The sequence below is a fragment of the Danio rerio genome, chromosome 10 (assembly GCF_049306965.1).
Source record: "Danio rerio strain Tuebingen ecotype United States chromosome 10, GRCz12tu, whole genome shotgun sequence".
NCBI classification, from domain to species: Eukaryota; Metazoa; Chordata; class Actinopteri; order Cypriniformes; family Danionidae; genus Danio; species Danio rerio.
The window spans coordinates 6,487,012-6,557,492 of NC_133185.1; the positions used below are offsets into that span (position 1 = coordinate 6,487,012).

A 70,481-nucleotide genomic window follows, 5' to 3' on the forward strand; every position below is an offset into this window, starting at 1 on the left:
TAAATCTCATAATTAAATAGAAAATGAGGCAAATGACTGCAAAAAGGTCCATTTTTATTTTTTAAAGAACCACCTCTTACACCAGGCTGGCTACAAGCCTGATTATGTAAACAATTTTAAAGTAATCCTTCACTTTTTGTCAAAAAATAACTTAATTACATAAACAACTTTGTAACACTGGTCAGCAGTGTATATATAATATACAATCTTTAAAGCGCTGGACTTGAAGAGCTAGACTATTAAATCAGGCCTGTAGCCAGGGGAGGTTGGGTTGTTCGAAAGACTCAACTTTCATTGACAAAGGTCCAGAATTTGTCCCATACATGAGCTTGTTTGGCATATTTTGACTGCTAAACCATCATTCATTCAGTCATTTTCTTGTTGGCTTAGTCCTTTTATTAATCTGGTGTCACCACAGATGAATAAACCTCCAACTTATCAAGCTAGTTTTTACGCAGATGTTTCTGGGAAACATTCACACACACACACTCAAACTCTACAGACAATTTAGCCTACCAAATTCACCTGTACTGCATGTCATTGGACTGTGGGGGAAACCGAAGCACCCGGAGGAAACCCACGCGAACGCCAACTGAGCCGAGCCGAGGTTCGAAACAGCGACCTTCTTGCTGTGAGGCGACAGCACTACCTACTGCGCCACTGCTTCGCCCTGCTACACCATCATAAATCGTAAAAAATTAACCCACTAAAAAAGACCAAGCCGAATCCTCTGTTGGCCGTCAAATCATTGTGTCTTCAGCTAATCAGTTTTGGCCGATGTAAACTATTATTTTAATCCAACACCCAGTTGTTTAAGAAAACATACAATCGGATGTAAGTGACATCTTCTTTCGCTACTGTATTGTTTTGAATAGAGAAAACATTTTACAAGTAACTATTATTCTCTTCTATTATCTTGGACCTTATTCTTGAAACAAAAAATGACTGATATAGTTGAAGTCAGAATTATTAGCCCCCCTGTTTATAATTTCCCCCAATTTCCGTTTAATGGAGATTTTTTTTCAATACATTTCTAAACATAATAGTTTGTTCTGTAGACTCAGAAAAAAGGTACACGGTGGTGCAAACAATGCTCCTTAAGGAACAGTTTTGTACCTTTGTAAACGTTGTACCTTATATAGTACAGAAAAGACCTCTTATGATACTGTTCTGCACCTTTTATGGTACAATTGAAAGAAGATACAAAAGTGTTTGACAACTCTTTCTTTATTACAATATGAAAATAAATATGACTGGAAAGTTATTTTATTAATAATTTCCATATTAATACATAAATCATCATTTAAAAGCTTATGTTTAAAGAAACTTATACTCAATATAATAAACTTAATATACTCAACTTAATATGTTCTGTAATATAAAAATAGATATTTTGACTTCTGTTAAAGTATTTTTATTCTTTATTGTAAATTGTTTAATAAATGTGTTTATTAAATGAATTTGATGTTTTATATTTACTGAAAATAAATTGACTCATTTTGGATCTATCAGCTCTTGAAGGAACAAATTTGACAGTGTTATGGTAAAGGTGTCTCGTCACTGAAGTGTTATCTTCATGGATCAGATTTGTGCCTTTGATGAAGGTACAATATTGTATCTACAGGTTTTATAAACCCAAGGTATATTTTGGTTTCCCATGGTACAAATCACATCCTTAAAAGTACAAACTGCAATGGTACAAATTAGTTTCTTTCTCTTAAGGTACAATTCTGTTCCATAAAAAGGTACTGCCCTAGTGACAAGGGTTCGTAATTCTTTAGGACAACATTGTACCATTTTTATTTAAGAGTGTAGACTATCGAAAAAATAGCTTAAAGGTGTTAATAATATTGACCTAAAATGGTGTTTAAAAATTAAAAACTACTTTTATTTCAGCTAAAATAAAACAAAGGCTTTCTCCAGAAGAAAAAATATTATCAGACATACTGTGAAAACTTCCTTGCTCTGTTAAACATCATTTAGGAAAAATTTTGAAGGAGGGCTAATAATTCTGACTTCAACTGTAAGTGTGAAGCCCTAAAAGTGGACCATATTAAATTCATTTGAAAACTAAAGGTTATTGTTGTTTGGTTAATAATGTAATATTCAATCAAATGTACTTTTTAACAAGAGAGGCTAGAAAAATCATGAAGCTCTTTTATTATTATTATTTTTATTATTATTATTATTATTATTATTATTATTATTATTATTATTATTATTATTATTACGTTTTAATTTTCAAATAGCCTAATTGAAACTGAGTAAAGTTGAATGTGCTGGCCCGTTTGTCTGTCTTTAATAAATGACAATATGCTACAGTTTTTTATTTAAAACTTGAAAAGATTCCTTTTTTTCTAATGATATATGATGTAATATATATATTATTATTATTTTATATTATATATATATATATATATATATATATATATATATATATATATATATATATATATATATATATATATATAATTTTTATTAATTTTTTATAAGTATTGATTCATATTTTTTATTCTAAATGATTAGGAAATATATTTGGTATATCAAAAGTGCAGTTATGAGGACTAACAGAAATAGTGCTTAAAATATCACCTAAATTCAGTATTTAAATCTCATATTTAATTAGAAAATGTGGCAACGAACTGCAAAACGGTATTGTTTTTTAAGTAAAAAAGAATTACCCCTTACAGCAGGCTGGTAAATGGTTATAAATATTACTTTGAAAGCCTGTAAGACACACTGTGTGCTTTACATGAGGCGCTGACAGAAGTTCAGCGCGCAGAGATGAGCTGATCCTCCGATATGATGTGTGTGTTCTTGTAGTCATGGTAACGCCGTTCGCGCGCTCTGATTGGCTGCTGCTCTCTCAGACACGCGCTGTGATTGGCTGCTCTTCTCTCACCATACACCGTCACTCACTCACACCATTGAACCACTTTGCGCACCTCGTCCATTGACCCTCCTTTTTTGAGCGCTGATTGGTTGAGAACCAGAGGAGGGCGGGAAAATGAGGACCTTCAGAACTGCTTCTGTGTTTTGATTGGCCGCCTGAAAAGCGCTCAAGAAACTGAAGCTCGCCCTGCACAGGTATCGTCCGCTTGTAATGTATAAATAGTATGTCTGTATTACCGCTTCACTTAATGACAAGCGACGGTTAGCACCTCAGGAACTGAAGTCTGCAGGTAAGTCTGAGTTAACTTTAACATTAGACATTTTATAGAGATTTACAGCTGAACTGCATTTATTTCATCCAAATAACTGAAGTAATTTCCTCTTTAGTATGTAAAGAGTGTTACTTAATATTTTAAAAAGGCTTTATGTTTATTAGTGACCAAATCTCTCATATATTTTACAATAATATATGTAAACATACAAAACACCTGGATCAACTTTGTGAAAGTACCTAGGAGTAAGTCACAGACTTTAAATGAAACTTTCATTTTGTTGAAGAAACAAGATCTGTCGTTGGCCTCAATCTCCAACTCAATCTCATTTACCATCAAAGTAGTCAATACAGTTGTTATACACTACCGGTCAATAGCATGGGGTCAGTGGGATTATTAAATGTTTTAAAATAAGCTTCTCCTGCTCACCAAGGCTGTATTTATTTCATCAAAAATACAGTACACATTGTAAAATAGTGAAATGCACTATAAAATAACTAATCAAAAGTAGTTTATCATTTAATTTAATAATTTATTCCAGTGATTTTAAAGATGAATTTTTTAGATTCATTACCCCAGTCTTCAAAAGATCCTTCAGAAATCACCCTTAATATGAATTATTATTATTATTATTAACGTAAAAGTAATAAAAGCAATAATTGTTGAACAGAAAAATACTTTAAATAAAAGGACCCCAAACCTTTGACTGCAAGTGTATATACAGTAGTAGAAGGTTAGTTTTGAATAACACCTCTGACCAAATTGTACATTTATTATAAACATACATTTTAACTTTGATAACCTATTTAAAGAATTATAACTTAATTTGTTTAAAACTTAAATTGTTTCTTATTAGCAAATTATCAACAATGTGAAGGAAAAAAATACATTTTTAACATATATTTTTGCATTATTAATGCAGTACCCATTTTTTAGAGCTTTTTATATTCAGAAAAAGATATTTAGTCCAAAAAAAAGTTATTATTTGTTAACTCTTGTGAATTTAAAACTTTGTTATTGTGTTGGTTAAAAAAATCTGAAAACATGGCAACTTTGTGAATTAAGCAAAGTATTTAAAAAAATATAAAAAAAAATAAATAAAGATAATTATTTAAATTTAGTGCAATGTATTTTTTTTTTTGTCATTTTCTGTAAGCTACTGACGACATTTCTGTGATATAAATATGTTGCCATTAGGAGACTTTTAGTTAATAATAATATTAATAAATACAGCCATAAAACAGAATTTTATTAAAACTAAAATAACTGACAATCTGGATGAATGCAATTTAATTAAATTCCTTTAAATTTATAACTCATGACTGTTTAAAAACTCTTTATAAAACTACATACTCAACATGTGTCGTTAAGTGGAAAAGTAGCTATATTTTACAACTTTAATAAAATAAAATGAATGCTTTAAATGAAGTGCTTTGCATTTTTTGTTATTTTCTGTAAACTACTGATGACATTTCTGTGAAATAAATATGTTGCTATTAAGAGACTTTTAGTTTATAATAATAATAATACAAATGATAAAAATAATAATCATCACCATCTATAATCCTAATAATAATAAATAGAGCCATAAAACAGAATTTGATTAATTTTAAAAGAACATTTTAACTGGATGAATACATCAAAGAACATAAATATTAGTCTGAAAAGTTTTCATTTTGCAAACTTAACATTTTATATTCAAAAAAGATTTCTATATCTCTAATTGTCATATACAAATTCAGTGGAAAGGTTTAACTATATTTTACAACTTTAATAAAATTAACTTAATGCTCTAAATTAAGTGCTTTGTATTTTTTTATTTTTAGACATTTCTGTGAAATAAAGATGTTGCCACATGAGACGTTTAGTTTATAACAATGACATTAATAATAATAATAATAATAATAATAAACACAGCCATAAAACATAATTTTATTACATTTAAAAGAACATTTAATCTGGATATATGCAATTAAAATTAAATTCCTTTAAATGTATAACTCATCACTGTTCAAAAACTGTTTATAAAGCCACTTATTTGACAGCAAGGTTTTCATTTCTATCTATAATTTTCATATTCACTGTGTCGATATGCGGAAAAGTCATAACAATAAAGTCATAACAATAAACTTATTGTATAACAATAAACCTAATCCGTTTAAAACACGCTTTGGTTTATCATCGTTATTACAGATTAGTATTAAATCTGTATATTAGGATTACAAATAGTCCTTTCTACATAGAAAACGCTTACTTAGTACACACTTTGAGGTGTAGTACACACTTGGAAATGTTTAGTACGTAGCGGCCGTTCGTGAATACAGACGCAGCAGTCCTCCGTAAGCGGAAGGCGGTCCGTTCACATATACTGCTCGACTGTACGCGCTCAGAAAACATCTGACCTTATGAGATATCCGGACCGGACAGCTCTCCGAATCTAACCGTCCGCTTATTACACGAACCAACACCGTTATATGATTGTAAGGTAAGAAGATATAGCGTGTGAGTGGAGTTTTACTATTGGCAGTGATGAATGTCGTGTTTGTTAGCGGTCTAGCGGTGTCACATGAAGGTGCGGTCAGCAGTTCGCTTATTTCTACAACACTACAGGTTATGAAAAATACATCAATACTGTGTTTATTAGTTACTGATAAACAACAATAAATTATAATAATACCAAAGGAATGATTCGTAAGCAAAGAAATGCGTGTTTACATCATTCATAGCGAAACCTCAAACCAAAACTCGCTTAATTTATAAATACACGTCATCCTGTACAAAATGAATGTGTTTATAATATGTGAGGTGATTGAAATATATAAAGAGTAATGATCAACACCGCAAATTAAATGTTTGTAACCCTCAAGCCTGTATCTAAGCCTCTTTAAAGTTTGACCCAAGATCACATTAATTAATTTACTTCTGTTTATCTTTGTTAGTTATTCGTATATGTGCTTTGTGTGTTAATCATTGCCAAACAATAGTGATTGCTTATTTCCACATTGAGTGGTCAAGTGAGCCTTGATATGGAGTCTTGGAGCCATATCTATGTAGGTTAAAGGTAATGTCCTTTACCCCGGTTAAAGGGTTAATCTTATTAGAGGGGAGCAGAGCTGCTGTGGGTAACAGGCTTTGCCATGTGCTTCTCTTACTTTCTAATGGCTGGAAGAGGCTCTTTACTCATGTACTGTCAGCATGAAGTTGGCGTAATATTTAAGAATACACTGCTGGTGAGAAGTCTTGAAATCTTCAAGGACGCATTTTGTTTTAATTGTTAAAGTATGTTTTAATAGTAAGCATTTTAAAATGTCACTTTCAGTGATGCAGTGCTGAATTTTCAGTGTCATTGCTTCAGTCTTGCGTCACATGATCCTTCTGGTAGTAATGATTGATATAAATTAGGGCTGCACAATATATCGTTTGAGCATCAATATATCAATGTGATTATTCACAGTAGTCACATCACAGGATAAGCAATGTTGAGTTTATATTATAATTTATTATTTGCATGTGTCTCTGATGCCTGTGATTGTATAATGATTTTAAAAGCATTCAGTCATAAATTGTACCATTTTTAACCTTAACTATGATTATTTTATTGAATTTTATTTTTATCCATCAGTTACTGTACTGGAATACTGTTAAACTCGAGAAATGATATAACACTTTGTTTTAATTGTATCTTTTTCTTGATTATATTTATAGATAGTTTTGCATGAAAATACTCAACACATGCAAATACAGAAATGCTCTGCAAATAGCAAAACTTTATCTCAATGGATTAAACATTAAATTCTTTCTAAATAGAGATTTTAAGTCATCTGGTGAAATTTTATTCATATCGTAATATATATCGCAAATTAAAACAATATTGCAACGTTAAATTTTTCCAATATTGTGCAGCAAACTGAACAAAATGGACAATATTGAGATCTGTAATGGTAAACAGATTACAATTTCAACCATATTCAACACAATTTTTAAATAAATAAATGACTTTTTTTTTTTTACATAAAAGACTCAGGGGAAAATCGTGTAGCATATTACACATGCTATAAAATATTAAGAAAAAAACTAACAAAAAAGAAAATAACAAAACATTGTGCACATGTGAAAACTAATAATAATAATTAAATGGTAAACCACTTCATGACAGGATTACACCAAATAATTGTTTTAAATTGTAAATCTTTTCATAGTACCACTTATTTTACTGTATTTATTTTAGAAAAAAAAATATAGGCCTTAACCCTTTGACCGCCCGCTCTACCAAATGGTTGACTATATTTTGAATGTTTTAAACAATGACTGGTAAAGTCATTTAAAAAAATGACTGTTTTAAGTAATGGCTTACACACACAGCATAGTTGATTTACAAGAAAACAAACAAGCAAACATAATCCTGTTGCACTACTACACTTGATTTTGTTTTTATTGAAAAACAAAAAGCAAAAAAGCATGTTAAATGAGAATCTAAAATATTTTATGGCACAAAAAAATAAATATTTAGAATTCAAAAATGTTTTATTTTTATGATGTTTTAAAATAAATTGGTCTTACGCTTCATATTTTATGATTTTTCTTAATATATGCAGTGCTTCCCACACAGGTTTGAAATATACTTGCAGTGGTGGCCAGATTAAAACACATTTTACCCACAGCACATAAATAGTTAACTATATGCGACAAACAAAACATAATTTTATTTTTAACACTATTTTTATTATTATATGTTTTAAACTTTTTTTCTTTTCAATGGGTTAAAATAAAAAACGACTGTTAAAATAAAACGTTGTTTGTCTTTTATGCTGTTTCTCTTATAAACGCTATTAAAGCATTTTAAATGTATAAAATATGTATTTTATTGACATCATCAAATTTAATAAAAATATACAGCAACTGAGAAATAAATGACAGAAACAATGGAATAAAAACAGACATTGCCTCTAAAAATTATAATAATTACAAGAATAAAAAGTGTATATTATTTACATAAGACAAATGAGTTGATTACCCATTTCTATTAGTGTACAAACTGCAGCCAACTTAGATGTTATTTTTTCCTCGTCACGTTTTTAGCAAAGTTTTTCCAAGTTGTTTAGTTTAAAGAATTAATTATTTAATATCCCTCCCGCGGCTGTGCGCATCAAATTAACTACAGATTAGAAAATAAAAGCAACACCAAATCCCATCAAATACCATAAAAACTCCATTTGGTAGAGGATGATATTTTAGAAATTATGGCATGTGTTAAAAAATGCACTGAGTGTGTTAACCAGCGACATAAGGAGTTAAGAAATGCAATCCAAACGTGTGTTTTTTTGGTAGTTAAAGGAGTTAAGTGTTATTTTAGAAACATTGAAAAAGTGTCAAAATTATTGCGAAAGCATATTTGGCCTTTTTTAAGATCTTGCAAAAGAAGATGCTTTCGATAACTGCTGTGATTTTTAGATGCATTTCATTTGTGAAAACATGTAACGTATTGACTTTTAAAGATATGCAATTGCTTATTTTTGTCTCAGTCCATTCAGAATGCCTGGATCACTCCCTGCGATTTGCGAGTCCATGTGGCCCAAAGATGTGGGAATCATCGCTATGGAGGTGTATGTCCCATCTCAGTACGTTGACCAAGCAGAGCTGGAGGAGTATGATGGAGTCGGGGCCGGAAAGTACACTGTTGGTCTGGGACAGGCGCGCATGGGATTCTGCTCGGACCGCGAGGACATCAACTCTCTGTGCTTGACAGTGGTGCAGAGGTTAATGGAGAGGAACGGCCTCTCGTACGAGAGCGTGGGCCGGCTGGAGGTGGGCACAGAAACCATCATCGACAAGTCCAAATCCACCAAGACTGTCCTGATGCAGCTGTTTGAAGAGTCGGGCAACACTGATGTGGAGGGAGTGGACACCACTAACGCCTGCTATGGGGGTACCGCTGCACTCTTCAATGCCGTCAACTGGGTGGAGTCCAGCTCATGGGACGGTGAGTTTACGTGAACTTGTGCTCATTTTGCAATCGTTGTGACCCACACATCTCGACTGAGCACAGCAGATTTCTGACCCAGAGGTCAAAGAGTTTGGTACACTGTAAAAATAATGCTGGATTCCACAGTATCGATTTGTGTTGGGACAACATAAAGGAATTAAGTTAACTTGTTAAGTTTTGCAGATTGAAGTGGAGCGAACATAAAACAATTTAGTTGTTGCAAAAAAAACGTAAGAATTGTGTTGTTTCAGCTCATTTGAAATAAGTAGTTTTAACAAACTGCAATTGTCATTTTTTGAGTGAAGTTCGTCAGACAGTGAGGTTGAAGTGGCTGAGAATTATGACTAAAAACTCAACATTGTTATTGGTATCATGGTGAAGAATCGATTTAGAGACTTTCAAAATGTATGGATATTCTAACGAATCAGTTCTGAGCTTAGTTTTATTTTTATTGAACATTTTTAGTGCAAAAACATGTCAGAAAATTACATTGAGTAAAAAGATAGTATCTGTCATACTTGTAATTTGAGTTCTGACCCCCACATGAGAAATAAAAATAAAATAAAAATAGTAGTAAATAAAATTAAATTGTAATTAAATAAACAAATAATAATAACACATATAATAATAAAAATAATAAAGACACAAAAAAATACAATATTATATTGCAAAAAGGCATATTACATTTCTTTTGTCCAGGCTGAGTCTAACAGACAAGATTTTAGTCTTAGATACTTAGAGGTTCCTAAATAATCAAAGAAAGGGTCCCAGGTCCGATAAAATAGAAAAGGTTTGTTCTTCATAGCTGTGGAGAAAGCCTCAAGTGGGATTATGCTACAGACTGCAAGCAGCCATTGATTTAAACTGGGTGGTTCTTCATTAATCCACTTTACAAGGATACATTTCCGAGCACAATAAATCAAAATATGTAGTAGGTCTCTGTTCCGAAAATTATAAGGTATATCATCCTTGAGGCCCAGTAAGCAGGGGCCTCATGTACGAAGACTTGCGTGGAAATCTTACTAAAACATTGCGTACGCACAAAGCTGTAAATGTGCGTACGCAGAAAAAAATTCAGATGTATGAAACACTGCGTACGTCGAATCTCACGCATATTCTTTTGTACATCCGAATGAACGTGAAACTGAGCGCAACATGCACGAGCACAAAACCCCTCCCTGCCTCCGCCCCCGTATGAATATGCTAATGACTATGCTAATGGCAAAACCCAACGAAAAAGCAACGGCAAAATCAAGCAAAAAGAGAAACTTTGAACAGAATGTGAAATGGAGGTGCTGCTTTCGGAGGTAGACCGGAGAAAAGCGGTGTTATTTGCAAGTTTGTTCTCCGGAATTAACAACAAAAGAAAAAAATAGAGTGGGAGAGTTTAGCTGATACGGTTAACACAGTTGGGTCTGAACATCGCACTGAGTGCATTAAAAAAGAAATAGTGTGATTTATAACTGAAAAATGTTGCGATACCCCAAGCAGTCTCAGTGGCGCACCTCATAAGCAGCATGAGATCATGTACAGACACGTTCGAGCGTAAACTCGGCTCGAATCCAGCGTCTGATGAATTCTTTCTTCTTTTTTTTTCCCGCTACATATCAGATTTTGCCCACTATTTATCACGAGAAAGACAAGTAGGAATCATCAATAAGTTTGTGCATCATATTTTATTTGCACATTTATTGAATGGAAATGTTTCTGATTCACGCATGCAAATTCATCTTCAGATAGTGTCTTTATAGCAATGTGCGTGCAGTAGATAGCTCAGATTACATTGGGAAAACAGGCGACTGCTGCAAATTGTGCTTTAATGTTTAGCTGGTCAACTGTATGGTATGGAAATCTTACATACCTACTATATGAACCCGTCTCATACAGCTGCCATTGCAAGGATCAGACACTTTGTAGAGAGGAATTTAACACAACTGCCTCTAGGAGTCGCCAATGGAAATAAAACAGACACGCACAAAAAATGTGCGTACGCCTGCCAGAAAGCTGCCGTGAAGCTGCACACATTCCCACGTTCAGTTCATTGTTAGTAAATCCAAACGTGAGCGATTCTGAGCGTGAAACCTGACGTACGCAAAGTTTTTGTGCGTACGCAGCGTTGATACATGAGGCCCCAGGTCTTTGCTCCCAGTCGGAATGTACATTTTAAGATGGCGTCAAGCTGTAGTCTAATCAAGTCCCAAAATTGCTGTATATAAGGACAACTCCACATACAATGATAGAAAGTTCCAATGTCTAATTTACATTTCACACACAACTTAGACAGACCGGGATTCATTTTATGTCTAACATCAGGTGTAATAAACAGTCTATGTAAAATTTTAAATTGTCTTTCCCAAGCCGAGTTTGAGGCTAACACACCAAGAGGGTTGCTACATAGATCCAACCAGGAGTCATTGTCAATTACACTACCCAGATCAGCTTCTAATTTACACTTTAGTGAGTCAAGGTTCTCAGTTGAGCTTAGTTTTTAACAGCATCACATTTCACATTTTTGTTTTTTTTACACTTCAAAGTATATACTCAAATGTACTCATTATGATTTATTTTTTCTTAATTTTATTTAGAACTTCTGGACAAATGTCTGATTATGAATGCTGACTTAAAATAAATGTATAAAATAAATTGTAATCAAATATAAAACACTTTTCAAAAACCTAACAATTACATTCCCAACATAAAATACTAGAATTTATAACATAAAACATAACTCAAAAATGCATATGTTATACTTGTATCCATGCTGTTATTCACTTTTCCATGGTGAGATTGAGGTCATCCAAATCATGAAAATTATTTACATAAACAATGTGTTGTCCGACACCATGAAATAAAAGATGAGTATAATATGAAGCAATAGACTTCTTATTTCATCCATATGATATGTATCTTATTGAACAGCCCTACTTTAACATACAGTTTAAAAAAACATTCACATTAGCACAGGTTGAGCAATCAAACACAGCCTTTTATAGTAGACTCCATTGAATAAGATTGCAGGTGTAGACAACAGATGTAAAACAAAATGTGATGCTCATCCAGTGTGTGCGCTTTTTCCTCACTTAAGAGTGATAAAATATCGTTGTGTTCATTTAAGTATATTCTATTCTCCTAATCTTTTCAGTAGTATGCTGTTGTTGTTTTATTTTTTCAACTGTAAAACAAAAGCTGGTTCAGCATTGATACTAGTTAATTTAAAAGCCTGTGTGAAAGCTGCAGGCATCACACACATTATACCTCTCACAAACACTGTAGTAAATACCAACAATCCAAAATTAAAGAAAAATGGCTCAGGGGTAGCTTAAATAATGTATAGGTGATCTTTGGGTAAGGGATTTATCAGAGTAAATAGCAAAAATCAGTCTAAGGCACTTGAAAAAATGTGGAATTTTTTTTTTTAAAGTACCAGTAGTAGTAATAAATACTACTTTGGGCTCAGAAAGTTTAGTAAAACTCAAGAACACAGCCCGCATTCCACACCAAATGTTTTTTTTTTCCCACATATATTGTCCACGTCAAGTGTAACTATAGTGTTATAGAATAACTATAATGCTGCGTTCACACCAGCCGCGGAGAGTGATTTACATGTTAAGTCAATGCAAACGTGCGAATAGACATCCTGCGGCACGATATGCATGAATGGCGCGCGCGAGTGACGAGAATTGCGCGAATGGCACGGTGCGAATAACGCGAATGTCGCAGGGTAAAATGAGCGTTTCGCGCGAATCTCTCGAGTTCGAAAATCAGAACTTCAGCGGACATTCGCGCCGCGTTAACCAATTAGAAGCTTGCTCTTGTGGGGGCGTGATTGACGTAGAACCTGTTGATGGTGTCCCGGGGGAAATCCTCCAGGTGACACCGACAACAAGTCATCAAACTGGGCTTAGCTCAGTCAGAAGCACCTTTGAAAGCATCCATCATCCAGGTTCAGTTTCTGGAGGAGTTTATGAGCTTACAGAGCTGGATGCACCTCTGAAAGCATGTAGTGGACTCAGACACGGCCCTAAACGTATCGACACTGTTTTTCAGCCTTCATAAAGTACATAAACACTGTTATTTTCTTCATAAAGTCCATGTTAGCCATTTAGCAACGAAGCTACAGTCACCGGGCAGACAGAAGCCCTGCCCATCACGCGAATCCGCGTCTGTTCTGAAGTGAATTTGACACTCGAATGAAGCGGATTTCACGCCCGAATGAAGCGGGGTTTGACACGCAAATGAAGCGAGTAAACTCAAATATTCATGCGGCATTTTACGCGCGAATAGCGCGATTTATTCGCGCGTTCCGCGTCTGGTGTGAACACAGCATAATAATAGCATCCATAGCACTTGTTGGTAAGTAAATTCTAAATCGTGAAAATTTATATTTTCGTGTCAACTATCCCTTTAAATATGTGCTGCAATTTTGTCATCTGTCCCTTTAAATGCTCAGGCTCTTTATTAAAGCTGAGTGGATTCTGATTAGCTGTCAGAGTAATTCCAATAACATACACTGTAAAAATTATATGATCAATTATTCCTAACCGCATATGTGTTTAGGTCATTTTAACTTAAACTAAGTCAATCATGTTCTTACTTAACTTTATAAGTTATGCAAGCTGTTTTAAGTCTGTTTAACATAATATTCAAGTTCAATGGACTCATAAGGTTAATTTGATTCAGCTTAAAAATTTAAAGCAACCAGGATTTTTTTCACAGTGTAGTCATTATAGTGATGTCCGCTATTAAAAAATAATAATTTTTAAAGTTTAGGATTATGGTCTTTGGTGAAAACAGCCTTAATTTAAAAGCATTATTAGTCACTCGTTTTATTAAATATGAATTTTGTAGATACCCTGATGTTATTGTAAACTCTCTTCAAGTATTGCAGGATTAATTGTGGTAGTGAGAGTTTGAACTTAAAAATCTAAAATAATTTAGTATTTATTTATTTTTCTTTTAAATAGGGATGAGCAAGCGAAACATCCTTAATTATGTTAAAAACACATTCAAATGAAAAAATAAGGGTAATAATGGTTTTAAAATATGCTTTATTATATTATATTTATTATATCTTAAATGCAGAAAGATTCTTCTCAGGGCTGGTTCTTATTTTTGACAGACAACATGCGATAATAAACCAGATAAAATCTTCTGGCCATTAAAATAGCCACTGAAGATGGCATGGAATTTAAAAACGGCTAACTGACACTGAGATTCCCCCACAATAAATAACTCTTCAGAACTCAGAGGTTTCTTTTTGATCCCGCAGGTCGTTACGCTCTGGTTGTTGCTGGTGATATTGCTGTGTATGCCACGGGCAGCGCCAGGCCTACAGGGGGAGCCGGAGCTGTGGCCATGTTGGTTGGACCAAATGCCCCTCTGGCCTTCGAGAGAGGTGACCTTTGCCACACTAACACAGAGAGCTCTAACTGAGCAGGCTGTTATCATTGTAGATGCTCTGTATTTATGAAGATGCTTTGTTATTCGTTAATTACAGATTTACATTTAAGAAAATATTTTAGATTTCCTGAAGTAACTGAAATGTAATCCCATTTTAACAGGGCTTCGTGGGACACATATGCAACATGCGTATGATTTTTATAAGCCGGACATGGTGTCGGAGTATCCAGTGGTGGATGGCAAGCTTTCCATCCAGTGTTACCTCAGTGCTTTAGATCAATGCTACTCCGTCTACAAGAACAAGATCCATGCCCGCTGGCAAAGAGGTTGGCAAATATGTCCACAAACCTTTTATTTCTTACCTATTACTAAAATTTCTGATTGCATCTCGTGCTAGATAGAATTGGTAAGCTATTACTAGGCCCACACGGAATCTGCGCACACAGAAATCTGCAGATTTTTAGCCCATCATTGAGTCTATTTATTAACTGTAATTAATTTCTTTCAATAATATTATTGACTAAAATGAAAATGTTCATATGATTTATTTAAAATACAGTTTTTAAGATAGTATTTTCTGTCTTGTAGTAGAGATATTACATGAGAGACTTGCTTTGTTTGCCAAATAAGTGGATCTAATTGGATTTTCATTGTAAACAATAAATAAAAGCTAAAAGGGTGTTATTTTTTTACTTCATTTATACAATTTATCGTTATGATACTCAGCAAAAATCATTCTGCATAAACCCGCAGATGTTTTATAAAATTCTGCACAGAATTAGCAAAAAATGTCCGCATATTCTGACTGGCCCTAGCTATTACCAAAACGTCCTCAAGAGATGAATCAAACTTTAATTTAGATTAGATTGATTAGCTTAGGTTAGATTTATTTATCATACTTTAGATTAACAGCGAATAATCACATCCAGAAATAAAAGGTTTTTATTTTACATAGTATATACAGTTGAAGTCAGAATTATTAACCGGCTAGAGTAAAAGCAGTGTTTAAATTTTTTAAATTTTTAAATTTTTTTTTTTAATAGTCTACAGAACAAACCGTTGTTATACAATAGTTTGCCTAATTACCATAACCTGCCTAGTTAACCTAATTAACCTAGTTAAGCCTTTAATGTCACTTTAAGCTGTATAGAAGTGTCTTGAAAAATATCTAGTCAAATATTATTTACTGTCATCATGGCAAAGATTAAACAAATCAGTTATTAGAAATGAGTTATTAAAATTATTATGCTTACAAATGTGTTGAAAAAAAATCTCTCTGTTAAACAGAAATTGGGAAAAAAAATAAACAGGATGGCTAATAATTCAGAGGGTTTAATAATTCTGATTGCAACTGTATATGTCAATTTTTAAGAGGAATAAACCAACAGAAAGGTTTGCCTTCTTGATAATGCACATTCCAGCAGACCAAATCATGACTAGGACTCATTAAACAATTTTAGGCTATCTAACTTTAAACTTAATGAGCTAAGTCAATTAATGAACTTTAAGATGCGTGTTATATTTATTAATTTAATGTATGTTTTTTTCAGAGGGGACTGAAGGGCGTTGTAGTCTTGAAGACTTTGGCTTCATGGTGTTCCACTCTCCTTACTGTAAACTGGTCCAGAAGTCTTTGGCTCGTCTAATGCTCAACGATTTCCTCTGTCATCCCAGTCCAAACATGGAAAGCGGCCCATTTAGCGGACTGGAAGCTTTCAGGTGAAGATCCAGCTTCTGCTGTAAATATATGAAATGCAAACATTTTTGAAATACATTTAACATTCTCTTCCCTTTCTTTTTGTAGAGATGTAAAGATTGAGGACACTTATTTTGACAGAGATGTGGAGAAGGCCTTTATGAAAGCCAGTTCTGAACTGTTTGATGACAAAACAAAGGCATCTCTCCTTATATCAAACCAGAATGGCAACATGTACACCCCCTCAGTGTACGGCTGCTTGGCTTCAGTTCTTGCACAGTAAGTGCCACAGTTCCTCATGCATGATTGTGTGCGTTTATAATAACTCAAAGCCAAAGCAAATGTTATGCACTAGTGTTTTTAATTTCATTTCATTTGAAATCTTTTTAGGCACACACCACAGCAGTTAGCAGGACAGAGAATTGGTGTGTTTTCTTATGGCTCGGGCTTCGCTGCTACACTTTACTCCATCAAAGTCACTCAAGATGGCACACCTGGTACGTATACGCACAAAAAACACACACACACAGGTCATATGGATTTGTAATCTGGCTCACATGGACACATTCAGTGCAGACACATGGTTACCTTCTGCAACTGCACAGTACATGTTATTATTATGAATAAAGCATTGCAATTTTCGACTTTCGTTTTTTTCACTTGTACAAAGACACGTGAAGCATATGCATTTGGTACCTCTGTGTTACAGTGCCCAGCATAAACAAATACACCCATTACAGATCTTTCTTTCAAGTTAATACTGTCTATACAATGAGAAATATCTGTATATACAGTACGTTACATTAGTAAGTACCAAAGCCAAAACTGGAACAAATCTAACAAATAGCTTCAAATCATGCTGCAAAAATGAGTACACCCCAATGAATATGTTAGGGAAACATTAAACAAAATAAATAAAGAGGAAAAAAATCAAGAGAATCATAAAAAATGTTACATTTAGTTGGTAATTATTTTTTGCAACACCTTGATTGAATTTTAATGTATTGGCTGCGTCCGAAACCACCAACTACTCAGTAGGTACTGTATTTGAATTTAAGTGTACTACTCGGTCGTTAGAAAAGTATGTTCTATACAGTATGAATGCGAAAAGTATAAATGGAATTCGGACGTACTACATCCGCCATTTTGTCAAGGTCACGTGACCTACCTTTGTCAGTTTCGTCGCTTCAGTTCCATTCATGAATACTCTCGAGGGGCATCATGGGATAGCGCAGCGTTCATGGAATGTGCACTTCAGAATCTCGCCGGAAGTAGTAAGTCATCCTGGTACTTCTTGCATACTGACTTTCGAATTCTATGAATTCGGTCTTACTACTCAGCTCACATACTGATTTTAGTGTACTATATAGTGTGGAAGTATGCGGTTTTGAACGCAGCCATTATCTTTTTATTTATAAAGATGTTTGGTGATCACACTCTTATTTTAAAGTTCATATGGCATCAAAATTTACAATATTTTGCTGTGTGCAAAAAAAGCTACGCCCCAACTCAATATTCCATTTCAGTAGGAAGTACATCAACATACTGAAATAAGTCTCTGCAGCTTCTATTTCACATGGGCTTTAGTGAACATTACTGTGTAATAATATATTTTGGTGCATTTAAACATTTTGTCTATATTCACTGACAAATGGATAGAAATATTCATTTTCAGAAGAGCGTGCACTCATTTATGCTGACTCATGTAAACCACTTTGCATTCTTTCATGCTAAAATTGTGCAAATTACTAGAAACTCTGGGCACATTCTCTAGTCCAGTGGTTCCCAACAAGGAGGTCCCGGTCCACAAGCAGTGAATTATTAGAACAATCATGTTGCCTTAGTTAATTTTATCCCCTGGCTGACCAAAAATGGACATTTGCAATTCGCACTCCACAAAAAAGACATTTCACCTTCAGCAGCTAATAATAATGAACCAAGCAAACGTACTGGACCCAGGTGAGAAAGCTCCAAACATTTCGGGTCACTGCATTAGCAATACTACCAATAAACATGAAATGCAGGAAATACCAAGGTAATTACCTGAACTATGGTTTTATTGCATTTTCTCAAAGCAAAAAGTCCCTGACCCAGCCACAGTGCGTTATCGTGGCCAAAGTTCTTGCTAACGAATGCATGAGGCTGTCCATTTGCAGACGACCCATCCCCAATACCGCAAGGTGCTATCTATTATTTGTGTATAAACATATGTAGATTTAGTAATAAACATACCGTTTGTTTGAAAACAACCTTTTTTTGTCATACCTACTGCAACAAATATGAGTGATAATATCATTAAATGTGGAAGGGGGCCCTTACAATATTTTCCAGGGGAAAAGGGGGACACAGGCAAAAAAAAGGTGGAGAACCACTGCTCTAGTCTACTTAGACTTCCATCTTGCACACATTGCACTTGGTTCTGTTTATTCCGTTTTTGACTCCCTTGTGAACTGATACTTCTAAAGCGTGGATGCCACACAAATAAGCACATTTTTTAAGCAAAAAAAAATAAAACATGCAATGTAAGCTCAGTTACAGTAGTCCAGCAGTGTTTGTACTATTCTTATGATGAAAACACTTACAATCACATACAGCTGAAACCAGATGTTTACATACACTGTATAAAAAGGCACATAACCATTTTAAAAAAGTCAGATGTTAATGTGACTAAACTTTTTCTCTTTTAGGTAAGTTAGGATTATCAAATTAGCTTCTGTTATAGCAGAATTCTTAATAGCAGAATAATGAGAGATTTTTTGAGAAATTGTTATAACTTTTCTTGAAAGTCAAGTTTACATACATTAAGATTATTCTGCCTCTGAAAAAGGTCAGATGATGATGATGTCAAGGTTTTTCTAAGTTTCTGATTGGCTTATTGACAACAATGGAGTTAATTTGAGGCACAACTGTTGAATAGTATTTAAGGAAAACCTCAAACACACTGCTTCCTTGTGTGACAACATGGGAAAATCAACAAGCCAGAATCAACAGAAAGCCAGACTACAATTAGCTAAATTACACTGGGAAAAAGAATACATTTTCTAGACATGTCTTGTGGTCTGACGGAACTAAGATTGAACTGTTTGACCATAATGACCAGTGTTACATTTGGAGGACAAAGGGGAAAGCTTACAAGCTTAGTAACACCATCCCAACTGTGAAGTATAGAAGGGCGGTAGCATCATGTTGTGGGGCTGTTTGTTAGCTGGCATCATGAAGAACATTATGTAGAAATACTGAAGCAACATCTCAAGACATCAGCCAGGAAATTAAAACTTTGCCACCAATGGGTCTTCCAAACAGACCATGACCCTAAGCATACTGCCAAATTAGTTCATATGTGCTTTAAGGACAACAGAGTGAATGTTTTGGAGTGGCCATCACAAAGCCCTGATCTTAATCCTATAGAAAATTTGTTGAAAAAGTTGAAAAAGCTGCCAAGACAACCTGCAAATCTGACTCTGCTACACCAATTCTGTCTGGAGGAATGGGCCAAAATTAGTTCAAACTATTGTGAGAGGCTTGTGGAAGAATACCAAAGCATTTGACCAAAGTTAAACAGTTTAAAAGCAAACTAAAAAATACCAAGGAACTGTCTAGAAATTCTCAAAAAAAAAAATTCTCTCATTATTCCGATATTTAGCAAATGTAAATCATTTAGGTAATCCTAACGGACCTAAAATAGTAAACGTTTAGTATAATTTACCATCAGACATAAAAAAAAATGGTTATGTTCCTTTTTTTTTAGAGTGTATGTAAACTTCTGGTTTCAACTGTACATGTAAAGAGTCCACTCCGAGCAAATGAACAAAAGTAGCAATCTGATTAGTGGAACAGTTTTTAACAATGTGGTGAAAAAAAAAATTATAAAGCGTTTCTTTAAAATTGATACTTCAATGTCTGGCATTTTGCGCGTGCACTGAAATGTGTGCATGGTCACATTGGCAACCAGTGTTTAGTCACGATGATGAAAATCACGAGTAAAAAGCATCCCAGTGAGAACGGGCCCTCAGTGTTTATATAAAGAGCCTAGTCATACCAGCCAGTTGGAATTACTATTACTATGTTGACTGACAGTCAGTTATCATACTTGCATCTTTATTTGAAGGCTCTGCTCTGGATAAGTTGGTCTCCAGCTTGTGTGACTTGCCGGCCAGACTGGACTCTAGGCAGAAGGTTTCACCGGGTGTTTTTGCTGAGACAATGAAGCTCAGAGAAGAAACCCACCATTTAGGTAATCAACATTGTTTTGTCTTTATTAATAAACCGCTTGATGACATTACTTGATGGCGTGATGTTTCTTCGGTTACAACAGCAAACTACATCCCTCAAGGCTCAGTAGATGAGCTTTTCCCGGGAACATGGTACCTCACTCGTGTGGACGAGAAGCATCGCAGACAGTATGCCAGACGATCCATGAATGATGACAGACCCCTGGAGGCCGGACTGGTCAGTTCCAGCATGGCAGCTGAGGTATTTATGATGCCGTTTTCTTCTGGAAAGATCATCCGTAGCTCGCAGTCTGTATGCATGCTTGTACTTGCGCCTTAAATTCTCCCGCTAATTAGTGTTTCCACAATGTTGTGACACTGGCCTAGCCGGTTGTCTTACCAGTTCCACAGAACAACATTATACTTGTGGAAAACAGCAATAAATATCTCTATTGACGTCACCTTTACTGAATGTGAGCAGGGTTCCCATGGGTCAATTTCTGGAACTTCATGGAGTTTGAAAAGGTCTATTCCAGACATTGAAAGTTAGTTGTTGTTGTTTTTTTTTTGGCCAAGTCATGGAATATCAGGGGATTTTGTTTGTCACGTTAAATGTTAGTTTCCATTTGCTTTTTTAATCGCATTGTTTTACACCTGATGATTAGGCGATTTTCAAGCTATTTTTTACCCTTTCACACTCATCAACCGGCAGTCAGTCAGGTCTGAATTTATAGGCTATATACATTTTAATGTTACAGTTTAGTTATATTTAGTAAATGTTAGGTGTTGTCTTTTTTACAGGGTTCATACACATTTTTACTACTAAAAGTGCATGACTTAGCCAGAACTTTCAAGTACATTTTCATGACGTAATGTCTACATATACATGGTAAATAATAAGAAAAACTATGACGTTCAAATTTATTTTAGCATATCATAGAACACAACAATCTATTTTGCTTAAATTTGTTTTTATATCTTTATAAAGTTGATTTTGGTAATGCTTAAACAGCACCAACAATGTTAAGAGCAAGTTTTTGGCCAAGAACAGAAAAGAAGTAAAGAAAACTAACCTATATTCAAGTTAAGGCTGCACAATATATCGTTTCAGCATCGATATCACATTGTGTGCATCTGCAGTAGTCACATCGCAAGATATGCAATGTTGGGATTATAGTTTAACATAGAGATTAATTATAATGGAGTAAACGTTTATCATCTTAATGCCTTTTTACAGAGATAGTTCACCCAAAAATTACTCACCATGTTCATTACACCCTTCACTTGTTTTAAACATTTATGAGTTTTCTTTTTTTAATGAACACAAAGAGAATAAAATTTAATAACTCCTATAGCATTGAAACAAGTAAAGTGTGAGTAAATAGTGAGAACATTTTAATCTTTGAGTGAACTGTCCCTTTAAGTTCTGTGAGTGTGTGAACATTTCAATATTTCACATATTAAAACATCCGGCCACAAGGAATGTTCTGTAACTTTAATAAAGATTAAATAATAAACAATGAAGACTATGCAGTGCTGATTATTTCATATCTGTACTTGAATAGTGAATATCTGAAAACTATAATTCTACTATATGATTATAATAAAACTATATGATTTGTTTATCTCTGCTTGTCATTTATTTGTTATATATTATTTGTGATTCACTCCTTTACACAATCCTCCCAATTAATCCAAATAAACCTGCTAAATCATCTGGTGAAATTGTATTCACATCGCAATAAACATCACAGAAATACAAAATATGGTAATGTCAGATTTTTCCAATATTGCGCAGCCCTGATTTAAGTGTTAAGATATTTACTAATCTAATTTTCATGACTTTTCCAAAACGTTGTGGGTTTTTCTGTTTTTCCAAAACTTTTCCAGGCCTGGAAATTGCTATGTCCAAATTCCATGACTTTTCCTGGTTTTCCAAGACCGTATGAACCCTGTTTTTATATACAGTTAAAGTCAAAATTATTAGTCCTCTTGTAAATTTTTTGCTTTTGCATTTCTGAAATAATGTTTAACAGTGCAAGAAAATTAGAGAAATGTTTAAATAACAATATTTAGAAATCTTGTCTCTGTTAAAGGGAAATTGAAGAAAAAAATATATAGGGGCACTAATAATTCAGGAAGGCTAATAATTCTGACTTCGACTGTATATCCAAGCCCTGAATCCAAGACCAATTTCCTCACAAGGACAATAAAGTACAGAATGACTCCACTGAACTAAAGTGAAATTCAGTCACCAGACTATCACAGACTATATGTTAACTGAGGCAAACATGTCAGGATATACATTTTTGGGTTTAATATGAGCACTTCAGTGTTTGGGTGTTAAAAAATAGACAAGATAAAAGCTAAATATACATTTTATAAAAAATACTATCCAGCTATCAAATATAGGTGAGGGAACACTTCAAAGCCATGCAAATATCAAGTACTTTTATTGTTATTTTGCAAATCTGAGGATAATCATCCATTGTGGTAGTGATAATTAAATTCCTACAAAATGACATTAAAATGCTTTTACACCAGCTGCATTTACAAATATAGCCTATGAATAGCCTAATAATAAACTATGCTTATTAAGAAATACATATTTATTATATTTTTACATTGTTAACTCCCAAAACATTTATGTGAATATGTTAATAAAAAATCTAAAACATTATCTGATTATTTAACTGCATTTTGCAACTCAAAGAGGGTATTTTAACCTGCAGGCAGCACAATAAACTAATAAAGATCCTAACTTCTTCCAGAAAAACAGCCATGCCAGGGCTCGAAATTAACTTTCTTACTTGGTAGCACCGGTGCTCCCAACATGAAATATTTAGGAGCACCAGAAAAAATTTAGGAGCACCCACCAAAAATGTATAATATTGACAAGTTGTATATTAAAGGATTTATTGTATTTGAAAACAACATCAATTGGGACTAACAAAATACAGAAACAACTATCTAACTAATGCTGTGATGATTTAATATTTGTGCAATAATTCTAAAATGAATTTTGAATAATTATAAAATATTAATGATGACGATGATGACAATAATACTAATAATGAAATATATTTTTCATTATCATGCTGCCTTGAATGTGCTTTAATGTAAGTTATCTGCTATATAAAGTCCTACTGTTACTTTATGAAAAATAAATTTATAGTTTGCATCAAACACAAATGAAGCATTGTAGTAAGAAATATTTGTTTTGTACTATTATGTTTATATGCATGTCAATTTAATAAATAGTAGCCTATTTCTGCTACAAAACAAACGATATAATATAATAAATCCATTAAATTCAATGCTGAAAGCTGCAAAGCAGTCATCAGTAATTAAATAGAAAAATAATATACACCTCAAGAAAGAACAGACAAAAGAAAGTAAGAAAAGTCTCACTTTTAAAAGTTTTGGTTTCGGTTCGTGTCGTTTTAATGCTCAGCTTCGTTACGCGCTGAATTACATTTTTCTGTGTTTGTGGAAAAGCATGCTAGTCAGCCGACCCAATATATGAGGGGGGCAGAGCAGGATTCTCCCAATGACCACCTGCGCTATACTGTTTTTTGTTATAACCCGCATCAGTTTAAACGCAGTAAAGGCAAGCTTCATTGGCGATGGTGTTTTAGCGGACATTTGCGCTGTTGCAGCCTGATCTCACGAGGAAACGTATGAAAAAGTTACGAATTGCCGTGAGATTGTGTTGGCAGCACACGCAGTGCATGCAACGCATCGAGATTCAGTGTACTTTTCACTCTTCAGCAGTTTGCATTCCCCGCGGTCACAGAAGCTCCCTCCCTATCATCTGACAGCGGAAAGTCTTGAGTGATTGACAGCTAATATGAACCAATATAGCGGCAGGGAAGAGCGATTTTACCATGTTAAAAAAAAAAAAAAAACAGGTCGCACTCCAACCTGAATATTCAGTCGCACGAATGCTCCCAATATATATTATGAGGTCGCAAAGCTCAAATTTCAGGCGCATATATGACCAAAATGGTCGCTATTTCGAGCCCTGCATGCTGATTTGTCTTCACAAGAATGGTTGGAGTCATTATCCTTCAAACTATTGTACATTCTTTTACAGGAAAATTTTTATTTATTTGTTTTATTGTTGATTTTGTTTTAATTTACATTAAAAACGTAATAATAAAATAATGTGTTTTTATTTCTGGTCAATTTGTTTTTTGTTTGTTTTTGTTTTTTTTCATAAAAAAAAGAACACTACAAAAAGTACCGATAAGAGAACCGGTAAAGTACTAAACCGATGAGTGGTATCGATAAAAGTAGCAATACTGTAGTAAAACCTTAGCGATACCCGTCCCTAATATTACGAATGCACACATTGCGATTTCGATGCTGAAATGATATATTGTGCAGCCCTATAGTGGACGGTGCACTCTGCTACTTTTGGGCGGGACAGAAACAAACCGCCCTTTATGGCACAAGTCATTATAATCCATAATTTCGATAGCTCAGAGCAATGCTTTCCGTGTCCGGTGTGAAAGCCATTTTACATCACAAAAAGACTACACCAAAGATTTTCTTTTTTTTTTGTGCAAATTTTTGGTAGTTTTTCTCTGTTGACTGAAAAAAATGTTTTGGGTTGCTAATTTTTGGTCCATCTCTAGTTTGCAGGAGTTAAGAAAATGGTGTTCAGATTGTCCAAACTCTGACATCTAATTAACCTCGACACACGTCTGAATTACTACTGTGAAAACCTCCTCCTCATAACTACAGTCCAAGGTTTCTTTTTCTACAGTAAAACGTGTTTGTCTGACTGACTTTTATTTTTCTGTTTCTCAGCATATTCCCAGTCCGCTCAAGAAGATGCCCCGTATCCCCACTACCACAGCTGGCCCTGAGGTGGTCGTCATGAGCAACGGGGATCATTAAGTTCACCTCTGTGAGGTGCGCAATATGGCAGATCACAGCGAGGACACGTGATCTGTGGAGGAAAAAGGGCCCCAGGACTTCTGCAGCTATATCACCGATCAGCGAGTGGTAGAAAACCTCAAAGCTTTTTAAATGTTCCAGGACAGAATTAGTTTGACCGTCACTGTGTTGAAGATGGCAAAGGGTAGTTTAGTACATGGGAAGATTTGTCTGTGGTGAACTTCCACAAACTGCTGCTCAGAGTCGTCTATGCAGAAACTCGTTTAATCCTTTTAAGTTCAAATGTCCCCCTGCTGGCATTTCACAAGCTCTGTGTTTTAGCATGAGGCTAATCCTATCGTTTAAAATGGATGATGCTTGAGGGGGCCGGCGCATCGAACCTCGAAGCATCCCTAATTGTTTTTAACTGAAGTAAAACCTGTTGTCTGTATCGTTAGGTCCGCGTCAGAATTTCTTTTAAAAACTTTTTCTAGTCAGTCTTACCGCCATGGCCATGTCAGGGAAATGTGCCTGGATCACATATATTTATGAGCCATACAGTTTTAATTTCAAAGATTTATATAGTGATTGTTTAGTTGCTGCTAAACTGGCATATTTTAGCTTTTATGTCGTTTGAAACGAGAATCGTTTTGGATTTTCTTTCTTGCAAAAGTTGATGGTGTTCATGTTCAACATTTATTGTTGAGGACTAGGCCAAAATCGATGAAAGTTGTAATAATCGGTCATCTTTTGAACCGTCGTAGATTTAAAAAAGACACCACTGTCATGTCATCCATTAACCCAATTGGCATCATCCCTAATTCCACATTGTTGATCTGTTGATAACCTGCAACGATTTCATGAGCTCAAGTGATCAAAAACGTTTGATTGTCGCAACCACAAAGCACTTCTCGGTAACCATTTGAACGTCAAGATTTTGTGGTAGGGGAGAAGCAATATAAACAGTAATAATATAAATCGTAAACAGTAGCACCTTAAAATCTTGATGTTAAATATAGACTATTATAAGCTAAAAGCAAACCAGAGAGATTATAAAGCTAATTGCTGAAACACTGATAGCGAGATGGTATTTCCTTTATGAACATTCTTCAGTCCGTGGGTCCATGCTAACATCTGAAGAAGAAAAAAAAAACAGCACTTCTGGTCCAGCTGCATATCCATCAACCTCCAGAAGCCTTATTTTAACCATGTACAAAACACACACACACACACACACACACACACACACACACACACAGATAAAAAGGGTTTATTTTGGCTAAATTGTACAGAGATTTTTCTTTTCATTCTGCTGCCAGGACATGTTGACTGTAAAGTTATAACTTGAAACAGCCAATGTTTACAAGACGTTTCCCAGAGATCAGCAATGTACAGGACTAACTTATATTTGTGGATGGACTAAACAACAACAAATTGTGCCCATCAGGTGGAATTTGTAGCAAAGCAAGCTGTACAGACAATGTCAAAACTCTGTGGGAATCTGCTCGTATATGAACTGAGGATTAAAGGTTCATTTGCTGAAGTCTCGGTTTATTCTTTGAAGCTGGAGCTTTGGATTTCAATGTTTTGTGTTGAGTGAATGTTCAGTCATGTGTTTTGCTAATATTTACATATTTAACATAGACTCACACGCTTTTACTTTGTCAGACAGAGAGAGTGGCCTAAATATATGGCTGAGGGAAGGAGTCCAATTCTGCATTTACACTAGATGACGCATTCCTCACATGCACACAGTTTAGATAGAAATCATAGAGCTAGCTACTAAATATTAAAGATGTGAACCTACAATAGTCTCACGGTTCGGTTATGATTATGATGCCATCAATTCGATATCACGGTGCATTTACGATGCTTTCCATAAACAATTACAGTATATATTTAACTTAACAGCACGAGACTTCTTCTATTAAAATGTATAAATATATTTATGTATTATTTGTAATACAATTTTGTCCTTTAGTACAAGCAGTCCGATAAGTAAACTGTACATTGAACAACTCCAGTATATGCACAGAACAACATGAGCTTTTACAGCAAATAAACAAGGGCTGTTTCTCAATATGCGTTCTTCAGCGGTCTTGCGTCCTCGTGTTCTCGTGAAACGTCATCATCAGCTGCCTAAGTTCAGTTCCAATACTCATGACCTTAAGTACGGAGGACGCGTGAAACTTCCCGGATGTGTTCTTGATATCGAGGACGCACCGATGCAGACTTGAGCACCGAACTTGCTCTGGAAGTCCCAGAAATCATTGCGACTGAAGGTGGGAAGCGTTGCATTTTATCGAGATTTATTATTAAAGTTCATAGATATGACTTATTTACCTCAGGAGTTTCCCTAAATGAAACGGTGAAAGTAAACATTACCATGGACATCCTAATAAAGGAATAAACACATTAAGGGTGTTTGTTTGCTGAAATTCGTATTAAAATCTGTTTTATTTATATTGTGCAACATCTATTAATAATGTTTTTATGCAAAGTATATATTTTGAAAAGGGGAAAAACAATAAATCGTTGTATGAAGGCTGTAATGTTTAAATAATTTACCATTTAAAACACATGAAGGTCATGTGACCATCAGGAAGAACGCAGCATCTCAATTCTCAAAGGACGCGTACTCTGCCCTCGCGGTCTCCTGAGTTCGTTCTTCCAAGGACACCTGGCAAGACCGGTCTCCACAAGAACAAAAGTCCGTTCTCTGTGTTCTTGGAATTGAGAAACAGCCAATGAGTTTATTTGCTTTATGAGCCCTGTCGAGTGAGTTCTTACACCCTTGTGATTGGTCAACCGCTCAACAGAAAGGGCTGCGATTGGCTCTAATGCTCTGGCTCCAGCAGAGTTTCTGTGTTTTTAAATAGTTGGTATGTTTTAATTACTCGCGCTTGCCTTCCCTCACCTTAGCGCAGGGATCAACCAAACTCGGTCCTGAAGGTCCGGTGCCCTGCAGGGTTTAGCTCCAACTTGCCTCAACACACCTGCCTGGGTGTTTCAAGTATACCTAGTAAGAGCTTGATTAGCTAGTTCAGGTGTGTTTGATTAGGCTTGGAGCCAAAATCTTCAGGACACCGGCCCTCCAGGAACAAGTTTGGTGATCCTTGCCTTAGCGCATATGAGATAAATGATATCAATTTGTAAGAACCGGTTATCATGTATTACTGAACTGATATTGAATTGTTCACGTCTGCATCACGGTGCACCAAAGAAACAATTAACTTTGACACCCCTACTAAATATATACAGTCAAGCCTCAAAATATTCAGAACTCTGGCAAATTCTGACAAAGTTTTTGTTTGTAAATGTAAATAAAAGTTGAGAAACATTTCTTCATCAAAATGATGCATCTAATACATTGTCGTCTCATCTTTTGGGAGGAACTCGTGTGGCAAAAAGTGCTGATTGAAAAATACTAACTTTAAATCGGAATTGGCGAAGTGGAATGGATAATTTTGGGCTTAACTTACTAACTACTGTATATATAAACACACACACACACACACACGTCACCATTTTTTTCTAAAAACATATTTCCAAAGGTGCCGTTGACTTGAAATTTTCATCAGATATTGGTAACAACTGAAGAAATCCACATATGCAAAGAAAACATGTTATTCATTTACAATGAAGTGTGATAAAATGAAATGACACAGGGAAAAAGTGTTGAACACATGAAGAAAGGGAGCTGTAGGAAGGCACTGAAAGCCCAGACAGCAGCTGAAACCTCTCAGTAGATCTTCAGCAACCTTCTGCTCTTCTTCAGTGTAAATAAAGATCAGCTGCTTCAGTCCAACATCTACATTAGCAGGAGGATGAAATAAGGGTGGACAGATGTTCAAGATCATCTAAACTGGGCCGATCAGCAAGCCCTGCACTGAGACACCAGCGAATCAGCTGACGACACTTACGCACAACACAGTCTTCAGAAACACACAACAACACACTTCTGCTCACTGGCCACGCCATCTCTGAATGTGTCTGAATCTCTTACCTGTTGACAAGCTCCTAGAAAAGGTCAGTCTGCTTCTGGACGTGACCCTCCGTGCGCCTCTGAAGGGGAAACAGTCACAGAGGAGCGTCACTCCTTCTGACCACACTGTAGCTGAGTGGCATTGTAGAGATGTCTGCGAAACCACTCAGCAGGAGTGCCCGAGAGACACAAGAAGACCACAAACATCTGCACAAACAAATTCCCTTCAGTTGATCAGCAGACGTTCACAGACATCAACAGAACGTTCCCTTTTGTAACTCAAACCCACCTGCAAAACGCAGCCGATCGCTTCAGCAGATCTCCACAGCCGAAGTCCAGCAGCTTGATGTCCTGTGGAGGTTGTCTGGCAGGTTCTGTGGCTTGACGACCTGGTGCAGGACGCCGCAGCTCTCGCAGTGTTTCAGCGCCGCCATCAGCTGCACCAGTACTTTCTTGGCCAGACGCTCATCCAGACAGCCGTTCTCACAGAAGCTCTGAAGATCTTGACAAGGAGCCAGACGGTCCAGGATCAAGACGTACAGTCTGGGACGGTCAAACCAGTCCAGCAGCTGCAGGACACTGGGGCAGCAGGAGCTGAAGTGACGCGGGTCATCAATGCCACCTCAAGCGGCAGCCAACCCTGACCGTCCTGCAGGACAAACCCTCCATTATATCCAGGACTGAATCAAACACCATAGACTCACACAAAACATACAACTTTCAGTGTCTCGGGGGTCCGGTCCTTCAACATGTACTTGATGTTCACCTGCAGACAGAAAAAGCAGAGTAAATCACACCTGCTTGATGGAGACACATGACATTTACTGACAGCAACATTTCTAAAGCATGTCTGAATGAAGGAGGGAAGATCTCTTACTGGCAGTCCATCAGACCTGCGGACCCCAGCAAACACAGAGCCGAATCCACCTCGCCCCAGCAACGGGCCCTTCAGGTACAAGTCTGCAACACAGAAGAGCACAAGAAATGAAGAGAGAAGAGAAAACATGCTGCAGTGTCTTCAATGACAAATCATTTCCTAACTGAGACATAAGATCTGGAAGATTTGAGCTGTGCTGACCTCTGCGAGAGCGTTTGGCCGGTCTCCGGGAAGAGGTGGACGGTGTTTGCTGGCTGCTGCTTTGCCTTTTCCTCTTGCTGTTCATCTGGTCTGTGGATGCAGAATCAGCCAAATGCAGAAGAGGAGGCAAATGTAATGTTTTAAATCTAATCATTTCAAATGGACCGTTTTTTATTTTCTTGCTGTTGTTCACAATCACAAAGATTTTAGTGACACCAGTCTGCCAGAAATCAGAGTAGAGGCAGGTGAAGCGTGCAGGAGTAAGAATTTCAAAAACATTTGGAAAAAAAAAAGTATAAATATGACAAACAACGAAACGCAGCTTCCTCCTGCTGTCTCACCAAAACACCCGTCAGATGATGAGCACTCTGAGCTTGTTAAGAAAGGGCCTGTTCCAATAACAATTTCCTGTGAAACGACTGCCAATTCACAAACTGCAATTACTCAGTTCATATGAAAAACTGTTGTTAAATGTTTAAAGTTATAATTTACTCACAGATTTCTTAACTGAAGCTTCAGAGCGAGAGAAATTGTTCACTTTGAGTTTGACGATTGCTAATGGAAAGCTGAAGAATGTTGATTTAGTTTCAGTAGTTTTTTTTGTGGTGGAGAAGTGGTGCTTGAGGAAGAATGTAGATGTAGATGTAGCACCCACTGACAAACAAATAAAAGAAAAATGTTGTACATTAGGAAGATAAACGTTCTTTTAAATATTAAAATCTACTTATACTTTACTAAAACATACTGTATATATATATATATATATATATATATATATATATACATACATACATACATACACACACAGTTGAAGTCAGAACTATTAGCCCCCCTGAGAACTAACTAATTAATTAGAACTACCTGTTAACTAGGCATGTTAGGGTAATTAGACAATTTAATTTAGAACGATGGTTTGTTCTGTAGACTATCGAAAAAAATTTGCATAAAGGGGCTAATAATATTGAACTTGAAATGTTTTTTAAAAATTAAAATCTGCTTTTCTAGCCGAAATAAAACAAATAAGACTTTCTCCAGAAGAAAATTCTGAGAATTGAGAAAATTGATATATATATATATATATATATATATATATATATATATATATATATATATATATATATATATATATATAATTATTATTATTAATTTATATTCACAGTATATATACAGTTGAACTCAGTTGAATTATTAGCCATCCTTTGAATTTTATTTCTTTTTTAAATATTTCCCAAATTATGTTTAACGGAGCAAGGAAATTTTTTACAGTATGTCTGATAATATTTTTTCTTCTGGAGAAAGTCTTATTTGCTTTATTTAGGCATTTTAAGGTCATTTTTTCGATAGTCTACAGAACAAACCATCGTTATAAAATAACTTGCCTAATTACCCTAACCTGCCTAATTAACTTGGTTAAGCCTTTAAATGTCACTTTAAGCTGGATAGAAGTGTCTTGAAAAATATTTAGTCCAATAATATTTACTGTCATCATGGCAAAGATCAAATAAATCAGTTATTAGAAATGAGTTATTAAAACTATTATGTTTAGAAATGTGTTGAAGAAATCTTTTCTATGGTAAAGAGAAATTGGGGTAAAAAATAAACAGGGGAGCTAATAATTATAGCTAATAATACTGACTTCAACTGTTAACACACAAACACACACAAGCTTTTTATCCTGCAGCTTATTTCTCTAAAATGCTAGGGCCCTGAGTCTGAAGTGGTTTGAAGCTGAAAGATAAATCACACACAACAAACACTTTCACTGGTCACTTTTTTCACTCTTTCTATTGGGACTTGCAGTTTTTATGGAGCAACTCTGCAGTTTTCCATCATTATAATTGTTTTAAAGAATAAAAAACATATATCAAAATCTCTTTTTAATAATTTTTTTTTGTTTCATGTAAACTTCTATGATCTTTTCATATCAGTCAAACATCGTACAGCAATAAACAGTGACAAATTAAAAACACTCACCTCCTCTTTCTTCACCCATGTGGGACATGGACAATCTCCTCCAACCTGCAATAAAACAAGAAAATACAGATAAAATATAAAAATCTATTTAAAACAAAGTAAATAAATAAAAATGTAAATAAAGGGAAATAAATAAATAAAAGGAAAATAAAAACTAAAATAAAAATAAAAACTGATTAATGAAGTTGTGCTCTTCGTTAGTCTTCTCTCGGAAATCCTCGAACAGCCTCAGAAATCTCAGGATTCGCACAGAATTGCTCTGCAAAAGTCGCCTCGTCTCTCAGGATTCGCACAGAAATGCTCTGCAAAAATCGCCTCGTCTCTCAGACAAAAGATTGCGATGGTTTGGGTTTTTATTTGCAGACAGAACTTATATTATAACACGCTCAACGAACTTGAACGCCATCTTGGATCCCCCCCGCGGCCTGCGCCCCCCCTCTCCTCCACCACCGATGACGAATAAATAGAACGAATTTTATTGCCGTTACGTCACTGGACAGAATTCAGATTTTCCTCAGAGTGACAAACGAACGAGTATAGTGAACATTGATTTAACGACTTTAGCGACTTGTTTTTTATCTTAAATGGCAAATAACACGACAGCTGCGTTTTTTAATCGAGTTAATACGATCACGACTGAGTTTGTCAACGAAAATCATCGAAGTGACACGATGGCTTCTCCTTCACCTCCTACCGTGATGAGAAGCCCAACAGGTGAGATGAGAGTTTACAAAAACGGTGTATTTCCACGTATTATTTAATAATACAGTAAATTATGAAGTTAAAAGTAAAATAATATTAATATATTGCCATGTAAGGTTATTCGTGTTGCAAATATGCAACGTCTCTTCATTGTAATGTGTTTTTGTGTGTGTAGTTATGGTTTTGTATATTTTTGTGATAGAGCCCTGCTCTTATATGTAATGACATTCTGGTTTTTAAGTTTCTCCTTTCCACTCAACAGAAATTGTGCCTTGTTAATGTTTCTGATAAAAATCATTTTAATTTTACTTTAATTTAAATCCTTCGTGTAGACCTGCACAGTAATTTTCTTAGTTTTTGATGGTGTGGAGGAATATTTGTTATATTTTAGCAAACTGAGTGAGAATATTATATTTAAGTCTTTATTTGTTTAAGCAGGGATGAATTAATACAATTGAGGTAAAGTTGGTTTTATATTCACGCATTCCGACTTTCTCCTCAATAATTTAACAGTAAATATTTTTGCTAAATAGTTGCTTTTAGGTTTTTTCCTGATGTCTAATATGGTCTTATGACTTACCGACTATTTGTCAGCTTGTGTTTGTCATTTTACATCATAGAAATGATTTGCAATTCCACATAATTAATTTCAGTTTTCAAACATTTTCTATTATAATTGTACATTTATTGTTGTTGTTTCTTTTGTGTGATTGTCTTTCATATTTCTCATTTACAACAGTGTGTTTATTTTAAACCTGTGATTAAAGAGTTTTCTAATATTTCCCTGTTCATTTCCTTTATTTCAGAAAACACAGAGAAAAGGAGGAAAGGGAATAAAGCCTCTGCTTTCTTTAAGAGAGCATGGAAGGCTGTGAAGCGCCCTTTCCTTTGCTGTGACCGGAACAGAGTGGTTCCCTTTGAACCACGGTCAGATGTCGATGATTTCCAGCATCTGCCTGTTCCAGGTCCCTCCAGGACCGTCGCAGCACATGCAGACCTTGAGCCGGTGTGGCTGCCAGGCCAGGTCTGTGAAGATCTTCAGCCGTTGAGTGTTCCGGGCCCCTTCAGCATCGAGCAAACAGCAGATGTGCCGAATGCAGATCCGGCCCGTCCAGAGTCCTCGACGGCCCTCACAGGTCATGTTGATACTGAGCTGGTGTGTCTGCCAGGCCAGGTCTGGGAAGATCCCCAGCCAATCAGTGTCCATGACCTCTCCAATATTAAGAACATGACGGATGCAGATTCGGCCTGTCCTGAGTCGCCTCCGTCTGTTCAAGACCCCTCTGATATTGATGGGACTGATGGTGAGTCATCCTGAATTTGGTTCATTTTATTTCTGCCGTCTGTTATTTTTTATGCTTTGTTGTTTTTAGCTTATAAATCAGACAGTGTCATTTGCCGTACTGTTGGTTGTGTATTAATTAATACAGTGCTAAACATATATGAGTGCACCCCCCACAAATCTCTCATTTAAATTCAGATTTTCTATAGGAGGCTTTATAATATTATATTTGTGCATGTACATTAGTTCAGTCAGAACTGAAGCCAAATCTGGAGCTTATCTAACAAAATAACTAAATAATGGTTCAAAAATAAGTAGCCCAAATGTATATGTTCAGGGAAAATATTCAATTAAATTTTCAAAATTAGCAAAAATCAAAGAGAAACAAAAAATATTGACAATTTTGTTGAAATGTTGTAGTTTGTAAATTTTGCAATATTTTGCATGATATTAATTGTTTTATCTTTCCATTTCTAAAGATGTTCTGTGACTAAATTATGATTGTAATAAATGAATCTGTTTGATAAATCTGTTTTGTTCAAATGCACCAATATATATTACCCAGATTCACTGAGAAATGGATAAAAACATTCCTTTTCTAAATGGGGTGTACTGCATATATGAATATGCTGAGCGCTGTAGCTGCAGCTCTGTTCATGGAGATGTTTCTGTTTGTTTTCTTCATTTTAGAAAAACCCAAGAAAGGAAGGAAAGGCAAAAGAGTCTCTGCTTTCTTCAAGAGAGTATTGAAGGCTGCAACGCGCCCTTTCCTGTGCTGTGACACGGATGTAGTCCAGCATCTTACACCACAACCTGAACCCGAGCCTGAGCCCGAGCCAGAGCCTGTGCCTGAACCTGAACCTGAACCTGAGCCTGAGCCTGAACCTCAACCTGAGCCAGAGCCCGAGCCAGAGCCCGAGTCCAAGTCTGAGTCTGAGTCTGAGTCTGAGTCAGAGCCAGAGTCAGTTCTTGAGGAGCCTGAAGAGGCTTCTGGGCTCACTCTTGGTAAGTGATCATTTCCTTTTATTATTATAAATTAGTAATCAGTTTACTCCTGCAATTCTGATGGAAGTTTCTGCTTTCAGCTCATTGCATTAGATCCAGATTTAAAGGATTCGAGTCATTTATTTGATCCGTTTCATACCAGACAATGCAAGTAAATCTCCCTGCTTATACGAGCGTATGGGACGCTCAGGGGGTTCAGGTGTCGTGCACACAAGATGAAAGGGGTAGTTCCGGTAAGAGAACAGGAGAAGGATTCCCAGTTTTGTAAGTTTAATCAAGCTGGAATGTCATTACACACATGTGGTCTATAAGACAGAAAAATACAAAGAGGAACAATTGCTAATGTTAGTAAATTATACAACAAACTTATTAATTAAGATACAAATAAACATACATCGAGTAATTGTGAATTATAAAGACAATGATGAATTAAACATACTGTTGTAAGCAATTGGAATGACCATTTAGTATTATTGTACAGGCTAAATCTACCCAACGGTGAACATTTTACGAATTATTGACTCAATCAGGTGATATATATTAAATAGATACATAAAATAGGTTATATCAAACTATGAATCAATGTGAATATCCAGTTCAAAGTCCGAAATGAGATCGTTGGGTTTGATAACATGTGGTTTCACTTTCGGTTATGGCGCACGTGGGAATCACGAGACATACAGTGTGATTTACAAGACAATAACAGTAATCAGAACATTTATCTGGATCAAAGGATAGCAAACAAAAGGGACTCACCCATAATCAATTACACACTGGTGTAAAACATGTACAAATCGGTTGCACAGTCCAGCCAGCCGATCGGCAGCCTGTGTCTCTCCAGCCGTCATGACTGCCTTTTTGTCACTGAACTCCCTATCACCAAACCTTCCTCTAGGGGTCGTTAAAGGGCTTTCTCACACAGCCGCCCCCAAATGTAAGTGAGTACATTTGAAATAGTGAGATATCCTAACTAAGTATCGGGATTAACAGGGTCATCATCAGTGTGTTTCGGTAGAGGGACTAAACGAGATACGGGTCTAACATAAGTGCGGTTGCGTACCTGAACCTCAACCGATCTGGTTCGCCCATCAAGTCCAGGAAAGGTATTAGTTACTTTCCCTACTGGCCAACATGCTCGTGGGAGTTGTGGGTCCACTATCAGTACCACTTGGTCTAGCCCAATTTCCCCACCATCTTTGCGCCACTTCTGCCTTTCTTGTAAATTTGGTAAATAGTAGTGTATGAATCTAGACCAAAAATGGTCAGCAAGTATTTGACTATGTTTCCATCTTCTGGTTCCCAGAACATTACTTGAGTCGTAAAATACTTGTGGGAGAGAAGAATCATGGCGACCCATTAAAAGAATGTTGGGTGTAATAGGGTCCAGATCCGATACATCGGAAGACACATATCCCAGAGGCTTGGCATTTAGGATGCCTTCTACCTCGATGAGCACTGTTCGCAGTACAGTCTCAGTCACTGTTAGATCCTTCAATACTACTTTAAGGGCCTGTTTTACTGACTTAACCTCCCGTTCCCAAACTCCCCCAAAATGAGGGGCTCCAGGTGGGATAAATCTAAATGTAATTTGTTGTTCTGCCAATTGCTCTCTGAGTTGGGGAATCATAGATTCGTAGGCTGCTCTCAATTCTTTGTCTCCTCCAACAAAGTTTGTCCCATTATCACTAAGGAGCTCAAATGGTTTCCCTCTTCGTGATATGAATCTGCGGAGAGCCATTAGGAATGCGTCTGTATCAAGACTTTCTACTAGGTCAAGATGAATACAACGAGTGGTCAAACATTTGAAAACTATTCCCCACCTTTTCTCTGTCCGTCTGCCAATCTTCACTGTGAATGGGCCAAAGCAATCCATTCCAGTGGAGTAGAATGGGGGTTTGTACAAACGAAGACGTGTCGGTGGAAGGTCAGCCATCTTAGGCATTTTTGGCTTAGCACGCCATTTCTGGCAGTCTGTACACAAGTATTGATGCTTCTTGATGGCTTCCCTTCCTCTCAGAATCCAGTATCGTCTTCTTACCTCAGCGAAGACTCGCTCTGGTCCAGGATGTAGTAGGGTGGTATCATAATCCTTGATTAGAAGCTTTGTGAGGTAGTGTTGTGGATCAAGAACAACAGGGTGTGTCGTGTCTAGTTCCAGATGATGAGCATGTCTTAACCTCCCTCCAACCCTAATAAGTCCACTGACCTCATCATACTCAGGTGATAAAGATGCTAATCTGCTGTTGGATGGTAATGGTCTATTAGTGGTAAGAGCTTTAAACTCTTCCGGAAAGGAATCTCTTTGAGACTGTTGTAGGAGAAGTTTCTCTGCTAGAATGTAACTACCTGAGTCATCTTGCGGCTGGGTTTGAGGTGTAGCCGCCCCGTGAAGGGATGTCACAGTGGCTTTTAATAGTTCAGCCCATGTGCTGAATTGATTGACATCAGGGAGGGTGGTGTCTGGACAGGTAAGAACATGCAGACAGATTACTGACTTTTTTAATTCTGTCACTGGTTCTGGTTCATCTGCTGGTAAAGTGGGCCAGCATGAATCTGGTTGATAAAGAAATGGTGGTCCATTAATCCAGTGGCAAGGTGGTGTCAAACTGTTTAAGGTCTGACCTCGGGTTATGACATCAGCAGGGTTGTTCGCTGAATCAACATATCTCCACGAATTAATGTTGGTGAGGGACTGGATCTCGGCCACTCTTGTTCCAACAAAGACTTTGTATCTGCACGAGTCAGATTTAAGCCATTGTAGCACTGTAGATGAGTCTGACCAGAGAATGATGCGATTGATGTCAACAGTTAATTCTTCTTGGAGTATGTTAGCTACTTGTGCCCCAGTGAGTGCTGCACTCAATTCTAATCGGGGGATTGTCATTTGTTTCCGAGGTGCTACTCTTGAGCGGGCTAACACAAATGAAATGTGCACATGTCCTTGATCATTTTCAGTGCGCATGTAGGCTACAGAGCCATAAACCCTTTCGGATGCATCGCAGAATATATGCAATTCTCGATTAAGTTTGTCTGCCTGCCAGTCAGAGGGGCTGTAGCACCTGGGGACAGCAATGTGATTCAAACCTTGGAGCTCTTGTAGCCAGGTTTGCCATCGGCTTAACAAACTCTCAGATGTGATTGGGTCATCCCATGTTAGGTTGGTCTTCCACAAATCCTGGACCAGTACTTTCGCTCTAGTTGTAAATGGAATTAGATAACCGATTGGATCATATTGAGAAGCCAACACTTTGTAGACATTGCGTAAAGTGGGCTCAAAGCATTCGATCTGGCTGGGTTTGTAACTGAATGAGTCTGAGAGGCAGTTCCATAGTAGCCCTAGTGTCCCTTCTAGGAGGTCAGTACTCTTTTGTGATAGCCAAAGTTCGCTATTGGAAGATCTAGCATCAGGAGGGAGATGCTGAATGACCTCTGGTTTGTTACTGGCCCATTGACGGAGCTCAAATCCACAGGTGAGCAAAAGTTGTCGTAAGTTGTCTACTAATGCTCTAGCTTCAGCAACAGTTTGAAGGCTATGGAGGCAGTTATCCACATAAAAGGAACCTTTAACTGTACTCTCCAGTACTGGGTCTCCATCGGAGTGGGTCTGAGCAATCATCTGGAGTGCATATATGGCACAGCACGGGCTGCACGTGGTGCCGAACGGTAAGACTTGCCATTCGTAGATCTTGGGTTGGTTGCTCTTTCTTAATAAATCTAGCATTTTCTGTTTGATACATTGTAGCTGCTTTATTAGAAATACGCTTTGCTTGCGACTTCATTTGTAGCCATTCTGATAGATCAGGTAAGGTATAGGTGCGATCCGTACCAGTCTGTAGAATACCTCGGCTGAAGCAGTACTCTACGAATCCATCCCTGTTCGATGGTGGCATCTTGCTTAGCAATCGGTCAACATGAGAGCCACAGCGCAACTCATATCCATTTGGGCCTTCCAAAGTTTTGAGCATGCCTACTAGAGTTTGGATGGACAGAGAAAAGGAGTCAAAAGCTTCTGCATCACCGAACTTGACTGCGGGGGCGTTCAGTATGATACTAAGTTCTGATTGGACTAGTTGCCGTGGCTGTCCATATTTATCTTGCAGTGCTTGCATGGCTGCGGTGTATGGCTTAGGGTCGTACATGTATGCCTTTGCTAACTGCAGTGCGCTGGGGAGTTTTAAATGACTTAGAAGGACCTGATATTTGTAATGTTCACTCAGGTGAGGTTGATTATTCATTACATTTTCTAAGGCCATCTTTAATAAGGCAAAATCACTCTCTCTACCAGTGTCAAAATGTGGGATAGCTGGCTTAGGGACCCCGTAGGCAGAAGCGGCTAACATGTCAAGACCGGGAAATTGAGCTAGAGAGGGGTACAACCCTGACCGAATAGGAGAAGTATCAGGTGCGGGACCAGTGTACGGTGCAGATGTCCCATCAGGGATAGAATGCTTAGAGGGGTAGCATTGTACTTGTAGTGGAGATCCCACAGTTACAGTAGCGGGTGATGGAACTACATTGTGGACCCTGACAGATGGTGCCTGACTATAGGTAGCAGAATTAGCAGCACAATATTGCGGCTTATTCACTAAAGATGATTCAAATGTCAAGGGAGCAACAAGATCTAAATTTGACATTAAGGTGGGCGGTATGGTACTTAATGCAGCTAATGAATTTGTAACTGTGTTGGGTTGAGTTATATTAGGAGTTGAGGTGACACAAATCAACTGAGGTTCAGAAACAGTAACCGCACTGTTTGTTACAGGTAATACAGGGGGATGCATTACTGAAGACGCGGGTACAAAGGAAACGTGACAAGGAGTAGAGTGACTAGGCATTAATTGTACTGATGCGTTAAGGTTCACAGCATTGTCATGTTGCGGGCTTACCTCAGGCCGAAGATCAACAGCTAGGCTGGACTGTGATGCATTAACACTGACATCTGGGGATTCCTGTTTAAGAAGTTCACACACAAATTTAGCAGCTTTAAGCTCGTTTTGTACCTTTTTTAGACGACGTCTGGTATCTACTTGCTTAGCTATTGACTCTCTAGCCTTAGTGGCTTGTTCCTGTATATACTGTGCTTCTCTAGCTTGTGTATCTAGTCTCTCACACTCTTTATCTACAATGGCCTCCTCTTCGATCTGCTGTTGTAGTTCTTCCAAGTCCATAGTCTTTAGTTTTTCTTCCAACATGGCAGCTTGGAGATCAGAAAGTCCGTGTCTAGGAAGTCTGTAGTGAGCACTTCTATGAGATCTAGATGATGTGCTGGACATGGTGCCTGCTGAAATGGATGTGGATGCATGCCTTGACCGCCTGGATGGTCTCTGCGAAGATGCACCAGTTTGAGGTACTTCAGGATGCAGGCTGGGAGGTAGCTGGATGTCGTAGTCAGCTAGATGACCGGGGAGATGTCTCTCTCTGGGAGACCGAGGTCTGACGGCTGGATCAGCTTCACTGGGAGGTTCAGATTCCATCTTGTGACACACTCCGGCTCGAAGGACCATATACGAGCGTATGGGACGCTCAGGGGGTTCAGGTGTCGTGCACACAAGATGAAAGGGGTAGTTCCGGTAAGAGAACAGGAGAAGGATTCCCAGTTTTGTAAGTTTAATCAAGCTGGAATGTCATTACACACATGTGGTCTATAAGACAGAAAAATACAAAGAGGAACAATTGCTAATGTTAGTAAATTATACAACAAACTTATTAATTAAGATACAAATAAACATACATCGAGTAATTGTGAATTATAAAGACAATGATGAATTAAACATACTGTTGTAAGCAATTGGAATGACCATTTAGTATTATTGTACAGGCTAAATCTACCCAACGGTGAACATTTTACGAATTATTGACTCAATCAGGTGATATATATTAAATAGATACATAAAATAGGTTATATCAAACTATGAATCAATGTGAATATCCAGTTCAAAGTCCGAAATGAGATCGTTGGGTTTGATAACATGTGGTTTCACTTTCGGTTATGGCGCACGTGGGAATCACGAGACATACAGTGTGATTTACAAGACAATAACAGTAATCAGAACATTTATCTGGATCAAAGGATAGCAAACAAAAGGGACTCACCCATAATCAATTACACACTGGTGTAAAACATGTACAAATCGGTTGCACAGTCCAGCCAGCCGATCGGCAGCCTGTGTCTCTCCAGCCGTCATGACTGCCTTTTTGTCACTGAACTCCCTATCACCAAACCTTCCTCTAGGGGTCGTTAAAGGGCTTTCTCACACTGCTGTTTTTCTGTGTTTCAGGATCTAGGGTGGGTCTTTTTGAAGTGAAAGACCTGATTGGAGAAGGAAGTTATGGCAAGGTGTATCTGGGATCTCACGTATTTAATGAGAGAACAAAGGTAGAGAACTATTTTTCAAATTCAGTCAACATTTTCCTCCTGATTACTCAATATAAATCATTTGTGGGCTTTAATTTCATTTGTTGTTGTTTTTCCGCAGGTTGCCCTGAAGTACATCAAGAAGCGTAAACAGGACCGTTATCTCGACGTTGTAAGTTGAACAATTTACACAACAGTGAAAATGTGCTGACCATTTGCTCATCCTTCACTTGTCCCGTACCTGTCTGGACCACTTTAAACTGAACTCAAAAGCAGATATGTTGGAAACAGGGAGTCACTGACTTCCATTGTAGATAAAGAAAATACTTATGAAGTCACTGCTTACTGGTTTATCAACATTCTTCAAAATATCTTCTTTTGTGTTCAGCAGAAGAAATAAAGCCAGAGACTAGTTTTGAGCACATGAATGTAGGGCTGTGGAGTTAATTAATATTCATTTAACATTAATGCAGATAAAAATGATCATTGCGTCATACACACAGACAGAACACACACATGTAGAGTCCTCTTTTAGCTTAAACTGCATGACTAAATGCTCAAATACCAGCAAACATGTGTCCAAACAGGAGCTTAGTGATTATTTACTTCGTGAAGTTTTTGTTTCTGTACTTTGTGCCATTCTGCTTTGGTAATATCTTTGAAATCTGTTTTTTTTTCTAGGATGGTCATTCCAAACCTGTGCTTGCAGAAGTGGCAATCATGCTTAAGTTGATGAAGGACCCACCTTGTCCCAGCATCATCACATTACACCACTGGATTAAGAATAAGAACGACTTCGTTCTCTTTCTGGAGTACGCCGAGTCATCCCAGATTTTGGCTTATTATCTCAGAAGTTCATTGGACATTGATGAAAACCACGCACGCCGGTTAATGCGTCAGTTGATCCAAGCTGTCAAGTTCTGCGCTGAGCGTGGAGTTTTCCATGGAGATATCCACTCGGGGAACATCCTGGTGACTCAACCCCGATCAGAGCTCAAACTGATTGACTTTGGTTGTGCTCGGCTAATTACCAGCGAGCCTTTCAACAGCAGTGATTATCGAGGTGAGTGGGCATTTTGTGGGAGTTTCTTTGGTCACAGTATTGTCTTATGAAATGACTGAATTCTGAAAATGTCTCTCTTACAGGAGCCTTACTTTACACACCGCCTGAGGTTCTGAGGGATCCCACATTCTTTCCTAACCCGGCGTACGTCTGGACATTAGGCCTCATCCTGTATGAAATATTGCATACACGATTGGCCTTTTACGACACGCATTCGATAATCGTTGGAGACCTCCAGACAGACCTCACCTTATCTTTAGGTAAGCAGACTCTTCTGAACAATCGTTTGTTTTGTAATTTGATGTAGTGAGATTTAAACACGTTCATGAATCTTGAGTATGCAGACATATTTCACACTCTCTCTGTTACTTTTCAGATTGCCTGGACCTGATTTCCCAGTGTTTGGTCCGCAATCCAGAGAAGCGACTGCAGTTACATCAGTTAGAAGAGCACCGGTGGTTCAATCCAACGAGCCCAAATCCTGTGCAGCAGTGAGACAAGAGGAGGTAGAGGAACACACCGAGCACAAAACTACATCTTCAGTCTTTCTTTGCTTCATGCTATTCCTGTTCTTTCCTCTTCTGCTCTTTATAGAGTCACAAGTCTTATTTGACAGCCCTTCATATCACTGCTTAAATAACTTTGTGTTGTTTTTCTTCATTTTAGAAAACACTAAAGAAGCGAAGAGGAGAACAGCAGCATTTCCAGAAATTTCACAAGACTGTTAAAGTTATTAATTACTCCCTCATGTCATTCCAAACCCCTCAGACCTTACTTTTCAGTGTCAGTGTGTTGATGAGAGCTCTGTCCTGCACTGTGTGTGTGTCCACTGCTGACGTTTACCTCAGATGTGCCCACGCTTTGTTTAAATGAGAGGAAGTCGCGCAGGCCTCTGGGTTATCCGTCAGCAGTGCGACACACATCCAGTGCAGTACAGGACTTCTGAAGTCATTATTTTTATTTTAATATTTTTTTTTATTTTTCTTTCTGCATTAAAGAAGTTTAATGCTCCAAACCCCTGACACCTTTCCTCATCTTCAGAAAACAAATGAAAACATTTGAGATGAAATCAAATCATCAAACCATGAGAGCTCTGTCCTGCACTGTGTGTGTGTCCACTGCTGACGTTTACCTCAGATGTGCCCACGCTTTGTTTAAATGAGAGGAAGTCGCGCAGGCCTCTGGGTTAAACGTCAGCAGTGCGACACACATACAGTGCACTGCGCTCTTCTGGACGTGCGGTTTGAGGGTCAGAGAGCTCTCAGATTTCATCTCAAATGTTTTAATTTGTGTTCTCAATATGAACTAAACATGAATTTGATCTAAGGACATGAGCTGAGTAATTAATGACAATAATGGTGAATAAATACTGCAGCTCTGCACAAGACCTTTGGCCACAGGAGAAATGGTCGTGCCCAACCGAGCCTGGTTTCTCTCGAGGTTTTTTCCTTCACTTTTGTCAATTAGTGAAGTTTTCTTCCTCGCCACTGTCGCCGCTGGCTTGCTTGGTTGGGACTTGTGGAGCTGCGCATCGATGGATTTGCTCTTCAGTGAACTGAACTTTAACTCCAGTGCTGTCACAGTTTTCTCCTCTAAAGTGTCATCAAAGATCTGCTCGACTATTTTCTCCCTCATTAATGAATCTGGTGTTCTGTCATAAGAGAGACTGATTGTTTTATAATGAAGTGTTCATGATTGTTTTGTAATGAATTGTTCTTTGAATTGTTTTGTGATGGACTGCTTTTATGTATTGTTGGCTAATAAGTCAAATAAAATCCTGTAAATCAAACTGAAGCTCTGATCATCATTTCTGTGAGTTTTCTAAATGACTCCTTACTCAATTAAAGAGAGAGTTCTCCCTCAACTATTTACTCACGTGCTTCTAAACCGATGAGCTTCTTTCCTCTGTTGAACACTGAAGATGTGCACATGCCTGAATCGAGTGTAAACAACACATCGAACACAAGATGGTGCTGTATTCACAACGCTTGTTTCATCTAATCAAATACATAAAAAATTATTCGACTGAAAAATAATGAGGACCTCTTTTAATTCTCTTTAAGACTACTATTATATATATAAATACATATAAATCATTTTTATATTTTTTTTATTTTATGCAAGAAGGAACATGAGCATTTACAGCAAATAAACAATGAGTTTATTTGCTTTATGAGCACTGTCGAGTTGTTACACCCCTATGAAAGGTCAACCACTCAACAGAAAGGGCTGTGATTGGCTCTAATGCTCTGGCTCCAGCAGAGTTTCTGTGTTTTTAAATATTAGGATGTTTTAATTACTCGCGCTCGCTTTAGTGCATATGAGATAAACGATGTCAGTTTGTAATAACCGGTTATCATGTATTACTGAACTGATATCGCATTGTCCACGTCTGCATCACGGTGCACCGAAGAAACAGTTAACTTTGACACCCCTACTAAATATGTACAGTCAAGCCCCAAATTATTCATATCTCTGACAAATTCTGACAAAGTTTTTGTTTGTAAATGTTAATAAAAGCTGATAAATATTTCTTCATCAAAATGATGTCTCTTGTACATCGTCTTATCTTTTGGGAGAAACTCGTGGGGTTCGATAGAGTGCGCGCGACGTGTCTGAAGAGCGAGAAGGGATCCGGGGGTGAGAAGAGTAGGCGACTTATTTGAGGACCAGGAGGGAGACGCGCAATGTTTGCGGGTAATATGAGTCCCACAAATGCATAGAGACTCCCGGAACTTCCAGGGGACTTGGGATGTCTGAATATCAGGTTTAACAACTATAGTGAGACGCGATCCAGCGGTACATCCTTGATAAACTGTCTTACGTGCACTGCTCTCTGGAGCTCAAAGGAGCACATGACAGTGTGTGGTTGTGTGTGTGTGTGTGGCTGTGTATGTGTTTGTGTGGTCTCGTGATGTGCGTTTTCAGCGGACAGAGGGCTGTTCAGAAATGCTAGGTAAAACACGGTCTGGGTGTGGATGTGGATCATTTTCGTTCTAAAACGCCATTTTACACTAAGACGTATTAATGTAAACGGGGCCTGAGTGTGTATTTTTCGCGAGCGGGTTTGCGACGGGGCGGGGCGGAGGATCGGCGATGCCGGCTCAGCATTGTGTTGTCTATTGGCCATCGGCGATGGACGATGGCATCGACTATCAGCCCAACTCTAACACACACGTCACCATTTTTCTAAGAAAACATATTTCTAAAGGTGCCGTTGACGTGAAATTTTCATGAGATGTTGGCAACAACCAAAGAAATCCACATATGCAAAGAAAACATCTATTTTATATAAAGTAAACACCCATCAGATGATGAGCACTCTGAGCTTGTTAAGAAAGGGCCTGTTCCAATAAGATTTTCCTGTGAAACGACTGCCAATTCACAAACTGCAATTACTCAATTCATTTGAAAAACTGTTGTTAAATGTTTAAAGTTATAATTTATTCACAGATTTCTTAACTGAAGCTCCAGAGCGAGAGAAATTGTTCACTTTAAGTTTGACGATTGCTAATGGAAAGCTGAAGAATGTTGATTTAGTTTCAGTAGCCCCCCTGAATTATTAGAACTAACTAATTAATCAGAACTACCTGTTAACTAGGTAGGTTTTAGTTATGATACTCTGCTGGATACTCCCAAAATGATTCCGCAGAAATCCGCAGATTTTTACCAAAATTCAGAAATAGCAAAAAACGTCCGCAGATTCCGTCTGGCCCTGGTAATTAGGCAAGTTATTGTATAACGATGGTTTGTTCTGTAGACTAGCGAAAAAAAATAGCTTAAAGGGGCAAATAATTTTGACCTTAAAATGTTTTTAAAAAATTTAAATCTGCTTTTATTCTAGCTGAAATAAAACAAATAAGACTTTCTCCAGAAGAAAAAACTGATTTATTTATATATATATTAATAATATATATATTCACTGTATATATACAGGTGAAGTCAGGATTATTAGCCCCCCTTTGAATTTTTTTTCTTTTTTTAATATTTCCCAAATGAGGTTTAACAGAGCAAAGAAATGTTCACAGTATGTCTGATAATATTTTTTTCTTTTAGAGAAAGTCTTAATTGTTTTATTCAGGCTAGAATAAAAGCAGTTTTTATTTTTTTTTAAATTAATTTTAAGGTAAATTTTTTTTTGATAGTCTACAGAACAAACCATCATTATACAATAACTTGCCTAATTACACTAACCTGCCTAGTTAACCTAATTAACCTAGTTAAGCCTTTAAATGTCACTTTAAGCTGGATAGAAGTGTCTTGAACAATATTTAGTCGAATAATATTTACTGTCATCATGGCAAAGATAAAATAAATCAGTTATTAGAAATGAGTTATTAAAACTATTATGTTTAGAAATGTGTTGAAGAAATCTTTTCTATGGTAAAGAGAAATATATATATATATCAGGGCCGCTGCTGGCCAAAAGGGTGCCCTATGCAAAATTTTACTGTGGTGCCCCCACAGAGGAATAAAATCACACAAAGATTTAAACGTAATTATCTATTTATGTACATAATTATGCATATAAAGACTCAAGTTATACTTAAACATTCACATATTTGCATTACAAAATAATAGTTTACATCAAAATAAATACTGACATGTCTTCTGCAGAAGCATTCCCAATTTCAAACATTTACAAAAGATAAGGGATAAACCCTGTCTGTACCTGTAGAGATGGACGGTCCTCAGTGCTGCATCCTGTACTTTTACCTGTGCAGCTGCTGGTGTCTTTGGAGCAGTGCTGGTCAGGCCACCTCATCTTCTTTTGTGGCAAACTTCAGCAGCATTGACTTCCATGTACAATACAGAAGAAATTAGTCATTTAAAGAAAAACTCATGACATACCATTAAAACAACGGGCTAGTCAAGCACTCTTCATAATGTTTACAAACTACAACCAAAATATTTCATTTACACTGTAATCTATGCTGACAATAGCTGACCCTTGCTTTCGGTATAAATCAAAGACATTTGTGTTTTTCAAGAATAAATTGCTGTAATTTTAAACCAAACAACTTTATAACATTCAGAAAAAATAATCATTAATGAATTCATGCAATAAAAATGGTTTCTGGCCAGTGATTTACCGTAATTTTACTCATTTTATATTATTGATCTTTCAGAAATCACAGAATATTACTCAGTTTTGTTATTTCAAACTGTAATGTACAAAAAAGACTAAAGAGACTTTATTGTCATTGCAATGATACAAGCAATAACAACAGCAACAATAAGAAATGTAAAGAAATAGATAAAACAATAAACAATAATAATTGCAGTCTGCAAAAGAATGAAACAATATATAACATATATACAATATACAATATATATAATATATACATAATAATAACTATAATAATAAATAATACATAGAGTGAAGTAATTGTGCAGTGCATGTGTATTTACAGTTGTTGGTGTGAAAGCAGAATTGTACTGCACAAGTTAATAACAATAATTGAGTTTGTGTAATTATCAGGGGCAAACGCCAAAAGTCATAGAACATGTCCTGTCTAAAGCACAATGCATAGCAGTTGTGGCGAAGTTTAAACGTTAGCCTCACTAGTATACTTGAATAACCAAAAATAAGTTTTCCAGATTCATGGCAGTTACCCGAAAGTGATGCACGCGATTCATATTGTACTCTCTTCCTCTTCTCGGCTCCAGACGGCTGTTGTCTTTTCCCGGGCATGAACCTGCAACTTGCATCTATTATAATTATATGCAGCTGGCAGCCGCAAGGATAGCCGCGTGCGCGGAAAAATTACGTCACATGTTTGTTAATGCGTCCGTCCTAAAATAATTTTTTTAACGTATTTAACAACTTATTATCAATATATATTTGATGTAAACTCAGTTTATGTTGATATCAGTAAATAAATATAAAAAAAATTTGAGCAACCGAGATGGTGCCCCCCTCTGGAGTTGAGGCTCTACGCAGCCTGCGTACTCTGCGTGTAGGGAGCGACGGTACTGATATATATATATATATATATATATATATATATATATATATATATATATATATATATATATATATATATATATATATATATAAACATATACTTTTTATCCTGCAGCTTATTTCTCTAAAATGCTAGGGCCCTGAGTCTGGAGTGGTTTGAAGCTAAAAGATAAATCACACACAACAAACACTTTCACTGGTCACTTTTTTCACTTGGAACTTGCAGTTTTTATTGAGCAACTCAGCAGTTTTTCATCATTATAATGGGTTTTGATATAAACATACATCAATATCTATTTTTAATCAAATAAATATATATTTTTTTGTTTCATGATACTTCTGTGATCTTTTCATATTAGTCAAACATCGTACAGCATTAAACAGTGACATACCAATGATAAACTAATAACAAACTAAAAACACTCACCTCCTCTTTCTTCACCCATGTGGGACATGGACCACTGGTCCCCACCACTGATGACGAATTTTTTTATTTTTTTTTATTATAGTTTTGAAACATTACATAAAATAAAAATACAATAATTCAGATATATATTATATCCATAAACATTACTATAGTTACAAGATCCAAAAATGATGAAGTAATATATAACAGGAAAAAAATGTAATAAACAGTTTCAAAAGAAAAAAAAAACATTTTTAATAAATAAAACGAAAAAAAAAATACAAATATTACAAAATACTTCTATACATATAAACTAAAATAACAACTTAGGATACAATCATCGACTACAGCGGGGGATCAGAACTAGAAAAAAATTCCTTCATGAAAACTAACATTAAATCATTCTTTTTGTTTTTAATTTGCATTAGAGACTTTTTCAGATTTTCCATTTCTAATAAAAAAATATTACATTTTGGTACACATTTCGCAAATTTCTGTTTATGTATAAAATATTTACCTTGTAAAATGTAGAAGTTAACAACATACTCGAATGTTCTTTTTGTGTGTGAAAAAGTGCAAATCACATCTTTTAAAGATAGCCTGTAGTTAACATTTCTTTGCCCAAATAACACGTCACTAACATCATTCCAAAATTTACGAGAGGCATCACAGTTATAGAAAAGATGAGATAAGTCTTCCTCATGTATATTACAAAATGTGCAAGTACTCTCAATATCCATGAATTTAGATAAAGTTGCTTTGCAAGGATACATTTTGTAAAGTATTTTAAAGTGCACTTCTTTAACCTTATTTAAAAGGCAAAATTTAAAGGGTATTGACCAGGTAGCTTTCCAATTAATATTAATAATTTTTTCATTCCAATAATATTTCCCTCTAGGGGATATTTTGTGTTTAGATTGAAAGACTTGTCTAATTTTTTTATTATTATATGATGGAGAAAGTATGTCAACACCGTCAATTTTTAATTCTGGGAGTATCTTTTTAACGCCTCCATAAGAAAGGTGATTATTAATTAGTTGTATTAAGCCAGCTGGAATAGCCTTAACCACTTGGTGAAATTCTTTAAAAGGAATTGGAAAGTTATGTATCCTCATAAAATCCTCATAAGATAGTATGTTTCCATTATCATAGAACAAATCTGTAACAAAATATATGTTTCTTTGATACCATTTATGTAAAAATAAAGATTTGTTTCTAGAGGTAATGAGATAATTATTCCATAAGAGAACTTTATGAGGAGAAAAGTTATGCTGAAAAATTTTTTTCCAAGCCAATAATACTTGCTGGTGAAATTTGGACAATTTAAGTGGCAATTTTCCAGGAAGATAATTGCATCTCAGGAGAACCACCGATGACGAATAAATAGAACGAATTCGACTGCCGTTACGTCACTGGACAGAATTCAGATTTTCCTCAGAGTGACAAACGAACGAGTACAGTGAACATTGATTTAACGACTTTAGCGACTTGTTTTGCATCTCAAATGGCAAATAACACGTCAGCTGCGTTTTTTAACCGAGTTAATACGATCACGACTGAGTTTGTCAACGAAAATCATCGAAGTGACACGATGGCTTCTCCTTCACCTTCTACCGTGATGAGAAGCCCAACAGGTGAGATGAGAGTTTACAAAAACAGTGTATTCCCACGTATTATTTAATAATACAGTAAATTATGAAGTTAAAAGTAAAATAATATTTATATATTGCCATGTAAGGTTATTAGTGTAGCAAATATGCAACGTCTCTTCATTGTAATGTGTTTTTTGTGTGTGTAGTTATGGTTTTGTATATTTTTGTGATAGAGCCCTGCTCTTATATGTAATGACATTCTGGTTTTTAAGTTTCTCCTTTCCACTCAACAGAAATTGTGCCTTGTTAATGTTTCTGATAAAAATCATTTTAATTTTACTTTAATTTAAATCCTTCGTGTAGACCTGCACAGTCATTTTCTTAGTTTTTGATGGTGTGGAGGAATATTTGTTATATTTTAGCAAACTGAGTGAGAATATTATATTTAAGTCTTTATTTGTTCAAGCAGGGATGAATTAATACAATTGAGGTAAAGTTGGTTTTATATTCACACATTCTGACTTTCTCCTTAATAATAATATAACAGAAAAATATTTTTGCTAAATAGTTGCTTTTAGGTTTTTTCCTGATGTCTAATATGGTCTTATGACTTACCGACTATTTGTCAGCTTGTGTTTGTCATTTTTTACATCATAGAAATTATTTGCAATTCCACATAATTAATTTTAGTTTTAAAAAAAATTTCTATTATAATTGTACATTTATTGTTGTTGTTTCTTTTGTGTGATTGTCTTTCATATTTCTCATTTACAACAGTGTGTTTATTTTAAACCTGTGATTAAAGAGTTTTCTAATATTTCCCTGTTCATTTCCTTTATTTCAGAAAACACAGAGAAAAGGAGGAAAGGGAATAAAGCCTCTGCTTTCTTTAAGAGAGCATGGAAGGCTGTGAAGCGCCCTTTCCTTTGCTGTGACCGGAACAGAGTGGTTCCCTTTGAACCACGGTCAGATGTCGACGATTTCCAGCATCTGCCTGTTCCAGGTCCCTCCAGGACCGTCGCAGCACATGCAGACCTTGAGCCGGTGTGGCAGCCAGGCCAGGTCTGTGAAGATCTTCAGCCGTTGAGTGTTCCGGGCCCCTTCAGCATCGAGCAAACAGCAGATGTGCCGAATGCAGATCCGGCCCGTCCAGAGTCCTCGACGGCCCTCACAGGTCATGTTGATACTGAGCTGGTGTGTCTGCCAGGCCAGGTCTGGGAAGATCCCCAGCCAATCAGTGTCCATGACCTCTCCAATATTAAGAACATGACGGATGCAGATTCGGCCTGTCCTGAGTCGCCTCCGTCTGTTCAAGACCCCTCTGATATTGATGGGACTGATGGTGAGTCATCCTGAATTTGGTTCATTTTATTTCTGCCGTCTGTTATTTTTTATGCTTTGTTGTTTTTAGCTTATAAATCAGACAGTGTCATTTGATGTACTGTTGGTTGTGTATTAATTAATACAGTGCTAAACATATATGAGTGCACCCCCCACAAATCTCTCATGTAAATTCAGATTTTCTATAGGAGGCTTTATAATATTATATTTGTGCATGTACATTAGTTTAGTCAGAACTGAAGCCAAATCTGGAGCTTATCTAACAAAATAACTAAATAATGGTTCAAAAATGAGTAGCCCAAATGTATATGTTCAGGGAAAATATTAAATTAAATTTTTTTAAATTAGCAAAAATCAAAGAGAAACAAAAAATATTGACAATTTTGTTGAAATGTTGTAGTTTGTAAATTTTGCAATATTTTGCATGATATTAATTGTATTATCTTTCCATTTCTAAAGATGTTCTGTGACTAAATTATGATTTTAATAAATAAATCTGTTTGATAAATGTGTTTTGTTCAAATGCACCAATATATATTACCCAGATTCACTGAGAAATGGATAAAAACATTAATTTTCTAAATGGGGTGTACTGCATATATGAATATGCTGAGCGCTGTAGCTGCAGCTCTGTTCATGGAGATGTTTCTGTTTGTTTTCTTCATTTTAGAAAAACCCAAGAAAGGAAAGAAAGGCAAAAGAGTCTCTGCTTTCTTCAAGAGAGTATGGAAGGCTGCAACACGCCCTTTCCTGTGCTGTGACACGGATGTAGTCCAGCATCTTACACCACAACCTGAACCCGAGCCTGAGCCCGAGCCAGAGCCTGTGCCTGAACCTGAACCTGAGCCTGAACCTCAACCTGAGCCTGAGCCTGAGCCTGAGCCAGAGCCCGAGCCAGAGCCAGAGCCAGAGCCCGAGCCCGAGCCCGAGTCCAAGTCCGAGTCCGAGTCTGAGCCCGAGTCTGAATCTGAGTCAGAGTCAGAGTCAGTTCTTGAGGAGCCTAATGAGGCTTCTGGGCTCACTCTTGGTAAGTGATCATTTCCTTTTATTATTATAAATTAGTAATCAGTTTACTCCTGCAATTCTGATGGAAGTTTCTGCTTTCAGCTCATTGCATTAGATCCAGATTTAAAGGATTCGAGTCATTTATTTGATCCGTTTCACACCAGACAATGCAAGTAAATCTCCCTGCTGTTTTTCTGTGTTTCAGGATCTAGGGTGGGTCTTTTTGAAGTGAAAGACCTGATTGGAGAAGGAAGTTATGGCAAGGTGTATCTGGGATCTCACGTATTTAATGAGAGAACAAAGGTAGAGAACTATTTTTCAAATTCAGTCAACATTTTCCTCCTGATTACTCAATATAAATCATTTGTCGGCTTTAATTTCATTTGTTGTTGTTTTTCCGCAGGTTGCCCTGAAGTACATCAAGAAGCGTAAACAGGACCGTTATCTCGACATTGTAAGTTGAACAATTTACACAACAGTGAAAATGTGCTGACCATTTGCTCATCCTTCACTTGTCCCGTACCTGTCTGGACCACTTTAAACTGAACTCAAAAGCAGATATGTTGGAAACAGAGTCACTGACTTCCATTGTAGATAAAGAAAATACTTATGAAGTCACTGCTTACTGGTTTATCAACATTCTTCAAAATATCTTTTTTTGTGTTCAGCAGAAGAAATAAAGCCAGAGACTAGTTTTGAACACATGAATGTAGGGCTGTGGAGTTAATTAATATTCATTTAACATTAATGCAGATAAAAATGATCATTGCGTCATACACACAGACAGAACACACACATGTAGAGTCCTCTTTTAGCTTAAACTGCATGACTAAATGCTTAAATACCAGCAAACATGTGTCCAAACAGGAGCTTAGTGATTATTTACTTTGTGAAGTTTGTGTTTCTGTACTTTGTGCCATTCTGCTTTGGTAATATCTTTGAAATCTTTGTTTTTTTTTCTAGGATGGTCATTCCAAACCTGTGCTTGCAGAAGTGGCAATCATGCTTAAGTTGATGAAGGACCCACCTTGTCCCAGCATCATCACATTACACCACTGGATTAAGAATAAGAACGACTTCGTTCTCTTTCTGGAGTACGCCGAGTCATCCCAGAACTTGGCTTATTACGTCAGAAGTACATTGGACATTGATGAAAACCACGCACGCCGGTTAATGCGTCAGTTGATCCAAGCTGTCAAGTTCTGCGCTGAGCGTGGAGTTTTCCATGGAGATATGCACTCGGGGAACATCCTGGTGACTCAACCCCGATCAGAGCTCAAACTGATTGACTTTGGTTGTGCTCGGCTAATTACCAGCGAGCCTTTCAACAGCAGTGATTATCGAGGTGAGTGGGCATTTTGTGGGAGTTTCTTTGGTCACAGTATTGTCTTATGAAATGACTGAATTCTGAAAATGTCTCTCTTACAGGAGCCTTACTTTACACACCGCCTGAGGTTCTGAGGGATCCCACATTCTTTCCTAACCCGGCGTATGTCTGGACATTAGGCCTCATCCTGTATGAAATATTGCATACACGATTGGCCTTTTACGACACGCATTCGATAATCGTTGGAGACCTCCAGACAGACCTCACCTTATCTTTAGGTAAGCAGACTCTTCTGAACAATCGTTTGTTTTGTAATTTGATGTAGTGAGATTTAAACACGTTCATGAATCTTGAGTATGCAGACATATTTCACACTCTCTCTGTCACTTTTCAGATTGCCTGGACCTGATTTCCCAGTGTTTGGTCCGCAATCCAGAGAAGCGACTGCAGTTACATCAGTTAGAAGAGCACCGGTGGTTCAATCCAACGAGCCCAAATCCTGTGCAGCAGTGAGACAAGAGGAGGTAGAGGAACACACCGAGCACAAAACTACATCTTCAGTCTTTCTTTGCTTCATGCTATTCCTGTTCTTTCCTCTTCTGCTCTTTTTAGAGTCACAAGTCTTCTTTGACAGCCCTTCATATCACTGCTTAAATAACTTTGTGTTGTTTTTCTTCATTTTAGAAAACACTAAAGAAGCGAAGAGGAGAACAGCAGCATTTCCAGAAATTTCACAAGACTGTTAAAGTTATTAATTACTCTCTCATGTCATTCCAAACCCCTCAGACCTTACTGTTCAGTGTCAGTGTGTTGATGAGAGCTCTGTCCTGCACTGTGTGTGTGTCCACTGCTGACGTTTACCTCAGATGTGCCCACGCTTTGTTTAAATGAGAGGAAGTCGCGCAGGCCTCTGGGTTAAACGTCAGCAGTGCGACACACATACAGTGCACTGCGCTCTTCTGGACGTGCGGTTTGAGGGTCAGAGAGCTCTCAGATTTCATCTCAAATGTTTTAATTTGTGTTCTCAATATGAACTAAACATGAATTTGATCTAAGGACATGAGGTGAGCAATTAATGACAATAATGGTGAATAAATACTGCAGCTCTGCACAAGACCTTTGGCCACAGGAGAAATGGTCGTGCCCAACCGAGCCTGGTTTCTCTCGAGGTTTTTTCCTTCACTTTTGTCAATTAGTGAAGTTTTGTTCCTCGCCACTGTCGCTGCTGGCTTGCTTGGTTGGGACTTGTGGAGCTGCGCATCGATGGATTTGCTCTTCAGTGAACTGAACTTCAACTCCAGTGCTGTCACAGTTTTCTTCTCTAAAGTGTCATCAAAGATCTGCTCGACTATTTTCTCCCTCATTAATGAATCTGGTGTTTTGTCATAAGAGAGACTGATTGTTTTATAATGAAGTGTTCATGATTGTTTTGTAATGAATTGTTCTTTGAATTGTTTTGTGATGAACTGCTTTTATGTATTGTTGGCTAATAAGTCAAATAAAATCCTGTGAATCAAACTGAAGCTCTGATCATCATTTCTGTGAGTTTTCTAAATGACTCCTTACTCAATTAAAGAGAGAGTTCTCCCTCAACTATTTACTCACGTGTTTCTAAACCGATGAGGTTCTTTCCTCTGTTGAACACTGAAGAAGATACAAATCTGAAAATCTGTAACCATTGATGTCCACAGTAGGAAAACAAATACAATGGAAGTCAATAGTTACAGGTTTCCAGCATTTTTCAAAACATCTTCTTTTGTGTATAACAGAAGAAACTCATAGTAAGGGCTGAGTAAAAGATGACAGGATATTCATTATAGGGTGAAGGAATCTCTATAACAAACCAGTAGTGCCATTTACTGTGTTTACTATGATTTACTATGAGTCTGTTTAGCCAAATGGAAGCACAGAGAAGGTTTTACTGTTAGACAATGTGTTGTTTTATATTACAGTATCATATACTAACACAACAAATAGTGTACTGGGCTAATATTTTATTTAAAGAGCAGAGTTTCAGACTGGACATTGTTAAACTGTAGACTCAATTGACTAACAGTACACTGAGCAAAATAAAATCTCTAAAAACAGAAGTATGAATGTGTGCGATTGGACTCCAGTGTGCGATTGCAGCTTTTCTTTATCATGGTTAAAATGGTGAGTGAACATCACACAAGTGAACATTGTCAGATCTGTTGTTCATATATATTTGCCTCCTGGTACAGTCAACATTGCAGACAAACTTTAGAGACTCCAAATTGTTCAAACTTTGACAATCCCAGTTTAAAGAACAGTTTAGACTTGAGGGTTGGAATTGAGAACCACTGTATAAATACTTGTTAGATGCCTTAGGAGGCCCTTGTTGGGTTCAGTGAACAGTATTGTGTTTTTGTTAGTGCGAATATTTAAATTTTTTGTTTGTGTATTTTAAAAATGTAAAGCACATTCGTCCACAATAAACAACCTTTAATGAAATTAGAAGTTTCCAATGATGTTTAATAAGATTAAACAATATAATACTACACTGTGTAACACTAGAAAAAGAAAAGCTACAAAAAACAATGAATAATTTGAATGTTTTATATGTTTATTTACTCTTTTTTACTTCTTGCAACTGTTTATACCTGTGATTTTAACATACTTTCTCTCATTTCTATTTTATTTTTTCAAAAAGAGATGTGAGATGTACATATTTGTACTACGTTTGTACATATTTCATTACTATTTCATAATCAATGGGGAAAATGTCCAGCCTGAGCACCCGTCTGAGAACTTGGTGCTAATTTTTGTCGCTTGATCTACCCCGGTATTCTACTCTGCTGCATGCCTGATATACTGAATATGCCTCACACATCGACACATTGTTTGTATCCTTTTACTGTTTATTCTTAAAGCGTGACAGAAGTAAATTCTTGCCTTGAGTAATATAACAGACATGCATTAAAAGCCACATCAGGGATTTATAGGACAAAATGCTTAACATGCACTTTTTGGCAAATCTGCTCCATCAGATTCAAGTCTTTACCAATTGATTTCTTTTTCTTTCAGTTACTGAACTCCTGAAATACAAAATATGGGTGATTTTTTATTTATTGAAAGAAATATTGAATTATATTCAGATAATTGTTAAATCCAAAACATCTGAAAGACAAACAATGAATAGCAGAGGAACTCGCCCCCGAAAACTGAAAAGATGTTGCTAGCAGGGATTCATTCAAGTACGGTCGTGAATTAACGAGAATAATTCAGATTAATAATTAAATTACCCATTGAATAGCGTTTTTTAATGCAAACCTCTACAAGCCCAAACCTACCGCTGACAGTAACGCAAAAATAGTAATTGTTAAACAGTATCACAAAAATGATGCGGTATTGATGTGCGCATGCCTGAATCGAGTGTAAACAACACGTCGAACACAAGATGGTGCTGTATTCACAACGCTTGTTTCATCTAATCAAATACATGACAAATTATTCGACTGAAAAATAATGAGGACCTCTTTTAATTCTCTTTAAGACTACTATTATATATATAAATACATATATATCATTTTTATATATTTTTTTATTTTATGCAAGAAGGAACATGAGCATTTACAGCAAATAAACAATGAGTTTATTTGCTTTATGAGCACTGTCGAGTTGTTACACCCCTATGAAAGGTCAACCACTCAACAGAAAGGGCTGTGATTGGCTCTAATGCTCTGGCTCCAGCAGAGTTTCTGTGTTTTTAAATATTAGGATGTTTTAATTACTCGCGCTCGCTTTAGTGCATATGAGATAAACGATGTCAGTTTGTAATAACCGGTTATCATGTATTACTGAACTGATATCGCATTGTCCACGTCTGCATCACGGTGCACCCAAGAAACAGTTAACTTTGACACCCCTACTAAATATGTACAGTCAAGCCCCAAATTATTAATATCTCTGACAAATTCTGCCAAAGTTTTTGTTTGTAAATGTTAATAAAAGCTGATAAATATTTCTTCATCAAAATGATGTCTCTTGTACATTGTCTTATCTTTTGGGAGAAACTCGTGGGGTTCGATAGAGTGTGCGCGACGTGTCTGAAGAGCGAGAAGGGATCCGGGGGTGAGAAGAGTAGGCGACTTATTTGAGGACCAGGAGGGAGACGCGCGATGTTTGCGGGTAATATGAGTCCCACAAATGCATAGAGACTCCCGGAACTTCCAGGGGACTTGGGATGTCTGAATATCAGGTTTAACAGCTATAGTGAGACGCGATCCAGCGGTACATCCTTGATAAACTGTCTGACGTGCACTGCTCTCTGGAGCTCAAAGGCGCACATGACAGTGTGTGGCTGTGTGTGTGTGTGTGGCTGTGTATGTGTTTGTGTGGTCTCGTGATGTGCGTTTTCAGCGGACAGAGGGCTGTTCAGAAATGCTAGGTAAAACACGGTCTGGGTGTGGATGTGGATCATTTTCGTTCTAAAACGCCATTTTACACTAAGACGTATTAATGTAAACGGGGCCTGAGTGTGTATTTTTCGCGAGCGGGTTTGCGACGGGGCGGGGCGGAGGATCGGCGATGCAGGCTCAGCATTGTGTTGTCTATTGGCCATCGGCGATGGACGATGGCATCGACTATCAGCCCAACTCTAACACACACGTCACCATTTTTCTCAGAAAACATATTTCTAAAGGTGCCGTTGACGTGAAATTTTCATGAGATGTTGGTAACAACCAAAGAAATCCACATATGCAAAGAAAACATCTATTTTATATAAAGTAAACACCCATCAGATGATGAGCACTCTGAGCTTGTTAAGAAAGGGCCTGTTCCAATAAGATTTTCATATGAAACGACTGCCAATTCACAAACTGCAATTACTCAATTCATATGAAAAACTGTTGTTAAATGTTTAAAGTTATAATTTATTCACAGATTTCTTAACTGAAGCTCCAGAGCGGGAGAAATTGTTCACTTTAAGTTTGACGATTGCTAATGGAAAGCTGAAGAATGTTGATTTAGTTTCAGTAGCCCCCCTGAATTATTAGAACTAACTAATTAATTAGAACTACCTGTTAACTAGGTAGGTTAGGGTAATTAGTAGGCCCACACGGAAACTGCGCATGCAGAATTCCACAGATTTCTGCAGATTTTCAGCCCATCATTTATTCTGTTTATTTACTTGAGTAAATGTGTAAATCTGAATTTACTCATTTTTTTCAGTAATTTATTATTTTTATTTCATATATTAAGGTTTTAGTTATGATACTCTGCTGGATACTCCCAAAATGATTCCGCAGAAATCCGCAGATTTTTACCAAAATTCAGAAATAGCAAAAAACGTCCGCAGATTCCGTCTGGCCCTGGTAATTAGGCAAGTTATTGTATAACGATGGTTTGTTCTGTAGACTAGCGAAAAAAATAGCTTAAAGGGGCTAATAATTTTGACCTTAAAATGTTTTTTAAAAGTTTAAATCTACTTTTATTCTAGCTGAAATAAAACAAATAAGACTTTCTCCAGAAGAAATAACTGATTTATTTATATATATATTAATAATATATATGTTCACTGTATATATACAGGTGAAGTCAGGATTATTAGCCCCCCTTTGAATTTTTTTTCTTTTTTTAATATTTCCCAAATGAGGTTTAACAGAGCAAAGGAATGTTCACAGTATGTCTGATAATATTTTTTTCTTTTAGAGAAAGTCTTAATTGTTTTATTCAGGCTAGAATAAAAGCAGTTTTTTTTTTTTATTAATTTTAAGGTAAATTTTTTTTGATAGTCTACAGAACAAACCATCGTTATACAATAACTTGCCTAATTACACTAACCTGCCTAGTTAACCTAATTAACCTAGTTAAGCCTTTAAATGTCACTTTAAGCTGTATAGAAGTGTCTTAAAAATATCTAGTCAAAATTATTTACTGTCATCGTGGCAAAGATCAAATAAATCAGTTATTAGAAATGAGTTATTAAAACTATTATGTTTAGAAATGTGTTGAAGAAATCTTTTCTATGGTAAAGAGAAATATATAAATATATATCAGGGCCGCTGCTGGCCAAAAGGGTGCCCTATGCAAAATTTTACTGTGGTGCCCCCACAGAGGAACAAAATCACACAAAGATTTAAACGTAATTATCTATTTATGTACATAAATATGCATATAAAGACTCAAGTTATACTTAAACATTCACATATTTGCATAACCAAATAATAGTTTACATCAAAATAAATACTGACATGTCTTCTGCAGAAGCATTCCCAATTTCAAACATTTAGAAAAGATAAGGGATAAACCCTGTCTGTACCTGTAGAGATGGACGGTCCTCAGTGCTGCATCCTGTACTTGTACCTGTGCAGCTGCTGGTGTCTTTGGAGCAGTGCTGGTCAGGCCACCTCATCTTCTTTTGTGGCAAACTTCTGCAGCATTGACCTCCATGTACAATACAGAAGAAATTAGTCATTTAAAGAAAAACTCATGACATACCATTAAAACAACGGGCTAGTCAAGCACTCTTCATAATGTTTACAAACTACAACCAAAATATTTAATTTACACTGTAATCTATGCTGACAATAGCTGACCCTTGCTTTCGGTATAAATCAAAGACATTTGTGTTTTTCAAGAATTAATTGCTGTAATTTTAAACCAAAAAACTTTATAACATTCAGAAAAAATAATCATTAATGAATTCATGCAATAAAAATGGTTTCTGGCCAGTGATTTACCGTAATTTTACTCATTTTATATTATTGATCTTTCAGAAATCACAGAATATTACTCAGTTTTGTTATTTCATACTGTAATGTACAAAAAAGACTAAAGAGACTTTATTGTCATTGCAATGATACAAGCAATAACAACAGCAACAATAAGAAATGTAAAGAAATAGATAAAACACTAAACAATAATAATTGCAGTCTGCAAAGAATGAAATAATATATAACATATATACAATATACAATATATATAATATATACATAATAATAACTATAATAATAAATAATACATAGAGTGAAGTAATTGTGCAGTGCATGTGTATTTACAGTTGGTGTGCAAGCAGAATTGTATTGCACAAGTTAATAACAATAATTGAGTTTGTGTAATTATCAGGGGCAAACGCCAAAAGTCATAGAACATGTCCTGTCTAAAGCACAATGCATAGCAGTTGTGGCGAAGTTTAAACTTTAGCCTCACTAGTATACTTGAATAACCAAAAATAAGTTTTCCAGATTCATGGAAGTTACCCGAAAGTGATGCACGCGATTCATATTGTACTCTCTTCCTCTTCTCGGCTCCAGACGGCTGTTGTCTTTTCCCGGGCATGAACCTGCAACTTGCATCTATTATAATTATATGCAGCTGGCAGCCGCAAGGATAGCCGCGTGCGCAGAAAAATTACGTCACATGTTTGTTAATGCGTCCGTTCTAAAATAATTTTTTTAACGTATTTAACAACTTATTATCAATATATATTTGATGTAAACTCAGTTTATGTTGATATCAGTAAATAAATATAAAAAAATTTTGAGCAACCGAGATGGTGCCCCCCTCCAGAGTTGAGGCTCTACGCAGCCTGCGTACTCTGCGTGTAGGGAGCGACGGTACTGATATATATATATATATATATATATATATATATATATATATATATATATATATATATATATATATATATATATAAACATATACTTTTTATCCTGCAGCTTATTTCTCTAAAATGCTAGGGTCCTGAGTCTGGAGTGGTTTGAAGCTAAAAGATAAATCACACACAACAAACACTTTCACTGGTCACTTTTTTCACTTGGAACTTGCAGTTTTTTATTGAGCAACTCAGCAGTTTTTCATCATTATAATGGGTTTTGATATAAACATACATCAATATCTATTTTTGATAAAATAAATATATATTTTTTTTGTTTCATGTTACTTCTGTGATCTTTTCATATTAGTCAAACATCGTACAGCATTAAACAGTGACATACCAATGATAAACTAATAACAAACTAAAAACACTCACCTCCTCTTTCTTCACCCATGTGGGACATGGACCACTGGTCCCCACCACTGATGACGAATTTTTTTATTTTTTTTTATTATAGTTTTGAAACATTACATAAAATAAAAATACAATAATTCAGATATATATTATATCCATAAACATTACTATAGTTACAAGATCCAAAAATGATGAAGTAATATATAACAGGAAAAAAATGTAATAAACAGTTTCAAAAGAAAAAAATTTTTTTTAATAAATAAAACGAAAAAAATACAAATATTACAAAATACTTCTATACATATAAACTAAAATAATAACTTAGGATACAATCATCGACTACAGCGGGGGATCAGAACTAGAAAAAAATTCCTTCATGAAAACTAACATTAAATCATTCTTTTTGTTTTTAATTTGCATTAGAGACTTTTTCAGATTTTCCATTTCTAATAAAAAAATATTACATTTTGGTACACATTTCGCAAATTTCTGTTTATGTATAAAATATTTACCTTGTAAAATGTAGAAGTTAACAACATACTCGAATGTTCTTTTTGTGTGTGAAAAAGTGCAAATCACATCTTTTAAAGATAGCCTGTAGTTAACATTTCTTTGCCCAAATAACACGTCACTAACATCATTCCAAAATTTACGAGAGGCATCACAGTTATAGAAAAGATGAGATAAGTCTTCCTCATGTATATTACAAAATGTGCAAGTACTCTCAATATCCATGAATTTAGATAAAGTTGCTTTGCAAGGATACATTTTGTGAAGTATTTTAAAGTGCACTTCTTTAACCTTATTTAAAAGGCAAAATTTAAAGGGTATTGACCAGGTAGCTTTCCAATTAATATTAATAATTTTTTCATTCCAATAATATTTCCCTCTAGGGGATATTTTGTGTTTAGATTGAAAGACTTGTCTAATTTTTTTATTATTATATGATGGAGAAAGTATGTCAACACCGTCAATTTTTAATTCTGGGAGTATCTTTTTAACGCCTCCATAAGAAAGGTGATTATTAATTGTATTAAGTTGTATTAAGCCAGCTGGAATAGCCTTAACCACTTGGTGAAATTCTTTAAAAGGAATTGGAAAGTTATGTATCCTCATAAAATCCTCATAAGATAGTATGTTTCCATTATCATAGAACAAATCTGTAACAAAATATATGTTTCTTTGATACCATTTATGTAAAAATAAAGATTTGTTTCTAGAGGTAATGAGATAATTACTCCATAAGAGAACTTTATGAGGAGAAAAGTTATGCTGAAAAAAAAATTTCCAAGCCAATAATACTTGCTGGTGAAATTTGGACAATTTAAGTGGCAATTTTCCAGGAAGATAATTGCATCTCAGGAGAACCACCGATGACGAATAAATAGAACGAATTCGATTGCCGTTACGTCACTGGACAGAATTCAGATTTTCCTCAGAGTGACAAACGAACGAGTACAGTGAACATTGATTTAACGACTTTAGCGACTTGTTTTGCATCTCAAATGGCAAATAACACGTCAGCTGCGTTTTTTAACCGAGTTAATACGATCACGACTGAGTTTGTCAACGAAAATCATCGAAGTGACACGATGGCTTCTCCTTCACCTTCTACCGTGATGAGAAGCCCAACAGGTGAGATGAGAGTTTACAAAAACAGTGTATTCCCACGTATTATTTAATAATACAGTAAATTATGAAGTTAAAAGTAAAATAATATTTATATATTGCCATGTAAGGTTATTAGTGTAGCAAATATGCAACGTCTCTTCATTGTAATGTGTTTTTGTGTGTGTAGTTATGGTTTTGTATATTTTTGTGATAGAGCCCTGCTCTTATATGTAATGACATTCTGGTTTTTAAGTTTCTCATTTACACTCAACAGAAATTGTGCCTTGTTAATGTTTCTGATAAAAATCATTTTAATTTTACTTTAATTTAAATCCTTCGTGTAGACCTGCACAGTCATTTTCTTAATTTTTGATGGTGTGGAGGAATATTTGTTATATTTTAGCAAACTGAATGAGAATATTATATTTAAGTCTTTATTTGTTCAAGCAGGGATGAATTAATACAATTGAGGTAAAGTTGGTTTTATAATTACACGTTCTGACTTTCTCCTTAATAATAATATAACAGAAAATTATTTTTGCTAAATAGTTGCTTTTAGGTTTTTTCCTGATGTCTAATATGGTCTTATGACTTACCGACTATTTGTCAGCTTGTGTTTGTCATTTTTTACATCATAGAAATGATTTGCAATTCCACGTAAGTAATTTTAGTTTTAAAAAATTTTCTATTATAATTGTACATTTATTGTTGTTGTTTCTTTTGTGTGATTGTCTTTCATATTTCTCATTTACAACAGTGTGTTTATTTTAAACCTGTGATTAAAGAGTTTTCTAATATTTCCCTGTTCATTTCCTTTATTTCAGAAAACACAGAGAAAAGGAGGAAAGGGAATAAAGCCTCTGCTTTCTTTAAGAGAGCATGGAAGGCTGTGAAGCGCCCTTTCCTTTGCTGTGACCGGAACAGAGTGGTTCCCTTTGAACCACGGTCAGATGTTGACGATTTCCAGCATCTGCCTGTTCCAGGTCCCTCCAGGACCGTCGCAGCACATGCAGACCTTGAGCCGGTGTGGCAGCCAGGCCAGGTCTGTGAAGATCTTCAGCCGTTGAGTGTTCCGGGCCCCTTCAGCATCGAGCAAACAGCAGATGTGCCGAATGCAGATCCGGCCCGTCCAGAGTCCTCGACGGCCCTCACAGGTCATGTTGATACTGAGCTGGTGTGTCTGCCAGGCCAGGTCTGGGAAGATCCCCAGCCAATCAGTGTCCATGACCTCTCCAATATTAAGAACATGACGGATGCAGATTCGGCCTGTCCTGAGTCGCCTCCGTCTGTTCAAGACCCCTCTGATATTGATGGGACTGATGGTGAGTCATCCTGAATGTGGTTCATTTTATTTCTGCCGTCTGTTATTTTTTATGCTTTGTTGTTTTTAGCTTATAAATCAGACAGTGTCATTTGATGTACTGTTGGTTGTGTATTAATTAATACAGTGCTGAACATATATGAGTGCACCCCCCACAAATCTCTCATTTAAATTCAGATTTTCTATAGGAGGCTTTATAATATTATATTTGTGCATGTACATTAGTTTAGTCAGAACTGAAGCCAAATCTGGAGCTTATCTAACAAAATAACTAAATAATGGTTCAAAAATGAGTAGCCCAAATGTATATGTTCAGGGAAAATATTCAATTAAATTTTCAAAATTAGCAAAAATCAAAGAGAAACAAAAAATATTGACAATTTTGTTAAAATGTTGTAGTTTGTAAATTTTGCAATATTTTGCATGATATTAATTGTTTTATCTTTCCATTTCTAAAGATGTTCTGTGACTAAATTATTATTTTAATAAATAAATCTGTTTGAGAAATCTGTTTAGTTCAAATGCACCAATATATATGACCCAGATTCACTGAGAAATGGATAAAAACATTCCTTATCTAAATGGGGTGTACTGCATATATGAATATGCTGAGCGCTGTAGCTGCAGCTCTGTTCATGGAGATGTTTCTGTTTGTTTTCTTCATTTTAGAAAAACCCAAGAAAGGAAGGAAAGGCAAAAGAGTCTCTGCTTTCTTCAAGAGAGTATGGAAGGCTGCAACGCGCCCTTTCCTGTGCTGTGACACGGATGTAGTCCAGCATCTTACACCACAACCTGAGCCCGAGCCCGAGCCAGAGCCAGAGCCGGAGCCTGTGCCTGAGCCTGAACCTCAACCTGAGCCTGAGCCAGAGCCTGAGCCAGAGCCCGAGCCAGAGCCCGAGCCCGAGCCAGAGCCCGAGCCCGAGCCTGAGTCCGAGTCTGAGCCCGAGTCTGAGTCAGTTCTTGAGGAGCCTAATGAGGCTTCTGGGCTCACTCTTGGTAAGTGATCATTTCCTTTTATTATTATAAATTAGTAATCAGTTTACTCCTGCAATTCTGATGGAAGTTTCTGCTTTCAGCTCATTGCATTAGATCCAGATTTAAAGGATTCGAGTCATTTATTTGATCCGTTTCACACCACACAATGCAAGTAAATCTCTCTGCTGTTTTTCTGTGTTTCAGGATCTAGGGTGGGTCTTTTTGAAGTGAAAGACCTGATTGGAGAAGGAAGTTATGGCAAGGTGTATCTGGGATCTCACGTATTTAATGAGAGAACAAAGGTAGAGAACTATTTTTCAAATTCAGTCAACATTTTCCTCCTGATTACTCAATATAAATCATTTGTGGGCTTTAATTTCATTTGTTGTTGTTTTTCCGCAGGTTGCCCTGAAGTACATCAAGAAGCGTAAACAGGACCGTTATCTCGACGTTGTAAGTTGAACAATTTACACAACAGTGAAAATGTGCTGACCATTTGCTCATCCTTCACTTGTCCCGTACCTGTCTGGACCACTTTAAACTGAACTCAAAAGCAGATATGTTGGAAACAGAGTCACTGACTTCCATTGTAGAAAAAGAAAATACTTATGAAGTCACTGCTTACTGGTTTATCAACATTCTTCAAAATATCTTCTTTTGTGTTCTGCAGAAGAAATAAACCCAGAGACTAGTTTTGAACACATGAATGTAGGGCTGTGGAGTTAATTAATATTCATTTAACATTAATGCAGATAAAAATGATCATTGCGTCATACACACAGACAGAACACACACATGTCGAGTCCTCTTTTAGCATAAACTGCATGACTAAATGCTCAAATACAAGCAAACATGTGTCCAAACAGGAGCTTAGTGATTATTTACTTCGTGAAGTTTTTGTTTCTGTACTTTGTGCCATTCTGCTTTGGTAATATCTTTGAAATCTGTTTGTTTTTCTAGGATGGTCATTCCAAACCTGTGCTTGCAGAAGTGGCAATCATGCTTAAGTTGATGAAGGACCCACCTTGTCCCAGCATCATCACATTACACCACTGGATTAAGAATAAGAACGACTTCGTTCTCTTTCTGGAGTACGCCGAGTCATCCCAGATTTTGGCTTATTATCTCAGAAGTTCATTGGACATTGATGAAAACCACGCACGCCGGTTAATGTGTCAGTTGATCCAAGCTGTCAAGTTCTGCGCTGAGCGTGGAGTTTTCCATGGAGATATGCACTCGGGGAACATCCTGGTGACTCAACCCCGATCAGAGCTCAAACTGATTGACTTTGGTTGTGCTCGGCTAATTACCAGCGAGCCTTTCAACAGCAGTGATTATCGAGGTGAGTGGGCATTTTGTGGGAGTTTCTTTGGTCACAGTATTGTCTTATGAAATGACTGAATTCTGAAAATGTCTCTCTTACAGGAGCCTTACTTTACACACCGCCTGAGGTTCTGAGGGATCCCACATTCTTTCCTAACCCGGCGTACGTCTGGACATTAGGCCTCATCCTGTATGAAATACTGCATACACGATTGGCCTTTTACGACACGCATTCGATAATCGTTGGAGACCTCCAGACAGACCTCACCTTATCTTTAGGTAAGCAGACTCTTCTGAACAATCGTTTGTTTTGTAATTTGATGTAGTGAGATTTAAACACGTTCATGAATCTTGAGTATGCAGACATATTTCACACTCTCTCTGTCACTTTTCAGATTGCCTGGACCTGATTTCCCAGTGTTTGGTCCGCAATCCAGAGAAGCGACTGCAGTTACATCAGTTAGAAGAGCACCGGTGGTTCAATCCAACGAGCCCAAATCCTGTGCAGCAGTGAGACAAGAGGAGGTAGAGGAACACACCGAGCACAAAACTACATCTTCAGTCTTTCTTTGCTTCATGCTATTCCTGTTCTTTCCTCTTCTGCTCTTTTTAGAGTCACAAGTCTTATTTGACAGCCCTTCATATCACTGCTTAAATAACTTTGTGTTGTTTTTCTTCATTTTAGAAAACACTAAAGAAGCGAAGAGGAGAACAGCAGCATTTCCAGAAATTTCACAAGACTGTTAAAGTTATTAATTACTCCCTCATGTCATTCCAAACCCCTCAGACCTTACTTTTCAGTGTCAGTGTGTTGATGAGAGCTCTGTCCTGCACTGTGTGTGTGTCCACTGCTGACGTTTACCTCAGATATGCCCACGCTTTGTTTAAATGAGAGGAAGTCGCGCAGGCCTCTGGGTTATCCGTCAGCAGTGCGACACACATCCAGTGCAGTACAGGACTTCTGAAGTCATTATTTTTGTTTTAGTATTTTTGTGTTTTTCTTTCTGCATTAAAGAAGTTTCGCTCCAAACCCCTGACACCTTTCCTCATCTTCAGAAAACAAATGAAAACATTTGAGATGAAATCAAACCATGAGAGCTCTGTCCTGCACTGTGTGTGTGTCCACTGCTGACGTTTACCTCAGATGTGCCCACGCTTTGTTTAAATGAGAGGAAGTCGCGCAGGCCTCTGGGTTAAACGTCAGCAGTGCGACACACATACAGTGCACTGCGCTCTTCTGGACGTGCGGTTTGAGGGTCAGAGAGCTCTCAGATTCATCTCAAATGTTTTAATTTGTGTTCTCAATATGAACTAAACATGAATTTGATCTAAGGACATGAGGTGAGCAATTAATGACAATAATGGTGAATAAATACTGCAGCTCTGCACAAGACCTTTGGCCACAGGAGAAATGGTCGTGCCCAACCGAGCCTGGTTTCTCTCGAGGTTTTTTCCTTCACTTTTGTCAATTAGTGAAGTTTTCTTCCTCGCCACTGTCGCCGCTGGCTTGCTTGGTTGGGACTTGTGGAGCTGCGCATCGATGGATTTGCTCTTCAGTGAACTGAACTTCAACTCCAGTGCTGTCACAGTTTTCTCCTCTTAAGTGTCAGCAAAGATCTGCTCGACTATTTTCTCCCTCATTAATGAATCTGGTGTTCTGTCATAAGAGAGACTGATTGTTTTATAATGAAGTGTTCATGATTGTTTTGTAATGAATTGTTCTTTGAATTGTTTTGTGATGAACTGCTTTTATGTATTGTTGGCTAATAAGTCAAATAAAATCCTGTGAATCAAACTGAAGCTCTGATCATCATTTCTGTGAGTTTTCTAAATGACTCCTTACTCAATTAAAGAGAGAGTTCTCCCTCAACTATTTACTCACGTGCTTCTAAACCGATGAGGTTCTTTCCTCTGTTGAACACTGAAGATACAAATCTGAAAATCTGTAACCATTGATGTCCACAGTAGGAAAACAAATACAATGGAGGTCAATAGTTACAGGTTTCCAGCATTTTTCAAAACATCTTCTTTTGTGTATAACAGAAGAAACTCATAGTAAGGGCTGAGTAAAAGATGACAGGATATTCATTATAGGGTGAAGGAATCTCTTTTAACAAACCAGTAGTGCCATTTACTGTGTTTACTATGATTTACTATGAGTCTGTTTAGCCAAATGGAAGCACAGGGAAGGTTTTACTGTTAGACAATGTGTTGTTTTATATTACAGTATCATATACCAACACAACAAATAGTGTACTGGGCTGATCTTTTATTTAAAGAGCAGAGTTTCAGACTGGACATTGTTAAACTGTAGACTCAATTGACTAACAGTACACGGAGCAAAATAAAATCTCTAAAAATAGAAGTGTGAATGTGTGCGATTGAACTCCAGTGTGCGATTGCAGCTTTTCTTTATCATGGTTAAAATGGTGAGTGAACATCACACAAGTGAACATTGTCAGATCTGTTGTTCATATATTTGCCTTCTGGTACAGTCAAGATTGCAGACAAACTTTAGAGACTCCAAATTGTTCAAACTTTGACAATCCCAGTTTAAAGAACAGTTTAGATTTGAGGATTGAAATTGAGAACCACTGTATAAATACTTGTTAGATGCCTTAGGAGGCCCTTGTTGGGTTCAGTGAACAGTATTGTGTTTTTGTTAGTGCGAATATTTGAATATTTTGTTGGTGTATTTTAAAAATGTAAAGCACATTCGTTCACAATAAACAACCTTTAATGAAATTAGAAGTTTCCAATGATGTTTAATAAGATTAAACAATATAATACTACACTGTGTAACACTAGAAAAAGAAAAGCTACAAAAACAATAAATAATTTGAATGTTTTATATG

General features: G+C 36.6%; 6 protein-coding genes and 2 long non-coding RNA genes across 19 annotated transcripts in view; 5 read left to right on the forward strand and 3 right to left on the reverse strand.

Annotated features, from left to right (window-relative positions):
- The first annotated feature begins 3,135 nt into the window (after nucleotides 1-3,135).
- Nucleotides 3,136-26,894, forward strand: hmgcs1 (3-hydroxy-3-methylglutaryl-CoA synthase 1 (soluble)). Of its 4 annotated transcripts, none has more exons than XM_005155491.4 (10): nucleotides 3,136-3,182; nucleotides 8,687-9,144; nucleotides 14,417-14,542; nucleotides 14,709-14,873; nucleotides 16,098-16,266; nucleotides 16,352-16,522; nucleotides 16,634-16,740; nucleotides 20,352-20,477; nucleotides 20,559-20,716; nucleotides 25,270-26,881. In XM_005155491.4, the coding sequence occupies exons 2-10, from the start codon at nucleotides 8,697-8,699 to the stop codon at nucleotides 25,357-25,359; spliced, it is 1,560 nt and encodes a 519-aa protein (XP_005155548.1). In that variant the 5' UTR covers nucleotides 3,136-3,182; nucleotides 8,687-8,696; the 3' UTR covers nucleotides 25,360-26,881. The 4 variants fall into 4 exon arrangements, 3 of the variants coding, with proteins under 3 accessions (XP_005155548.1, XP_073769782.1, NP_957379.2); XM_073913681.1 differs by lacking the exon at nucleotides 3,136-3,182 and adding an exon at nucleotides 5,555-5,736; NM_201085.2 differs by lacking the exon at nucleotides 3,136-3,182 and adding an exon at nucleotides 5,557-5,649 and having other exon boundaries at nucleotides 25,270-26,894.
- LOC141376290 (serine/threonine-protein kinase pim-3-like) lies at nucleotides 26,593-32,816 on the reverse strand. Of its 9 annotated transcripts, none has more exons than XM_073914378.1 (9): nucleotides 32,376-32,812; nucleotides 30,898-31,055; nucleotides 30,743-30,809; nucleotides 30,402-30,491; nucleotides 30,201-30,269; nucleotides 30,039-30,089; nucleotides 29,613-29,972; nucleotides 29,345-29,530; nucleotides 26,593-29,227 (listed from the first exon to the last, which is right to left on the reverse strand). In XM_073914378.1, the coding sequence occupies exons 1-5, from the start codon at nucleotides 32,401-32,403 to the stop codon at nucleotides 30,211-30,213; spliced, it is 402 nt and encodes a 133-aa protein (XP_073770479.1). In that variant the 5' UTR covers nucleotides 32,404-32,812; the 3' UTR covers nucleotides 26,593-29,227; nucleotides 29,345-29,530; nucleotides 29,613-29,972; nucleotides 30,039-30,089; nucleotides 30,201-30,210. The 9 variants fall into 9 exon arrangements, 7 of the variants coding, with proteins under 7 accessions (XP_073770479.1, XP_073770483.1, XP_073770481.1 ...); XM_073914382.1 differs by having other exon boundaries at nucleotides 30,201-30,283; nucleotides 30,743-30,820; nucleotides 32,376-32,789; XM_073914383.1 differs by having other exon boundaries at nucleotides 28,951-29,222; nucleotides 30,201-30,283; nucleotides 30,743-30,820; nucleotides 32,376-32,810.
- On the forward strand, nucleotides 32,606-43,288 carry LOC137496553 (uncharacterized). Its single transcript, XM_068223891.2, has 8 exons — nucleotides 32,606-33,089; nucleotides 33,884-34,381; nucleotides 35,050-35,364; nucleotides 41,643-41,740; nucleotides 41,841-41,891; nucleotides 42,401-42,782; nucleotides 42,866-43,042; nucleotides 43,159-43,288. The coding sequence occupies exons 1-8, from the start codon at nucleotides 32,960-32,962 to the stop codon at nucleotides 43,275-43,277; spliced, it is 1,770 nt and encodes a 589-aa protein (XP_068079992.2). The 5' UTR covers nucleotides 32,606-32,959; the 3' UTR covers nucleotides 43,278-43,288.
- On the reverse strand, nucleotides 35,619-36,230 carry LOC141376296 (uncharacterized). Its single transcript, XR_012386099.1, has 2 exons — nucleotides 36,121-36,230; nucleotides 35,619-35,669 (listed from the first exon to the last, which is right to left on the reverse strand). It is a non-coding gene; the product is annotated as an uncharacterized lncRNA (long non-coding RNA).
- On the reverse strand, nucleotides 40,956-41,567 carry LOC141376293 (uncharacterized). Its single transcript, XR_012386093.1, has 2 exons — nucleotides 41,458-41,567; nucleotides 40,956-41,006 (listed from the first exon to the last, which is right to left on the reverse strand). It is a non-coding gene; the product is annotated as an uncharacterized lncRNA (long non-coding RNA).
- A 5,941-nt stretch (nucleotides 43,289-49,229) lies between the features above and the next one.
- On the forward strand, nucleotides 49,230-55,939 carry LOC100334422 (uncharacterized). Its single transcript, XM_068224055.2, has 9 exons — nucleotides 49,230-50,790; nucleotides 51,593-52,090; nucleotides 52,760-53,116; nucleotides 53,300-53,397; nucleotides 53,498-53,548; nucleotides 54,058-54,439; nucleotides 54,523-54,699; nucleotides 54,816-54,945; nucleotides 55,106-55,939. Exons 1-8 carry the CDS (start codon nucleotides 50,661-50,663, stop codon nucleotides 54,932-54,934), a joined length of 1,812 nt encoding a protein of 603 aa, XP_068080156.1. The 5' UTR covers nucleotides 49,230-50,660; the 3' UTR covers nucleotides 54,935-54,945; nucleotides 55,106-55,939.
- A 7,493-nt stretch (nucleotides 55,940-63,432) lies between these two features.
- Nucleotides 63,433-69,421, forward strand: LOC103911713 (uncharacterized). Its single transcript, XM_068224056.2, has 9 exons — nucleotides 63,433-64,031; nucleotides 64,832-65,329; nucleotides 65,998-66,324; nucleotides 66,508-66,605; nucleotides 66,706-66,756; nucleotides 67,264-67,645; nucleotides 67,729-67,905; nucleotides 68,022-68,151; nucleotides 68,312-69,421. The coding sequence occupies exons 1-8, from the start codon at nucleotides 63,902-63,904 to the stop codon at nucleotides 68,138-68,140; spliced, it is 1,782 nt and encodes a 593-aa protein (XP_068080157.1). The 5' UTR covers nucleotides 63,433-63,901; the 3' UTR covers nucleotides 68,141-68,151; nucleotides 68,312-69,421.
- Nucleotides 69,422-70,043: 622 nt separating this feature from the next.
- The window catches only part of LOC141376270 (uncharacterized), a 3,170-nt gene continuing 2,732 nt past the window's right edge, over nucleotides 70,044-70,481 (forward strand). The window contains exon 1 of the mRNA XM_073914269.1: nucleotides 70,044-70,055. Within this exon, the coding sequence (XP_073770370.1) occupies nucleotides 70,044-70,055 (12 nt within the window). The remainder of the gene's footprint in view (nucleotides 70,056-70,481) is intronic.

Bases quoted from the DNA above. Each gene is read 5' to 3' on its own strand.
- hmgcs1 (NM_201085.2), top strand. The intron at 9,145-14,416 runs GTGAGTTTACGT...TTGATCCCGCAG, and splicing joins GGAGTCCAGCTCATGGGACG to GTCGTTACGCTCTGGTTGTT. The intron at 16,523-16,633 runs GTAAGTGCCACA...AAATCTTTTTAG, and splicing joins TTGGCTTCAGTTCTTGCACA to GCACACACCACAGCAGTTAG.
- LOC141376290 (XM_073914381.1), bottom strand. From the start codon at position 30,555: ATGATTAGATTTAAAACATTACATTTGCCTCCTCTTCTGCATTTGGCT. The intron at 30,284-30,401 runs GTCAGCACAGCT...TCTGTGTTGCAG, and splicing joins GGCCAAACGCTCTCGCAGAG to ACTTGTACCTGAAGGGCCCG. The intron at 30,090-30,200 runs GTAAGAGATCTT...TTCTGTCTGCAG, and splicing joins GCAGGTCTGATGGACTGCCA to GTGAACATCAAGTACATGTT.
- LOC137496553 (XM_068223891.2), top strand. From the start codon at position 32,960: ATGGCAAATAACACGACAGCTGCGTTTTTTAATCGAGTTAATACGATC. The intron at 33,090-33,883 runs GTGAGATGAGAG...CCTTTATTTCAG, and splicing joins CGTGATGAGAAGCCCAACAG to AAAACACAGAGAAAAGGAGG. The intron at 35,365-41,642 runs GTAAGTGATCAT...TCTGTGTTTCAG, and splicing joins GGCTTCTGGGCTCACTCTTG to GATCTAGGGTGGGTCTTTTT.
- LOC100334422 (XM_068224055.2), top strand. From the start codon at position 50,661: ATGGCAAATAACACGTCAGCTGCGTTTTTTAACCGAGTTAATACGATC. The intron at 53,398-53,497 runs GTAGAGAACTAT...GTTTTTCCGCAG, and splicing joins TATTTAATGAGAGAACAAAG to GTTGCCCTGAAGTACATCAA. The intron at 53,549-54,057 runs GTAAGTTGAACA...TTTTTTTTCTAG, and splicing joins AGGACCGTTATCTCGACATT to GATGGTCATTCCAAACCTGT.
- LOC103911713 (XM_068224056.2), top strand. From the start codon at position 63,902: ATGGCAAATAACACGTCAGCTGCGTTTTTTAACCGAGTTAATACGATC. The intron at 66,606-66,705 runs GTAGAGAACTAT...GTTTTTCCGCAG, and splicing joins TATTTAATGAGAGAACAAAG to GTTGCCCTGAAGTACATCAA. The intron at 67,646-67,728 runs GTGAGTGGGCAT...TCTCTCTTACAG, and splicing joins CAACAGCAGTGATTATCGAG to GAGCCTTACTTTACACACCG.